Source organism: Pseudorasbora parva, chromosome 23, assembly GCF_024679245.1.
Source record: "Pseudorasbora parva isolate DD20220531a chromosome 23, ASM2467924v1, whole genome shotgun sequence".
Lineage (NCBI taxonomy): Eukaryota > Metazoa > Chordata > Actinopteri > Cypriniformes > Gobionidae > Pseudorasbora > Pseudorasbora parva.
The window spans coordinates 1,354,460-1,416,959 of record NC_090194.1 but is presented as its reverse complement, the minus strand read 5'-3'; the positions used below and the strand labels follow the sequence as shown (position 1 = coordinate 1,416,959).

The 62,500-nt window shown below is 39.2% G+C and overlaps 4 protein-coding genes across 4 annotated transcripts in view; 3 read left to right on the top strand and 1 right to left on the bottom strand.

The window, feature by feature from the left end:
* Positions 1-562, top strand: part of mis18a (MIS18 kinetochore protein A) — a 7,665-nt gene extending 7,103 nt beyond the window's left edge. The window contains exon 5 of the mRNA XM_067433827.1: positions 257-562. Within this exon, the coding sequence (XP_067289928.1) occupies positions 257-334 (78 nt within the window). The 3' untranslated portion in view covers positions 335-562. The remainder of the gene's footprint in view (positions 1-256) is intronic.
* Positions 563-8,982: 8,420 nt separating this feature from the next.
* On the bottom strand, positions 8,983-23,411 carry LOC137062243 (hormonally up-regulated neu tumor-associated kinase homolog A-like). The gene is made up of 9 exons (XM_067433099.1): positions 22,945-23,411; positions 19,762-20,054; positions 18,935-18,990; positions 18,511-18,646; positions 18,303-18,430; positions 17,051-17,177; positions 16,094-16,262; positions 15,547-15,700; positions 8,983-10,021 (listed from the first exon to the last, which is right to left on the bottom strand). Exons 1-9 carry the CDS (start codon positions 23,182-23,184, stop codon positions 9,345-9,347), a joined length of 1,980 nt encoding a protein of 659 aa, XP_067289200.1. The 5' UTR covers positions 23,185-23,411; the 3' UTR covers positions 8,983-9,344.
* Positions 23,412-28,122: 4,711 nt separating this feature from the next.
* On the top strand, positions 28,123-40,390 carry LOC137062374 (hormonally up-regulated neu tumor-associated kinase homolog A-like). Its single transcript, XM_067433262.1, has 10 exons — positions 28,123-28,214; positions 28,378-28,686; positions 33,016-33,308; positions 34,083-34,138; positions 34,427-34,562; positions 34,643-34,770; positions 35,896-36,022; positions 36,811-36,979; positions 37,323-37,476; positions 39,311-40,390. Exons 2-10 carry the CDS (start codon positions 28,447-28,449, stop codon positions 39,766-39,768), a joined length of 1,761 nt encoding a protein of 586 aa, XP_067289363.1. The 5' UTR covers positions 28,123-28,214; positions 28,378-28,446; the 3' UTR covers positions 39,769-40,390.
* Positions 40,391-47,268: 6,878 nt separating this feature from the next.
* The window catches only part of b3glctb (beta 3-glucosyltransferase b), a 33,251-nt gene continuing 18,019 nt past the window's right edge, over positions 47,269-62,500 (top strand). The window contains exons 1-6 of the mRNA XM_067434217.1: positions 47,269-47,304; positions 49,409-49,436; positions 49,676-49,785; positions 60,512-60,588; positions 60,713-60,824; positions 62,342-62,494. Coding sequence (XP_067290318.1) covers positions 47,269-47,304; positions 49,409-49,436; positions 49,676-49,785; positions 60,512-60,588; positions 60,713-60,824; positions 62,342-62,494 — 516 coding nt within the window. The remainder of the gene's footprint in view (positions 47,305-49,408; positions 49,437-49,675; positions 49,786-60,511; positions 60,589-60,712; positions 60,825-62,341; positions 62,495-62,500) is intronic.

Genomic DNA, 62,500 nt, shown 5'->3' with positions numbered 1-62,500 from the left:
CGGCGAACAAAAGATATTAGGAGCTGTTGAAGAATTTCATCTCGAAGGGAGTGCTGACAGTCTGAGATATTTGAATGTTTTAATTAAATCTTCCACGTCTATACGTTTGTCATATAAATCAGATACAAGCTTCTGATAAGATTGATGAATGGTGATGATGAAATATCTTCAGCCTTGTGTGAAAAGATGTACTGGGACTTTTATATTTAATTTCATAATAGAAAATTCTAATGTCATTCTCTAATGTACTTTACAGATAAAATCCCTTGCAGTGATAATAGGACAACGCCTACTGGAGATTGAAACTAACCTCCAGAGCGATTCTGGAAAATGATGGGAGCTGTTGATAAAGATCCCACGTCGGTCATGATTAATGATATTTTTGGACTCTTTCGTGTCTGACATCCGTGTTCTACCTTTTATTAATGTCAATAAAACGCATTGTAAAAGATGTCCTTGGATATAGGTATTCTAATGTTGTTCTGTATGTTTGTCATAAGTGATGCTTGTGTTGTCGTCATGTAATGCACAGTAAATATGATAAAGCATCACACGTGTTGTTTTTCCCCCTCCACTTGTTTTGTTTTTGATATTTCATCTTTTGTATCAAAACATCCCTGCTCCAACCCTGTGGAAAACTGGTTCAATAACAAGTGGATAGTGCATGTGGGTGGTGGGGGTGAGGGGTGGCTTAAGCCATTTTTTGTTTACAGTTCCTGTCTAATGTGCCTAGCAACACTTCCACCAAGAGGCGGGAAAAAAGACTCCTGAAGGCGTGCGCCCTCAACCGCATAACAACAGCAGCCGCGGACCAACCAGGAGTCTGTATCTAAGGGCTGTGCTGCCATGGAAACAAAGCGCACATGCTGTCGCTGGAGCCTGTTGCCATCGCATCCGTCGTTTCCTTATTCGCCGGACAGCCAATCAGCGTGCGAGGCCATCTGTCAGTGTGATGACGTCGCGCGTCAGTCGCTCGCAGGGGCGTGGTCTTCGTCTCCCGCGCCCGCAGAGACTCTTCATTCTTGAGTCTTTGAACTCCTCCGCTGTGCCTGTTAAAAATAGGAACATGAGGTAAAACACTCTTATAGCACATGGTATTATTGCATCATGTTTACTGTTTGTGTCCAGCAGAGGGAAACAACATCACTTTACATGTATATTGATTCTAACAGCGCTAGTTCATGGGTTCATCTCAGGAAAGGCTCGTTCAAGAACGATAACATGTAGATCTTATGGAAGCCAGTTTCTGTCACTAAATAAAAAGTAATTGCGACCTTTTTATCTCAGATTTCTGACCTTTTTATCCTCACAATTGTGATATAAAGTCTGAATTCTGTGATATAAACTCAAAATTTCGTGATATAAAGTCAATTCTAAGATATAAACTCGCAATTGTGATATAAAGTCTCAATTCTGAGATATAGTCGCAATTGTGATATAAAGTCTCAATTCTGAGATATAAACTCGCAATCCTGAGATATAAACTCAAAATTTCGTGATATAAAGTAAAAAATCTGACTTTCTCACAATTGCGTGATATTAAGTCACAATTAAGAAAATGTGTGTTACTCAGATCCTGGGTCAGACGTGACAACCCAGTGTTTGGGTAGTTTTTGTGTTACTCAGATCCTGGGTCAGACGTGACAACCCAGTGTTTGGGTAGTTTTTGTGTTACTCAGATCCTGGGTCAGACGTGACAACCCAGTGTTTGGGTAGTTTTTGTGTTACTCAGATCCTGGGTCAGACGTGACAACCCAGTGTTTGGGTAGTTTTTGTGTTACTCAGATCCTGGGTCAGACGTGACAACCCAGTGTTTGGGTAGTTTTTGTGTTACTCAGATCCTGGGTCAGACGTAACAACCCAGTGTTTGGGTAGTTTTTGTGTTACTCAGATCCTGGGTCAGACGTAACAACCCAGTGTTTGGGTAGTTTTTGTGTTACTCAGATCCTGGGTCAGACGTGACAACCCAGTGTTTGGGTAGTTTTTGTGTTACTCAGATCCTGGGTCAGACGTAACAACCCAGTGTTTGGGTAGTTTTTGTGTTACTCAGATCCTGGGTCAGACGTGACAACCCAGTGTTTGGGTAGTTTTTGTGTTACTCAGATCCTGGGTCAGACGTAACAACCCAGTGTTTGGGTAGTTTTTGTGTTACTCAGATCCTGGGTCAGACGTGACAACCCAGTGTTTGGGTAGTTTTTGTGTTACTCAGATCCTGGGTCAGACGTAACAACCCAGTGTTTGGGTAGTTTTTGTGTTACTCAGATCCTGGGTCAGACGTAACAACCCAGTGTTTGGGTAGTTTTTGTGTTACTCAGATCCTGGGTCAGACGTGACAACCCAGTGTTTGGGTAGTTTTTGTGTTACTCAGATCCTGGGTCAGACGTAACAACCCAGTGTTTGGGTAGTTTTTGTGTTACTCAGATCCTGGGTCAGACGTAACAACCCAGCGTTTGGGTAGTTTTTGTGTTACTCAGATCCTGGGTCAGACGTAACAACCCAGCGTTTGGGTAGTTTTTGTGTTACCCAGATCCTGGGTCAGACGTAACAACCCAGCGTTTGGGTAGTTTTGGTGTTACTCAGATCCTGGGTCAGACGTAACAACCCAGTGTTTGGGTAGTTTGTGTGTTACTCTGATCCTGAAACTAAATAAAATATGCTATAATATGCTGCATTATCATGCAAACCAGTGGTTTTTGTCAAGTATTTTTAAAAAGTTTAGGGGATTTTATTTAACAGACATTAATTCATGTATGAAGTAAAAAAAAATAAGCTAGTATTGTTGTAAAAATTAATCAGTGATGGGTTAAATTAACCGGTTCTGTCCTACATTTACCCAGCCCTTGGGTTGTAAACAACCCATAAAACTCTGAGTGTTCATGATTAAACTTGTCTTATTGTCCTTTATTAAAATATTCTTGACAATGAATTTCACAAAACAAACTCAAAAACGAAATGCCTCTTTCACAAACTAAAATGGCGGATTGAATCTCAAAGCAACGACTTGCATTCAGCAGGTCAAAACAATGGCATTCTCCTTCACAACACACTCGTGGAAGCCATTTACTCGTTGGGTAATAAATCTTCGAAGGAAAACCTCAATTACGTTAACAAACGAAAAAATACATGAATGAACGAGATTCGTTTGGTTCAAAGATTCCAAATCACAGATTTGTTTATGAACGAAATACAGTGCCATGGTCTCTGTTCTGAATTTTTAATTTATGTATTTTTCTCCCATAGCCTAATTTTTTTTCACCTGCTCCGCCAGCCGTTGTCATTTTGATTAATGGACGCTGGCTGCAATCTCAGTGCATCTCACTTGGACTGGAGTGCTGATGCGCTGCACTTTCAGTGTGATCTTACACACCCCATCCACCTTCATCTCAGTGTCCACACACACACACACACACACACACTTTGTCCTGGTGGACTGCTAGGGTGGCAATCAATAATGTAGACAGTCTGATTAAGTGAAGGTTACTTCTTTGCAAATAACCCCGTGAAGCAATCGAAACAAGGAAGAGACAAACCCTCCAATAGGAGCGAGGCTCAAACAGGATTTGCCAGTCTGTTCTTGCTTAAATGCAAATTGCGCGCAGCTTCAATGGAACAGCTGCGTGTGTGTGCCTCAACAATCCTTGCAGTAATGATGGATAAACGTGTGACATTTTTGAACTTCCATAACGTTACATAACACGATGAGCTCATTAGAAATACAGTATGCAAATTTTATTTTATAGGCCAAATGTGTCACAAAACCAGTCATAAGGCTTGAGGGTGAGTCAATTTTCATTTTTGGGTGAACAATTCCTTTAAGATGTATCTAGAAACTGACTTTCAGAAATAAGCCTGCCTTGAAAAACTAGTGTCAACTTGCCCCCGTCTCCCCTGGGTCTGCGCGGACGGTATTAATAGTCTGTTTTTCAGACACAAAGAAAATGCTCTTCAGCTGGTAAAAAACCCCGTTTGTAAACAGGATTAGTCTCAATCGGGGTCTAAGCCCGAACAGATTGAGAGATTGAGAGGGCCTTTATTTGACTTTGGCTCTAATGATGGTCTTAGCCGTGTAACAAACAGTAAAGAGGGATTTGCACGCCCTGGACACTGAGTTTTAAATCGTGACGAAGCCCAATTAACCATTTAATATTAACGACACTAAAGGATATCCGGGATTTATTTGCTCAGGTTACGATGTCGGCAGGTTAACTCGACATTTGTGGAGCCGTTCCAGGGCTCCAAACTGTTAATGCAAGGCTGAATGTAATTGTTAAATATTAATTTAATAGCATAAACTTTCATAAAGTTTAATAAAGCCCATTATACGTTTGCAAAAACACAAAATACTTATATAAATCACTTTTATAGAAGCCGTTTACAATATTTTATTACAAATTCAGTTTATTATTATTTATATCTTTATTTTAGAAACCATATACCCATGGTAATGAGCACGGCTTTACCTGATCTTACAGTTAAATTCTGGATTCTGTGAGAACTACGGTAAATAACATAATTTATCAAAACCGCTTTAATGGATCCCATGAATTAAAGATTGTTTCTCTTTACATGTGTGATGAACTTTTTATTAGTTCTAGTGAATTTTAATCAAAGTAAATTGTTAATTCAATGAGAGCCTCATCAGTGTCTTAAATGAGATGTTAACTCTTTAAATGTTATCGTTTTTAAACTCAGTCATCATTTACTCACCCTAATGTCATTCCAAACACGTGGAGCATAAAAGAAAATCATTTGAGTCATATTTTGTTGTTGTTATTGGGTTTTTTTGTCTAGAGAACAGAAGGGTGACCGGTTTGGTTTGGTTCCAACATTCTCCAAATGATCATCTTTAGTGTTTCACAAAAGAGAGAAAGTCATACAGGTTTGGAACGACATCAGTGAGAGTAAATGATGACCGCATTTAATGCAGTAAAATTCACTTTGTCGTCCTCGCTCAATATCAGTGCTTTACTGTCAGTGCAATGTTAAGTTTGCTGACTGCATTTGCAGTAAATTAAATTATATCTATCATTATTTGTCCCAGTCCTAGTTTCATTCATTCCTTTATTTACTCCAATTTAAGGCCCGAACCCCAGCAGAAACATTGACGGAGAACTCGGATAGGCTGGATTTGTCTGTTGTCCGTCTATTCGTGTGTTAAACTCAGACAGCTGCAAAGAACAGCCACAGCCCCAGACAAACATCATGTTCTTAGAAACTCATTTCTGACTGCTGCTCACTATTCTCAGTCAGTCAGCTCTTAAATACAGTACAGTCCATTAAAGTCTATTCTGGGTTCAAGTTAAGCTCAATCAACAGCATAAGGCATAATGGACTCATGATCATAAATATTCTCCTTTTCTTTAAAAACTCTTACAGTGAGGCTCTTCAGTCAAACTTATTTTGCCTAAATTCTGTCGAATGAATCCCAGAATATTCCTCTAACCGAGCCTGTGCCGACATGTGCTGTGAAATACTGAAGTATCACTGATTCGACACTTCATGATGTGGGAATTATTCTCTACCATAGAATGGACTGTCACTGAACTGTTCCATAGGATTGCACTTCTTTGTACGAGCTGTCAGTTAAACATTTAGGGCAAAGTTGACGATCGTCTGATGTCAGGCGTTTAAATGTTGTTCTATCTCACAGATAATACAACAAACAGAAATAACTTTATGAAGTAATATTCTGTTGGTCCCCCTTTTGCTGACCCATCAAGGCATGGACTCCACTAGACCCCTGAAGGTGTGCTGTATCTGGCACCAAGATGCTAGCAGCAGATCCTTTAAGTCCTGTAAGTTGCGAGGTGGGATGGATGGGACTTGTTTGTTCAGCACATCCCACAGATGCTCGATTGGATTGAGATCTGGGGAATCTGGAGGCCGAGTCGACGCCACAAACTGGTCGTTGTGCTCCTCAAACCATTCCTGAAGCATTTGTGCTTTGTGTCAGGAGCATTATCCTGCTGGAAGAGCCACAGCCACCAGAATACCGTTTCCATCAAAGGCTGAACATGGTCTCAGCAATGCTTAGGTAGGTGGAGCGTGTCAAAGTAACATCCACATGGATGGAGGACCCAAGGTTTCCCAGCAGAACATTGGCCAAAGCATCACACTAGCTCCGCAGGCTCGCCTTCTTCCCATAGTGCATCCTGGGGCCATGTGTTCCCCAGGTAAGCCACACACACACACACACCCGGCCATCCACGTGATGTAGAAGAACACGTGATTCCTCAGACCAGGCCACCTTCTTCCATTGCTCCGTGGTCCAGTTCTGATGCTCACGTGCCACTGTTGGTGCTTTCGGCGGGGTCAGGGGTCAGAGGTCACCCTGACTGGTCCATACGCCTCAAACTGAGCTGCTCTGTGTATTCTGACAGCTTTCTATCAGAACCAGCATTAACTTCTGGAGCAGTTTGAGCTCCAGTAGCTCGTCTTTTTGATCGGACCCCACGGGCCAGCCTTCGCTCCCCACGGTCATCAATGAGCCTTGGCCGCCCATGACCCTGTGGCCGGTTCTCCAATGGTCCTTCCTTGGAGCACTTTTGATCAGTGTATTCACTTCACCTGTCAGTTGTCATGTTATGCCTGCTCGGTGTATATCCTCAGCTAATGTTGTTGTTGTGTTACTCTGAATTAGATGTGTTTTTAATCATAGCTTGTTTTCACCACTTTTTGCCAAAGGATTTTTCAGTAAGTGTTGTCCTTTGTAAACAAGGAGTTTTGCTTTAATGTACTTTACAGCTTCTTTTGTCCTTAAGCTTTTATCAGCTTAGCTGCACAGACTTATCTGGGCTAGAGTGTGTGTGTGTGTGTGTGTGTGTGTGTGTGTGTGTGTGTGTGTGTGTGTGTGTGTGTGTGTGTGTGTGTGTGTGTGTGTGTGTGTGTGTGTGTGTGTGGGCCCCTCCAGCCCTTTGTCTCCTGTACAGGGGCACGAGAGGGTGTATAATATGAGTGTTTGTGCATGTGAGGGTCCAGCTGACTGGATTATCTGACACACACTCTTTCAGCTGTCACTCATTTAATGGTTATTGCCGAGTTCTCGTGGGAAAGCGTTACACCAGGTCACCTGTTTCTCTGTAAGTCACGGTGAGATTCTCTGACAAGATTACCATCAGAAATGATAGAGACATTTTATGAATATGAACAAAATAAATATATACAACTCTGAAATGTAGGTATTGTGCATTTATTTGTGTCAAAAAAGTAATACATGCTGCATTAAAATAGAAAATTCAGAACACAAATAATAATCTTTAAATATAAATATGTAAAATCTTTTTTACAGTGTTAAAAATCTCCTTTAACTTGGCAAAAAAAGCAAATCAATACAAAACTTACAAAAGACCTTAATTTATCTTCACCGTAACAAAAGTACAAAGACGTGTCACCAAAAAACACTTTTTAAAAACCCAAAAGGAAAATTCTGGTGTGCATGCAAAAGTGTAGTTGATACCAGAAAAGGTTTTTCACAGCTCATAGTCTTCTGTGCACGTGAAGACTGTAGAAGAGGTCTGCTTTGTCAGTCTAATGTGAAAATGACAGCATGAAGCGTTTTAAACTCTTATTAAAGACACTTGAGTTCAATATACAGGCAGTTTTAAATCTCGTTCGTTCAATGGAGAGAAAACAGATCAGCCATCAAATATATACACACTATTGCACAATCTATTATTTCACTCAACATGATGCTCCGAATGAATCTTGTACACAAAGAGTTCAAATAATACTGAAAATCTTCCATTGTAGCCCTAAGGCTGAACGAAAGATATTTAAGGCTATACAAAATGCCAGCAATCCCCTACTGGAGAAAGACAAGGAATGTCGTCTTCCATTGAAATATTGACGTTTCACTACAGGTTTAAAAGTGAGGCTTTTGAAAAAGTTAAGCATTGACCTGAGTGTCATTACAATTTGAGGTTAAATAAAGTAAGAGCTTAAAAATCACTATCGTTGGCTCAAATAAGCACACTATCAAAAAACCCTCCAACCGTTCATTAACAGTCTTTGTTGTATTACTGTACATATATTAGTATGCATTATTGTGGGCAGCGACAGCTTCGTTTCACAGGACAATTGTGCGTTAAAGGTTGTGGCTCAGCTGCTACATGGCACTTGGACTAAGCGTGTTAATCAAGCTTTCAGTGTCGACTGTCCTGGGGCCGTGACCTCAAGATCTATTTGTGTTAAGGCCTGTCACAATAATCAATATATCGATATAATCGCACAATATATGTACATGACCTCAGTCATTTTTTTGTGATGCAATATATCGCCCATTATGTCTACATGATAATGAATGTCACCAACATTTTACTCGGTTGTGCCGTCATCTTGTGTTTTCCGTGATGGAGGTGAAAGTGGTTCTGACACACACAGTCTCTCCTTCACACACAGAGCCGTTATCAACAGGGGGAAAAAGACGCCATTTGAGGCGTTATAGTCCTATAACTACTGGCATTCTGGAAGAATAAGCCCAAATAGACTCAATTTCAAAGCACATATAAATGTCAACGCAGAATGACGAGTGAAAAGGGAAATTTTTATTTTCTATTTATGCATTTTTTTATTTTTTTTATTTTATTTAGGATAATATATTTTTTCCCTTGATTTCCATGATCTAAAGAACTAAAAGGTTGTCATACACTGCAAAAAATGCTTTTCTTATTTAATATTTGTGTCTGATTTTTAGTTAAAATATATAAAAATTCTTACATTAAGAAAAATTTACTAGACAAGTCAAAACTATTGTCTTGTTTTGGGGAAAAATAACTCAAAATGAAGAGAGTTTTTGCTTAAAACAAGCAAAATAATCTGCCAATGGGGTGAGAAAAATAATCTTGTTTTCTGTTTGAATTAAGATTATTTTTCTCACCCCATTGGCAGATTATTTATCTTATTTTAAGCAAAAACTCTCTTCATTTTGAGTTATTCTTTCCCAAAATAAGACAATTACTTTTGCTTCTCTAGTAAATACTTTTTGTTTTAAGAATTTTTAGATTTGGGACTAGAAACAAGACAAAAATACTGAGTAAGAAGAGCATTTTTTGTAGTGAAAATGTGTAGGTCTACATGGATTACTTTGCTGTTATATTAGGATTATATATTCAGTGGCATAAAAATGTCTTAAAATGACAATTATAATCGCAATTATTTCTGGGACGATATATCACGAAACAAAAAGTAGTTATCATGACAGGCCTATTTGTGTTCTAGATGTTCAACACAAGTTTGTGTTGACAAGCCAATTAACTCCTGGTGGTGTTGGAAGCCCAACATGTTGTTGATGACAGAACGCAGTACTGCATACATCTAAATTTGATATAATCTAAAAGTTTTCATCCTCAGCACAGGGTTTTGAGAGCCCCCGAGGCGCAGAGCAGAGTTTGCATATGGTATGGAGTTGGAGACTCCACTTCCACCGCTGGTTCTGGCCTGAACGGGTGAAGCTGGAAGCTAAAAGGCGCCACCTTTTTCTTTAAAATCTGTCCGATACCCATGGAAGGGAATTTGCTGCGGTTCTGAGGACTGTCTGGTTCTTCGCTGCCTCCGCTGCTTGGCGGGCTTCCGCTTGAATCTGAAGAGCTATGCCAGTCTGAAACAGGAACACTTTTTTTGGGCTGAGGTTTGACGATGAGGACAGGCGGGCTGGGGATCGTGGCCTTTTTCAAGTACGAGCTATCCGGCTGAAAAGCAGACACGTGTCGAGGCGGAGAAAGTGCTCCGTTGGTCAGTTTGTACCATGGAGATGGAGGAGCTTCTTTGCTTGGTTCCTTGCTTGCGGAAGTCCAGGAGTGAGCGCCGAGGGAGGAAGGTGGGCGGGCAGGGATGTTGACAGCTTTTGGGGGTTCTTTGGAGCCGTCTTTTTGGGTCGGCTGGGTCTCGGGTGTAGGATGGGCTGGTTGTGGGTTATTTGGGAACAAAGGGTGGATCTCCAGATACTCCAGAGAGGAGGAGGTGATGCAACCACCACGTCCTGAGTAAACATCTTTAAATCCTCCAGTCACGGCTTTCAGAAGACCTGAAAATGATAAGAGGGTTTGATTCATTTACTTATTTTATTTCTTTAACAGGGACAATGCATACAGACCAGTGTTGGGTAAGTAATCAGTGTTTAATAAGTAATTAGTTACTGTAATTTAACTACTTTTCCCTTGAAAAGGTAAAGTAAGGGATTACATTTATGATTAAATGTAATTAGTTACTATAATTTAATTACTTTTCCCTTGAAAAGGTAAAGAAAGGGATTCCACTTATGATTAAATGTAGTTAGTTACTGTAATTTAACTACTTTTCCCTTGAAAAGGTAAAGTAAGGGATTACTCTTATGATTAAATGTAATTAGTTACTGTAATTTAATTACTTTTCCCTTGAAAAGGTAAAGAAAGGGATTCCACTTATGATTAAATGTAGTTAGTTACTGTAATTTAACTACTTTTCCCTTGAAAAGGTAAAGTAAGGGATTACTCTTATGATTAAATGTAGTTAGTTACTGTAATTTAACTACTTTTCCCTTGAAAAGGTAAAGTAAGGGATTACTCTTATGATTAAATGTAATTAGTTACTGTAATTTAATTACTTTTCCCTTGAAAAGGTAAAGAAAGGGATTCCACTTATGATTAAATGTAGTTAGTTACTGTAATTTAACTACTTTTCCCTTGAAAAGGTAAAGTAAGGGATTACTCTTATGATTAAATGTAATTAGTTACTGTAATTTAACTACTTTTCCCTTGAAAAGGTAAAGTAAGGGATTACTCTTATGATTAAATGTAATAAGTTACTGTAATTTAACTACTTTTCCCTTAAAAAAGTAAAGTAAGGGATTACTCTTATGATTAAATGTAATTAGTTACTGTAATTTAACTACTTTTCCCTTGAAAAGGTAAAGTAAGGGATTACTCTTATGATTAAATGTAGTTAGTTACTGTAATTTAACTACTTTTCCCTTAAAAAAGTAAAGTAAGGGATTACTCTTATGATTAAATGTAATTAGTTACTGTAATTTAACAACTTTTCCCTTGAAAAGGTAAAGTAAGGGATTACTCTTATGATTAAATGTAATTAGTTACTGTAATTTAACTACTTTTCCCTTGAAAAGGTAAAGTAAGGGATTCCACTTATGATTAAATGTAGTTAGTTACTGTAATTTAACTACTTTTCCCTTGAAAAGGTAAAGTAAGGGATTACTCTTATGATTAAATGTAATTAGTTACTGTAATTTAACTACTTTTCCCTTGAAAAGGTAAAGTAAGGGATTACTCTTATGATTAAATGTAGTTAGTTACTGTAATTTAACTACTTTTCCCTTGAAAAGGTAAAGTAAGGGATTACTCTTATGATTAAATGTAGTTAGTTACTGTAATTTAACTACTTTTCCCTTGAAAAGGTAAAGTAAGGGATTACTCTTATGATTAAATGTAATTAGTTACTGTAATTTAACTACTTTTCCCTTGAAAAGGTAAAGTAAGGGATTACTCTTATGATTAAATGTAATTAGTTACTGTAATTTAACTACTTTTCCCTTGAAAAGGTAAAGTAAGGGATTACTCTTATGATTAAATGTAGTTAGTTACTGTAATTTAACTACTTTTCCCTTGAAAAGGTAAAGTAAGGGATTACTCTTATGATTAAATGTAGTTAGTTACTGTAATTTAACTACTTTTCCCTTGAAAAGGTAAAGTAAGGGATTACTCTTATGATTAAATGTAGTTAGTTACTGTAATTTAACTACTTTTCCCTTGAAAAGGTAAAGTAAGGGATTACTCTTATGATTAAATGTAATTAGTTACTGTAATTTAACTACTTTTCCCTTGAAAAGGTAAAGTAAGGGATTACTCTTATGATTAAATGTAATTAGTTACTGTAATTTAACTACTTTTCCCTTGAAAAGGTAAAGTAAGGGATTACTCTTATGATTAAATGTAATTAGTTACTGTAATTTAACTACTTTTCCCTTGAAAAGGTAAAGTAAGGGATTACTCTTATGATTAAATGTAATTAGTTACTGTAATTTAACTACTTTTCCCTTGAAAAGGTAAAGTAAGGGATTACTCTTATGATTAAATGTAGTTAGTTACTGTAATTTAACTACTTTTCCCTTGAAAAGGTAAAGTAAGGGATTACTCTTATGATTAAATGTAATTAGTTACTGTAATTTAACTACTTTTCCCTTGAAAAGGTAAAGTAAGGGATTACTCTTATGATTAAATGTAATTAGTTACTGTAATTTAACTACTTTTCCCTTGAAAAGGTAAAGTAAGGGATTACTCTTATGATTAAATGTAGTTAGTTACTGTAATTTAACTACTTTTCCCTTGAAAAGGTAAAGTAAGGGATTACTCTTATGATTAAATGTAGTTAGTTACTGTAATTTAACTACTTTTCCCTTGAAAAGGTAAAGTAAGGGATTACTCTTATGATTAAATGTAATTAGTTACTGTAATTTAACTACTTTTCCCTTGAAAAGGTAAAGTAAGGGATTACTCTTATGATTAAATGTAATTAGTTACTGTAATTTAACTACTTTTCCCTTGAAAAGGTAAAGTAAGGGATTACTCTTATGATTAAATGTAATTAGTTACTGTAATTTAACTACTTTTCCCTTGAAAAGGTAAAGTAAGGGATTACTCTTATGATTAAATGTAGTTAGTTACTGTAATTTAACTACTTTTCCCTTGAAAAGGTAAAGTAAGGGATTACTCTTATGATTAAATGTAATTAGTTACTGTAATTTAACTACTTTTCCCTTGAAAAGGTAAAGTAAGGGATTACTCTTATGATTAAATGTAATTAGTTACTGTAATTTAACTACTTTTCCCTTGAAAAGGTAAAGTAAGGGATTACTCTTATGATTAAATGTAATTAGTTACTGTAATTTAACTACTTTTCCCTTGAAAAGGTAAAGTAAGGGATTACTCTTATGATTAAATGTAATTAGTTACTGTAATTTAACTACTTTTCCCTTGAAAAGGTAAAGTAAGGGATTACTCTTATGATTAAATGTAATTAGTTACTGTAATTTAACTACTTTTCCCTTGAAAAGGTAAAGTAAGGGATTACTTTTATGATTAAATGTAATTAGTTACTGTAATTTAACTACTTTTCCCTTGAAAAGGTAAAGTAAGGGATTACTCTTATGATTAAATGTAGTTAGTTACTGTAATTTAACTACTTTTCCCTTGAAAAGGTAAAGTAAGGGATTACTCTTATGATTAAATGTAGTTAGTTACTGTAATTTAACTACTTTTCCCTTGAAAAGGTAAAGTAAGGGATTACTCTTATGATTAAATGTAATTAGTTACTGTAATTTAACTACTTTTCCCTTGAAAAGGTAAAGTAAGGGATTACTCTTATGATTAAATGTAATTAGTTACTGTAATTTAACTACTTTTCCCTTGAAAAGGTAAAGTAAGGGATTACTCTTATGATTAAATGTAATTAGTTACTGTAATTTAACTACTTTTCCCTTGAAAAGGTAAAGTAAGGGATTACTCTTATGATTAAATGTAATTAGTTACTGTAATTTAACTACTTTTCCCTTGAAAAGGTAAAGTAAGGGATTACTCTTATGATTAAATGTAGTTAGTTACTGTAATTTAACTACTTTTCCCTTGAAAAGGTAAAGTAAGGGATTACTCTTATGATTAAATGTAATTAGTTACTGTAATTTAACTACTTTTCCCTTGAAAAGGTAAAGTAAGGGATTACTCTTATGATTAAATGTAATTAGTTACTGTAATTTAACTACTTTTCCCTTGAAAAGGTAAAGTAAGGGATTACTCTTATGATTAAATGTAATTAGTTACTGTAATTTAACTACTTTTCCCTTGAAAAGGTAAAGTAAGGGATTACTCTTATGATTAAATGTAGTTAGTTACTGTAATTTAACTACTTTTCCCTTGAAAAGGTAAAGTAAGGGATTCCACTTATGATTAAATGTAGTTAGTTACTGTAATTTAATTACTTTTCCCTTAAAAAAGTAAAGTAAGGGATTACATTTATTTTTTCTGTATTTAATTCCAGTTACTTCTGATGTAATTGAATTAAATACTTTGTACAGACTGTAGAACAATCATATATAATATAATAGTGGAATTAACATCAAAATGTAAAGTCTAACATTAAAATGCATGTTTGTATGTATCGTCTCTCACATTTGTAATGCTTTGCTCACTTTATAAGAATAATTTATGTAGTTTTATGTTATTTATTTGGAATCGTTTCACGTCATTCCTTGAATCAGTTAACTGGTCGAGGTTGATATAGGATTTAGAAAGTAATTAGTAATAAGTAATTAAATACTTTTGGAGAGAGTAATTTGTACAGTAATCTAATTACACTATTGAAGATGTCGTTTTTTAGAGTAACTTACCCAACAGTGATACAGACATAGCTACAATACAAGTACTGCAAATGGTGCGTAGCATATAGAGTTTATAGCTAGTGCTAATTCTCAACTCCTGTCCCTGGTTGGCCTTTTTAAATACTTTCTAAAACATATCCATATGTTATACATATACATGCAAGTGTAAAACAGAAAGAGAGAATAGAGAGAGAGAAATAATACGTCAAAACAGTTACAGTTCTGGTTTGTCTTCAGCCATAACTTAAGCCTAGATGTGACCGTTTTGAAGTCAGATATAGTCTTAATGTCCAATGGTAATGAATTTCATAGCTTGTGACAAAAAAAAGGCTGCAGTATTATGCCGTTATAATTTGAAGTACTTCTAGTAAGTCTTTTGCTGTTCTGTATTAAGTGGCTCAGGTGCTAAATTATGAATACATTTAAAAATTAATTAAAAAAAAAACACAAATCACTAAAGCTTTCAAAGCTCAGTAAATTATATTTTCCAAGGACATGACAATGATGATGGCGGATTGGCTTTTTATCCATGATTTTTATTGCTTGATTATATAGTGAACCAATGTGTTTTGTTGCAGCAGATTCAGAGCAGATCTAACTAATATCTTTATTCGTGCAAGCAAATTTCTTTACAGTACTGTCATGAAGAAAGTCTGGCGGCCTAAAGACATTTTCACCTCTTTAAGATGTACGTTGTTGAATGTTTTTGTCCATGCAATGATTTTCATTGCATGGACAAACTGTGCGATGTTCCTCATGTTTTGAGTTCGTGAAGCATTTTTGAGGCTTCACATGACTTGGAAAGCAAGCAAGAGAAATGTACAGAGCACCTGTTTCACACACTCATGTGCCTGATTAAGTCATCTTTAATCTTCAAGTCTGGCGATCTTTCTACATGATAACAACTCGAACAGCCCTGAAGGGTTTACATTTGTCTCAGACTTTGATTTACCGATCTAACTATTTGCCAAGTAAATTTTTTGAATTGTCCCTCAGGTAACAGAGCTTATTCCAAAACTGCCTTCAACAAAGGGTTTATATTAAAAAACGTTTAATTTGTACCATTGTATATGTACCATTTGTTCTCATTCTGTTATGTACATCTAAGTCACGCATCAATTGTGTGCCAGATCTTAACCACGTTTGGTTCCTACATGTCTGTGTTTAGCTTTATAGGCATTTACCATTCCTGTGTTTCTTCTCCTTTGTTGGGCCTTTGCTCACAGCGAGATATACGGGTGTCTGTTTCGGAGGAATCGTGATCTTCTCGATGTGTTTCCTCCATTGGGTCTGAAATAGCTCGCTCTTTTTCTCCTTCTCCATGTTGTATTGTTTTTCCTGTGAGAAAGAGAGTGTGTCAAACTCTCAGCAAACACGTCTGACACGCTTCATGAAGGATAATCACGTTAGTTTCTCAACGAAACGAAGAGTTTTTGAAAAATACGAAAAATAATCTTGTTTCTGATTGAAATCTTGTTTCTTGTTTCCGTCCCAAACAGAAATAAGATTATTTTTCTCATCCCATTGCCAGATCATTTTGCCTGTTTTAAGCAAAAAACTCACTTCATTTTGATATTTTCCCCCCAGAAAACAAGAAAAACATCTTATGTCATTTGACTTATCTAGTAAATATATCTTGATTTAAGAATATTTCGATATTTGGACTAAAAGCAAGAAAAAAACTAAATACGAAGAGCATCTTCTGCCGTGGCGCTGGTTCCTCAAACGTACCCTGTACTCCTTTGACAGTCTCTTCATTTTGTTGTTGAGGAGGAAGTACACCGTCAGCGTGTGGCAAGCTTTGTTAGTGAGCACGGCACTCAGAACCTCGCTGTGTTTGTAGCCCATTTTCTCAGTCATGTGGAGCAGAACCGTATGGTTGATCTCCTCAATGTGGATTCTGAGAGTTAAAGCAAGATGTTTGAGGTCATAATCTTATAAAAGGTGAAATACAGTTTTCCTCAATCGATTTGACACATTTCTCCAAATTAATGTAGTTGCTCTCAAAACTATTAACACAGCAAACTAAACACACTCTAATGTTGGCAAACCGGTTAAGTTTTCACTGCGGTTTATTCTATTAATGCATTTATCAAAAATACATACTAACATTAAAACTACAAGTGTGTTCTCTGTTGATTTAATAAAGAAATCAGTGGTAGATCCACAAATACATGAATGAAAATACACTTTTTTCATGTTCTTTAATTGTGTTCTTCTTTAATGACGGCTTTAGTTGTAGACACTGCAGAATAAAAATGCAGGTCTCACACTGAATATTTTCTAGTGACTGATCTACATTTTTCAGCTGCCGAATTGAATTTCTGTGAATTAAATTGCATCATTTCACAGAGTTTTGTTTGCTGTGTTTTGAAAATGGTATAAAAATGCTTGTGATCTTTGTGAAGACCAATGAAAAAGCTGCAAATGTTTTTCCTGATATATTAAAGATTTGGTTGGCTGTATGAACCGCTGTGATAACATCAGGGCATTTTGAGCAGTGTTTTGAGGAAATGATGCTTTTGATTTGTAATTTGTATGAAATGAAGGAGAATCTGTTTAGGACAATTACAAAGTGGACAGATCAGTGTGTTAAATGTTTTGAGAGCAGTTACCTGAGTTTGGAGAAATGTACCAAATCGATTGAGAAAAACTGTAAAAGCGATTAAGGCATGTTAGAGGACTAACCTATTTAAGTAAGGAACGCCGGTGTGAGGGTTGCCCAACTGCAGCCACGAGTCCGCCATCACTTGGTGGATGTTGGGTCTCTTTTCTGGATCCGGCTCTAGAAGTCTCTTCAGCAGATTGACGGCCGCTGCGAACACAGACAGGAAGCAGTGAGGACTTTGTGCTATCTTACTTTAGGTAAACTAACAATTATAAGCACGTCATTGGTCAATCTCTGGGTTTAATTGAGAGCTGCGACTCTCCTTCGTCTCCTAATCAAAGGGATGACCGTCCTTGAGATGCTAAATAACGGTGTTATATAACGAGGCTAATCTCATTTCGACACTGCATCATCTTGTAGTAATATATCCTGTCACAGATTTAGTAGTGAATGAATCACCTGTTGTTGAGAATGATCACGTCCGTCTAACGCAATGGAAAAGTCTACACAATGAGATTAACCGCAATGTTAACGGTATAATCTCTTCAAGAGAATTTATCTGGAATCCCGTCGCATCCGGTCGGTGAAGTGCAATGATTGTTATTCTGTTCACTGGTAAGATGACTGCTAAACTACACACGACGGAAAGAGCTTAAATCTCTGGAAGGTTTACAGATCGTATTATTAAGAAGATCCTAGAATTTCTTCTTGAGACTAAAACTGGTTTTTCCTGTGGTTGAAAAATAAACCGGCACTTATCTGACCCGTTTGCAGTGTTTATGAGCTGACGGCTTTGCACGTTTGTGGCCGTTAAAAACCCTCGGAAATTTAAATGAGAATTGCACAACGGTTACAAGTAAATGCGCAACCAGTGCTGTAAACATCCCATTATGATTAAACTAATTAGTATGTCATTTGTGACCTATATAATCATTTCATTAAAAAAAAACATTGTTACTCATGCGATGGTGTCGACACTCGGGAATGTTTTTCTATGGCATACAGGTTTACAGATCCAGTTTTCTGACTTATGTCACTGTCGTTTCATAAAGACTCTGCTTTATTAGATTTGGCTTTCATCTCCTGAGATATTTAAAACACCGGTGGAATCCAGACCATCCCTATTGTTATCAATTGAGCTTTCAAAAGCACCATAATGGACTAAAGAACGGTGCAGTCCCACAAAGACTGCATTCATGCTCAACTTTTGGAGCATGATACCCATTAGACCGTAATTGGGAGGAGAACCGGCTCATTTTCAGCATGTAATAGTTGCTTGTTCTTGTTAGGATGTGATCTTTGTGCTCATAAAGACTGCGGTTCGGTCAATACCTGAGGAGATAGATGGAGGTAGAGGGTTCATATCCTTGTCCACCATCCTCTGATGTAAAGCTTTCAGGCTAAATGGCTCCACAGTGAATGGAAGAGTGCCGGTCAGCATGGCGTACATGTTCACTCCTCTACAATTAAAACATGCATATGGTCAAATCCAGAACAAATGAGAGCTTAGAACAAGTCGCTTCACTTTTAGTGAACTCACATTGACCAGACATCCACTTTGGGCCCATATTTCTTCCTTGAGAGAAGCTCCGGTGCGGCGTATGCTGGGCTGCCACACTGGGTGCTGAAGGGGTCGGAGTATCCCAGAATTCCTGCACAGTTACTGAGGCCAAAATCTGTGCGGAGAAGCAGAAGGAGTGCGTAAGATAATGTGTGTGTACTGGCTCGTAAAGGAGAGGTGTAAAAGGGCATATGGCTTCCCAACGCTAACCCCGTCTGTCTCACACAACCGCTAAATAAAGGCTGTGCGTTGGCCGACAGTCTCTCAGAGAGGTGAGAGGTCGTTCGGTTTTAATGAGATGCTGATTTCTCAATCAGTCTTCACCACACGCTAAAGATCAACACTTTCCTGTCACCTCATTGGGATTGTGGCGTCCGTTGAGTAAATCTCAGACCATGCTTACCGATCAGTTTTATGTTGTCCTGTTCATCAAGGAGGAGGTTTTCAATCTTCAAGTCTCTGTTGAAAATAAATAATGATTAAACGACTTTCAGCTATAAACAAACTAAGCCACAATAGTCTTTAAACTGATTTTCCCACTCACTGTGCTCTAAAATCAGCCTGCTCTCATTGGAAAATCGCACCTGTGGCAACATTTATGCAAACCACAAAATACGTACCAATAGGTGCATATCGCGACAGTTTCCGAATGTAAAATGTCCACTGGGTGGCGCTAGAAGCTTTTTTCCGGAACAGATGTGTGCGAATCTGGCATTTTTTGTTACGTTGTTTTCTAACGTACACCCACACTAAACCCTACACCGACCCGATAGCGTTAACAAAAGCAAATGTGATAAAAATAAGATTGTATCGTGTCATTTTAGCTTGAGTTATGAACTCGTCTTTGAGCTCTTTTATCAGGACTCGTTTATCACGGGAATCGTTCCCGAGCTTTCAGCATCGCAGGAACAAATCTGCACCAGCGGAGCTATCGAGCTCAATACGTCAGAAAACCCCAACATATGGAGCTGGTTAAGTGACGCCAACTCCAAAATATATTCGTACAGATCATGGACTGGTAAAAAAAAGAAAAGATAAAAAATACTTCAGTTCAGTTGAAACTTAGAAACTGTCACGATATCTATCTATTGGTACGTCTTTCGTGGTTTGCATAAACGTTGCCACGGGTTTGTTTTGCCAATGAGAGCAGGTCGTCTAAAATAGACTTACGCCGCATCTACAAACGGTTTCCTGAGTTTGCCGATCGATGATCCAGCTTTTGTTCCTCACCTGTGAACGACTCCTGCCCTGTGCAGATGCTCCACCGCCATGACCAGCTGGCGAACGTATTTCTGGGCTTCTCTTTCGTCCAGCCTTTTCTTCTCATAAATGTGGTTCATGAGGTTTCCACCAGGGCAGAGCTCCATGACGAGGTAGTAGCTGTTCTCCGTCTCCAGGATGTCCAGCAATTGGGTGATGTTCGGGTGTCGGATCATCTGCTGAATCTGGCCTTCACGCCGCAAGTTCTTTGTGACGTACGAATCCTTTTTGGCCTTTCTCTTGTCGATCACTTTCACCGCCACCTGTGAAGGGAAATCAAACAGATTTAGTCATGAAATAAAACACAGCAGGATTGTTTAATGCTCTCTTTGTGTTTGGAAATATTCCAACATCCTTGAACAGCCAGACTGAGGCAGACGGGACTCTTATTTCACATTTGCCGTCTCCTCACGTCTCCAAGGTTGAATGTTTGACCCGAGATCTTGTGGAGGACTCAATGGGGGAGGGATAAGGACAAATGACCGATTTGTAGCCGTTCACGCACCTCCAGCTGAATGTCCAAATGGATGTTAATGCCACCCATTTGTCACCAACATGCCGTAAACCACTAATGCTCTATAAACATTGGGTCGGAAAAAGCTCTGCCCCCTCAAAAACACGTTCACAGGCATTCAATGGAAGTGAATTAGCTCATTTGTTAATGATTTTGATGTGAAGGTGTGAGGGTCTTTGTTCAATATCAGCTTTCTTTGTTCCTCGGTGTGCTTTAACAATAGCCTCAAAGAGCCCCGAGCGTGACCCGAGAGGGTTCAAGGGTGACAAAAAGAGACGGCTGGGTGAACCGAGGGCCATTTGAAGAGGTCAATTTCAACAATTGAGGAGCAGGTTACAGTTTTTTTCCAACTGCTTACACACAAAATCTTGTCACACAATTTCTGAAAACTGACACTCAAACACCAGAATCTGAAAACCTTACACTAATTCTTGCCCGTCAACTCAGTTTTCAATTTCATAAAACACTTTTTTCAAAACACAACACAATTCTCTATGCAACACACAAATATCTACAGTAATTCATCACTGCCTCACACAAACGCCTCTAAAGAAATGTAGATACGCCTCTGAAAGACCAAAGAGCTTCAGATTTACAACAACAGTGTTTACATGGTATACCCAAAAATGTACTATTATGAAAGAAGCGTTTGCCATTTAATGGAAATGCTTCATTCTGACGCGTTTATGGCATTTTCAATGCAATGTTACATTTTAGAAGGAGGCATTTAGTGTGTGCCGTTTTGGGATTGTGCAGAGTTTTGAATAAAGGAGACATAGTTTGTGTAAGCAGTTGGGAAAAACTGTAAAGGAGGCACTGAGGAGAATGGCCGCCCTAAACAATCCCCTAAATCGCTAATCCCTGGATCTTAACCCCGTGTTTTGCCAGCAATGTTGATGAGGCCGATTGGCGGTCGATGGTTGAAGGGGGGCGTTAGGGGACCCCAAAGCCTCAGACTAACGTGTTGTTTTTCTCTCCGGCAGACAAAGGCGGCGATGGTGAAAGTGGGTTAGATTTGCTCAGACATGGGGGAAGCATGTGTATCGAGCCCCGCCCCACCCGTCTGTTATTCTGGGTGATGTCAGAGAAGCAGAGAGCACGAGGCAGCCAGAGCGTCTCTTTGTGATTGCGAGCGTTTGCATCATCGCCCCGGACAGACCTCTTCTTCTTCCCACAGCAACAGCAACCACAAATCCCTGATATGCTAAAAAGGTATTTCAGGTCGTTCACTGGAATTTTCCTGAGAAGCTTCACCCATTATGCAAAGGAAGACAACAGCCAGTTAAAAAGAAAAACACACCTTCCTCAGAGGAAGTGGCATTCACGGTCAACAAACAATAATTAATATTGACTGTCATAACCTCGCCCTATAACACACTTGAGTATACTGATATTAATACCTAATATTTCACTAACTTAACCAACATAAAATCAATGGAGGCATAAAGTTTGTGTCTAAGGAGTAAATTGCATGTACTCAAATTGCAAGAAAAAATTAAACGGGTTAATATTCATAACCTCGCCCTAAAACACATTGAGTATGCTGATATTCTGAGTATACTGATATTCTGAAGGTCTGAACACTTTCTCTGGGGTAATCTGAGATTATTACACACACCTGAATGCCAACAGGCTCAAGGATTGCCTAATTGAATCTGTGTGATGGGGAACATGAGACCAGTGGGAAACATCTTAACTCAACCTGATGATCAGGGGATGATATTTCTGGCATTCTTCCCCAAAGACCCAACACAACTGATTTCTGGGTACTTTGTAAATAAATTCATCTTTATACTCAATATTGGACAACAGAACAAATCACTAAATAACAGAGCAATATAACAACAGAACTAAATATCTGACAACAGAACAAATCACTAAATAACAACGCCTGGATTGACTACCAAAACAATTCAGACAGATGTTATTTATCTTTTTAACTTTGCATTCTCACATTCAGACAAACAGATCAACTAAACATATGGAAATAACAAACGCAACGGCATAGTTTTCAGAATCAAGATGCTAAGAAAGTGCCGATTATTCAAAGGGATTGTACTATCAAGTCCTTATGCTCAAATCACTTCATATTTGGACAATAATATGAACAATGGGAAGGAAATAACAAATACGACAGCATTTAAAGGGACAGTGAATGTCTGTCTTCTGCTGAACACAAAATATCATATTTTGAGGAATGTCTGGAATTAAAAAATTGACTTTAATAGTGTTTTTTCCTCATATTATTAATGCCAATTGAGTTCAATAACTGTTTGGTACTTGTGTTCAGCAGAAGACAGACATTCATACAGGTTTGGAACAACTTTTTGGGGGGATCTGTCCCTTTAAATCATGGTTTATTCTAAATTTTAAGCCATTTGTATCGACTGGATGTTTTGATCTTTCTCTTTTAAGAGACAAATTAGGTAACACTTTATTTCACAGTGCCTTTGTTACATGCAAACAGTAAATGGAGCATAATTACACGCAACCCTCAAGCAAATCCTAATGCAACTCTATAGTAGGTACATGTAGTTCATTAATATATAATGACACTGTAACAGCGACACCTTAATTAAAGTGTCCCCTGTTTGTAAGTGTGTCTTGTGTCCGGTGCCTCTATCTCCAGATCGCCTCACCTTCTCTCCGGTGACCGCATGAAGCCCCTCGCGCACTTTGGCGAACGATCCCTCTCCCAGCTTCCTCCCGATCAGATAATTTCCAACTCTTTTCGTGTGGTAAAAGTTTCGGAGGATGTCCGCCGGAGGACTGTTGTTTAGAGACGACGGGTGGATGCTGTCTGTGGCTACGGGAGCCGGAGCTTTCATCCCAAAGATCCTCCCGCTGTCCATCCCCATGTCTGTTCCCGCGTCGGGCATCCCTGCGCCTGGTGTTGAAGAAACCTTTGGTCCTCTGAGTGAGTCTACAGCCTCTGCTTATTAAGAGCTCTGTGGGAATAATGAGGCATCTGAAGCCCTGACACACCTGCTCGGCATTCAAAACTATAATAGTTTTACGTAACTATTGCATTCGTCATGGAATAATGAATAAAGCGGTTCCGTACGGGAAGGCTTAGGCGTCCAGCTTCCAGAAATAAGTGAGTGACTGTCACATTTGTTGTTTGAAGTTACTTTCCCGGCACGGGGTGGGGGCGTTTCTTATTTGCTAACAAATCCTTTCTCAGTCACTGGGTTAAAATCTAATCCAATCAGCGGCCGCGCAAAGATCAGAGGCTCCGCCCCCTCCAGAGTTGTAAAACTAGCCCCGCCCCTCAGCCATGCTTACCTCTAGACAACAAAGAGCATGTTCTGTTGCTGAGCCGAGATCCGCCTGATCCCTGATTTCCATCAGCTTTCCCCGGTGATGATGTACGTACATCGCTTTTGGCTGACCTATTGGACGCGACTTAATTATCTATTGATTATTCATTCATGCAAATGGCACAAACACGTTTTATGCATATGCTACCTCATCAAATATAATTACGCTTAGCCTATATTATTATGCACTCTGAAAAGCTGGGTTAAAAACAACCCAAGTTGGGTTAAAAATGGACAAACCCAGCGATTGGGTTGTTTGTTAAATCTTTGCCTAATGTGCTGGGCAGTTTTATTTAACCCAACTATTTTTTTATTTTTTTTAATTAGCCTACTATAGGCTATGGCTGGCTTACAATAAACCCCAAACAGATGGAAATTAAAAATCAGACACATAATTACTTGAGGCTACAATAATAATCAAAAGGTGAATATTTATTTATAAGTAATGTAATAAATGTTTATTGTTTAATTAGTATTCATTAAACATACACTGTAAAAAATCAGGTCTCCAACTGAAAATTTAGATTTAATCAGACACTAGAAAATGTTCAATTAGAACTATTTTTATTTTTTACAGTGTATTTATAAATGTTTATTTCCATCATTCTTTGGGTTCCTTTAAGCAAGCAATACAGTAATTTTAAACAATAGCTGAGTTAAATAATAAAACTACCCAACAGGTTGGGCAACCATTTAACCCATTTACTGACAAAACTGTTAAAACAACCCAACCGTTAAATCAACCCATTCACTGAGTTAAAACAACCCAACCACTGGGTTAAAACAACCCATTCACTTTAAAAACAACCCAACCACTAGGTTAAAACAACCCATTCACTGAGTTAAAACAACCCAACCACTAGGTTAAAACAACCCATTCACTGAGTTAAAAAAAACCCAACCACTGGGTTAAAACAACCCATTCACTGTTAAAACAACCCATTCATTGAGTTAAAACAATCCAACAATTAAATAAAAAAACAATTAATTGAGTTAAAACAACCCATTCACTTTAAAAACAACCCAACCACTAGGTTAAAACAACCCATTCACTGAGTTAAAACAACCCAACCACTGGGTTAAAACAACCCATTCACTGTTAAAACAACCCATTCACTGTTAAAACAACCCATTCATTGAGTTAAAACAACCCATTCACTGAGTTAAAACAACCCAACCACTGGGTTAAAACAACCCATTCACTGAGTTAAAACAACCCAACCACTGGGTTAAAACAACCCATTAATTGAGTTAAAACAACCCATTCACTGAGTTAAAACAACCCAACCGTTAAAACAACCCAACCAATGGGTTAAAACAACCCAACCACTGTTAAAACAACCCAGCCACTGGGTTAAAACAACCCATTCACTGTTAAAACAACCCAACCACTGGGTTAAAACAACCCATTTTCTGGGTTTGTCCATTTTCCTAACTGACATTTAGGATATGTTATTATAGCCTTTAAACTCAACCCTAATTTGATTTCTGTCGTGTCTTTAAGTAGTTTATATGGTTGGCAATGTTGTAACTGTGGACAGTCATGCTCTAATCCACACTCTAAAATATGCTGGGTTAAAAACAACCCAAGTTGTGTTGAAAATGGACAAACCCTGCAATTGGGTTGTTTTTACCAAGTAAATGGGAGGTTTTAACCCAGCGATCGGGTTAAATGTTTGCTTAAAACAACCCAATTGGTCTGTCCATTTTCAACCCAACTTGGGTTGTTTTTTACCCAGCATGTGTGATTTCATCATTAAAAACAAAATACTGTATATCCTACAAAATAACAATGGAAAGACCACCAATGTTGTTAATAATAATAATGACAGTAAGCCCCTGGATTGCATTCATCATACTGTACATGGTGTTTTGTAAATGAATACCTTGGTGTTTATTCGCTCATCCGTGTATAATCCTGACATGATTAATAGATCTTCACAACAATGGAAGGCTGGCTCTTTAATAAGACACAACATTGCGTCACCACACCCTGGCTAGCCGGTGTTGACATTACCATGCGGTCGTGAGAGGAGCAATGGACTGGAAATGAAGGGAAGTGGGTCTATTGCGCCCTCTTTTGGTAATATTGCGTATGACAAGTGGGACTGTCTATTTATTATCTACTGTATCTACAGTTGTGCTCAAAATTATTCATAACTCTGGTAAATATGATCAAAGAAGGCTGTGACATTAAATCTGCACAGTTAATCAGTTTGCACCGAGCTAACCTTTCATTGGAGAAAAGGATTTAAAGTGGGGGAAAAAATCTCAATAATCTTTTGCTGTACATCAGGACTATATTCTGTGCTTTTACTCACTGTGATGATGATGATTAAGGGAATTTGTGTTTCCTCATATTTATACTCCTGTGGGACTATATACGTTCTCAAAAAAACATAATTTAGTATGTTTTTAAAGCTATTTGAAATATGAGGACATTTGATATGTCCTCATAAACCACATTTATAGTGTAATACCACTGTAATACCCATGTAGTTATACAAAATGTGTCCTTATAAACCACATAAACAGGCACACACACACACACACACACACACACACACACACACACACACACACACACACACACACACACACACACACACACACACACACACACACACACACACACACACACACTACCTGTAGAAGGCATTTTAATGCAATTATAGATTTGTCCATTGGGTGGCGCTCTGACACTGTATGTTAAGGGCACCTGGTTAATAAGACAGGTGTGTGTACAGCACGTTTTGACGGTGCTTATTTTGGATTATAATGTGTTGGACTACAATGCAGTGTCGTTCAAAGAACAACATGGACTATGTGTGTGTGCTGTATCTGCACTGCAAAATGTAGACTTCACATTTGCTTTGAACTTCAAAGAATTAGACACTAATTGAACGCAATGTTTATTAATTGGAGAAAAATAAAGAAAGACACTGTGTGCATCGTACGTCTGTGTTCATGGAGTGATACGCTCACTCCTATTATCAATGCCAACCATAACAAACGCATCATTTTTGAAATGCAAAATGTATCTCTAGTTATATAATCACATAATTTCTTGGTAAAGATAGTACAGTAAAAAATAATAATCTCAGGTAATTTAAAATGTGCTTCATCTAGTAAATTCTGAATTAAATGCTTGCTTTCAAAAAATATGTTTTAATAGAAACGGCATTTTACAACTGCATGATGAAAGCATGTTTTGTTTACGTATATTGCAAAGAATGTTTGTGCTCTGGTGGCCAAAATGTCCAACCAAAAGTTTTGCTCAGCAAAAAAATAGTGTATTTGGTCAAGTTTTGTGTGTCATCTGAGGCTAAGTTTAATTTTTACAGAAGATTTTTAATATTTATTTAATATTTAATATATAGTCTTGATAATTGCGAACATTTTGAATGTTTACATTAACGTGGTGCCTTGATGGATATTGAAATGTTTGTTATTTTCCATTGTGAATAGTATGGATGATTACTTTGTGGTGTAATGCAATATTTGTGAACACATGATGTTTTATTAAACAAGGTTCGGGAGGAGCATGATCAGAAAAATTGACACAGGTGGAGAGTACTCAGCTTATCAACAAAAGAGGTATAAATATCGCAGACATTTTACCTCCATTTTGTTGACAGTTTATCAGCATCCCCCCTACTACGGGTCCCTGAACCGCAAAGTAAAAAAAAAAAAAAAAATCTGGAATTTCGAGATTAAAGTTTAAATATATCGAGAATAAAGTCGAAATATTTTGAGATTTAAATTGAAATATTTCGAGATTAAAGTCTAAAAATTTTGAAAATAAAGTCGAAATATTTTGAGATTAAAGTCGAAATATTTTGAGATTAAAGTCGAAATATTTCGAGATTAAAGTCGAAAAATTTCGAGATTAAAGTCGAAAAATTTCGAGATTAAAGTCAAAATATTTCGAGATTAAAGTCGAAGCGTTTTGAGATTAAAGTTGAAATATTTCGATATTAAAGTCGAAAAATTTTGAGATTAAAGTCAAAATATTTCGAGATTAAAGTTGAAATATTTCGAGATTAAAGTCTAAAAATTTTGAAAATAAAGTCGAAATATTTTGAGATTAAAGTCGAAATATTTTGAGATTAAAGTTGAAGTGTTTCGAGATTAAAGTCGAAGCGTTTTGAGATTAAAATCGAAATATTTCGAGATTAAAGTCGAAAAATTTCGAGATTAAAGTCGAAAAATTTCGAGATTAAAGTCAAAATATTTCGAGATTAAAGTCGAAGCGTTTTGAGATTAAAGTTGAAATATTTCGATATTAAAGTCGAAAAATTTCGAGATTAAAGTCGAAATATTTCGAGAATAAAGTCGAAATATTTCAAGATTATTCTCAAAATATTTTGTCTTAAATCTCGAAAATCTTGATTTAAAAAAAAAAAAAAATTTACTTTGCGGTTCAGCGCTTTCGTTCTCCACAACATTTTGCTCTTTTTTAAAATATTTTTTTTAGTTCTAAACCAATACGGGGTAGGCTACTCTGGGTCCGGGCCAAATTTCGAGCTCCAATCCGTCCCCCCGGACAGCACTCCGAATACGCATTTAAATTTACTCTCTATAATTATGTAAGTATGAACTCGTGGAATACTTTTTGTATGTCATGCCATAAATCTCTAAAAACTAATGTATTGGGGCTTACTTTGGTGTTACATAAAGTCCTCGGCCCGCCCCTGGGTGGCGCTCAGTGTCAGGTGTGTCAGGGCTTCAGATGCCTCATTATTCCCACAGAGCTCTTAATAAGCAGAGGCTGTAGACTCACTCAGAGGACCAAAGGTTTCTTCAACACCAGGCGCAGGGATGCCCGACGCGGGAACAGACATGGGGATGGACAGCGGGAGGATCTTTGGGATGAAAGCTCCGGCTCCCGTAGCCACAGACAGCCTCCACCCGTCGTCTCTAAACAACAGTCCTCCGGCGGACATCCTCCGAAACTTTTACCACACGAAAAGAGTTGGAAATTATCTGATCGGGAGGAAGCTGGGAGAGGGATCGTTCGCCAAAGTGCGCGAGGGTCTTCATGCGGTCACCGGAGAGAAGGTGAGGCGATCTGGAGATAGAGGCACCGGACACAAGACACACTTACAAACAGGGGACACTTTATTTAAGGTGTCGCTGTTACAGTGTCATTATATATTAATGAACTACATGTACCTACTATAGAGTTGCATTAGGATTTGCTTGAGGGTTGCGTGTAATTATGCTCCATTTACTGTTTGCATGTAACAGGCACTGTGAAATAAAGTGTTACCTAATTTGTCTCTTAAAAGAGAAAGAACAAAACATCCAGTCGATACAAATGGCTTAAAATTTAGAATAAACCATGATTTAAAGGGACAGTTCCCCCCAAAAAAGGAAACTTTTCCAAGTTGTTCCAAACCAATGTCTGTTTTCTGCTGAACACAGATTATTTTTTTAAAGAACTAAACAGTTGTTGGACTCCATTAACATCCATCATTTTGGGGAAAAACACTATTAAACTCAACTTTTTAATTACAGACATTCTTCAAAATATGATATTTTGTGTTCAGCAGAAGACAGACATTCGCACAGGTTTGGCACAACTTGGAAAATGTTCATTTTTAGGCGAACTGTCCCTTTAAATGCTGTCGTATTTGTTATTTCCTTCCCATTGTTCATATTATTGTCTAAATATGAAAACTAGAATGCCGTTGCGTTTGTTATTTCCATATATTTAATTGATTTGTTTGTCTGAATGTGAGAATGAAAGAGAAATAACATCTGTCTGAATCATTTCGGTAGTCAGTCCAGGCGTACTATTTAGTGATTTGTTCTGACAACAGATCATCAGGTTTAGTTGAGATGTGTATATATATATATATATATATAATTTGAGGGCGAGTAAATGACAGAATTTTCATTTTTGCATGAACTGTCCCTTTAAGGCGGTCAGTAGATTAGAATAATTACTGATGTGGGTTTTGTAATCAATGTGATGTGAATTCACTGCCACAGTTTCTCTCAAATCAGAGATTTGTGCCAACTCTTTAATGCCAGATATATTACTCTATCTAATGACGGAAAACAATATACTAAACTGTTTTTTCTAAAACAGGGTCTGATATCAGCGGGTTGGGGCAAAATGCCACCAGAATTCATCAAATGCACCCAAAATTCAAGATATGGTGGCAAAAATTGCCCTAGTATTATAATACACAATATTAAGCAGTATTTCCGGAATATTAGCGAGATTGAAAATGTGATATAGATTGATATTATATAATATGACATGTTAATAATCATAAATACATATTATGTAAAAAATATTTTTTTATTATTAATATTATGGTTTAAATAGGCTATATGATGAATAAAAAAAATAAATAAAGTCGAGGCCAATATGAACTTATACACTTGTTTGTGAGCCGCTTGCAGAATCTGTGAAAATGTGAATATTTTAACAAAATAAGAGAGATTCAAAATACGTTATTTTTTATGATTAACTGGCTCTGTCCTGAATAAGATATTTAAGTTAAACTGAACAAATGTTCTTCAGAAAAATCCTCCAGGTCCTGAAAGCATCTTCTGCATATTTGAGCCCATTGATCTCAGGACGTGTGTGTGTGTGTGTGTGTGTGTGTGTGTGTGTGTGTGTGTGTGTGTGTGTGTGTGTGTGTGTGTGTGTGTGTGTGTGTGTGTGTGTGTGTGTGTGTGTGTATGTGTGTGTGTGTGTGTGTGTGTGTGTGTGTGTGTGTGTGTGTGTGTGTGTGTGTGTGTGTGTGTGTGTGTGTGTATGTGTGTGTGTGTGTGTGCAAACCTATGTGTGAGCCTATTTATGTGCTTTATGAGGACACAAATTTGTATAGCTACATGGGTATTACACTATCAAATGTGGTTTATGAGGACATATCAAATGTCCTCATAATTCAAATAGCTTTAAATTATGTTTTTTTGAGAAAGTAAAAATGCAGAATGTTTCTTGTGATGTGTAGGTTTAGGTGCAGTGTGTGTGTGTGTGTGTGTGTGTGTGTGTGTGTGTGATGGGTAGGTTTAGGGGCAGTGTAAGGGGATAGAAAATACGGTTTGTACAGTATAAAAACCATTACGCCTATGGAATGTCCCTGTAAACCACATAGACCAACGTGTGTGTGAGTGTGTGTGTGTGTGTGTGTGTGTGTGTGTGTGTGTGATCTGAGAACAATTCGGGGACTCAAACACAACTATTAAAAAAGGTTCAAACATGCACTGATGCTCCAGAAGAATAAATTAATGAATAAAACTAGGACAGGGACAAATAATGACCAATATAATTGAATTTACTGCAAATGCAGTCAGCAAACTTTTGTCACAGAAATGCATTTGACTGATATTGAGTGAGGGCGGCGTAAAGTGAACTTTACTGCATTAAATGCGGGCATCACTCGCTCATGTCATTCCAAACCTGTTCCAAACCTGTATGACTTTCTCTCTTTCCTGTGAAACACTAAAGATCATTTGGAAAATGTTGGCAACCAAACCATTTTCGACTTCTGTTGAATTCTATTCATGTTCACAATGAAAGTCAATGAGGTTTGGAATGACATTAGGGTGAGTAAATGATGACTCACCCTATGAGTTTTACTTAAAATAAGATCAATAATCTGCCAATGGGGTGAGAAAAATAATCTTAATTCAAACAGAAAACAAGATTATTTTTCTCACCCCATTGGCAGATTATTTATCTTATTTTAAGCAAAAACTCTCTTAATTTGAGTTATTTTTTCCCAAAACAGGACAATATTTTTTTACTTGTCTATAGTAAATGTTTCTTAATGTAAGAATTGTTAGATATTTAGACTAGAAACAAGACAAAAATACTAAGTAAGAAAAGCATTTTTTTGCAGTGTGGACTGTAATTGTGAGAAATAAATTACCTGTTGTCTGATTATCGAGTATTTTAAAATGTATTATAATCAAATTACAAGTCCCTATTTTTTTTAAATCTTATAATGTAAATATGTACATTGGTCCTGGGCGTTTTATAGCAATCACAAAGAGACGCTCTGGCTGCCTCGTGCTCTCTGCTTCTCTGACATCACCCAGAATAACAGACGGGTGGGGCGGGGCTCGATACACATGCTTCCCCCATGTCTGAGCAAATCTAACCCACTTTCACCATCGCCGCCTTTGTCTGCCGGAGAGAAAAACAACACGTTAGTCTGAGGCTTTGGGGTCCCCTAACGCCCCCCTTCAACCATCGACCGCCAATCGGCCTCATCAACATTGCTGGCAAAACACGGGGTTAAGATCCAGGGATTAGCGATTTAGGGGATTGTTTAGGGCGGCCATTCTCCTCAGTGCCTCCTTTACAGTTTTTCCCAACTGCTTACACAAACTATGTCTCCTTTATTCAAAACTCTGCACAATTCCCAAAACGGCACACACTAAATGCAAAATGCCTCCTTCTAAAATGTAACATTGCATTGAAAATGCCATAAACGCGTCAGAATGAAGCATTTCCATTAAATGGCAAACGCTTCTTTCATAATGGTACATTTTTGGGTATACCATGTAAACACTGTTGTTGTAAATCTGAAGCTCTTTGGTCTTTCATAGGCGTATCTACATTTCTTTAGAGGCGTTTGTGTGAGGCAGTGATGAATTACTGTAGATATTTGTGTGTTGCATAGAGAATTGTGTTGTGTTTTGAAAAAAGTGTTTTATGCAATTGAAAACTGAGTTGAAGGGCAAGAATTAGTGTAAGGTTTTCAGATTCTGGTGTTTGAGTGTCAGTTTTCAGAAATTGTGTGACAAGATTTTGTGTGTAAACAGTAAAAAACTGTAACCTGCTCCTCAGTTGTTGAAATTGACCTCTTCAAATGGCCCTCGGTTCACCCAGCCGTCTCTTTTTGTCACCCTTGAACCCTCTCGGGTCACGCTCGGGGCTCTTTGAGGCTATTGTTAGAGCACACCGAGGGACAAAGAAAGCTGATATTGAACAAAGACCCTCACACCTTCACATCAAAATCATTAACAAATGAGCTAATTCACTTCCATTGAATGCCCGTGAACGTGTTTTTGAGGGGGCAGAGCTTTTTCCGACCCAATGTTTATAGAGCATTAGTGGTTTACGGCATGTTGGTGACAAATGGGTGGCATTAACATCCATTTGGACATTCAGCTGGAGGTGCGTGAACGGCTACAAATCGGTCATTTGTCCTTATCCCTCCCCCATTGAGTCCTCCACAAGAACTCGGGTCAAACATTCAACCTTGGAGACGTGAGGAGACGGCAAATGTGAAATAAGAGTCCCGTCTGCCTCAGTCTGGCTGTTCAAGGATGTTGGAATATTTCCAAACACAAAGAGAGCATTAAACAATCCTGCTGTGTTTTATTTCATGACTAAATCTGTTTGATTTCCCTTCACAGGTGGCGGTGAAAGTGATCGACAAGAGAAAGGCCAAAAAGGATTCGTACGTCACAAAGAACTTGCGGCGTGAAGGCCAGATTCAGCAGATGATCCGACACCCGAACATCACCCAATTGCTGGACATCCTGGAGACGGAGAACAGCTACTACCTCGTCATGGAGCTCTGCCCTGGTGGAAACCTCATGAACCACATTTATGAGAAGAAAAGGCTGGACGAAAGAGAAGCCCAGAAATACGTTCGGCAGCTCGTCATGGCGGTGGAGCATCTGCACAGGGCAGGAGTCGTTCATAGGTGAGGAACAAAAGCTGGATCATCGATCGGCAAACTCAGGAAACCGTTTGTAGATGCGGCGTAAGTCTATTTTAGACGACCTGCTCTCATTGGCAAAACAAACCTGTGGCAACGTTTATGCAAACCACAAAAGACGTACCAATAGATAGATATCGTGACAGTTTCTAAGTTTCAACTGAACTGAAGTATTTTTTATCTTTTCTTTTTTTTACCATAGTCCATGATTTGTACGAATACATTTTGGAGTTGGCGTCACTTAACCAGCTCCATATGTTGGGATTTTCTGACGTATTGAGCTCGATAGCTCCGCTGGTGCAGATTTGTTCCTGCGATGCTGAAAGCTCGGGAACGATTCCCGTGATAAACGAGTCCTGATTAAAGAGCTCAAAGACGAGTTCATAACTCAAGCTAAAATGACATGAGACAATCTAATTTTTTATCACATTTGCTTTTGTTAACTCTATCGGGTCGGTTTAGGGTTTAGTGTGGGTGTACGTTAAAAAACAACGTAACAAAAAATGCCAGATTCGCACACATCTGTTCCGGAAAAAAGCTTCTAGCGCCACCCAGTGGACATTTTACATTCGGAAACTGTCGCGATATGCACCTATTGGTACGTATTTTGTGGTTTGCATAAACGTTGCCACAGGTGCGTTTTTCCAATGAGAGCAGGCTGATTTTAGAGCACAGTGAGCGGGAAAATCAGTTTAAAGACTATTGTGGCTTAGTTTGTTTATAGCTGAAAGTCGTTTAATCATTTTTTATTTTCAACAGAGACTTGAAGATTGAAAACCTCCTCCTTGATGAACAGGACAACATAAAACTGATCGGTAAGAATCGTCTGAGATTTACTCAACGAACGCCACAATCCCAATGAGGTGACAGGAAAGTGTTGATATTTAGCGTGTGGTGAAGACTGATTGAGAAATCAGCATCTCATTAAAACCGAACGACCTCTCACCTCTCTGAGAGACTGTCGGCAAACGCACGGCCTTTATTTAGCGGTTGTGTGAGACAGACGGGGTTAGCGTTGGGAAGCCATATACCCTTTTACACCTCTCCTTTACGAGCCAGTACACACACATTATCTCACACACTCCCTCTGTTTCTCCGCACAGATTTTGGCCTCAGTAACTGTGCAGGAATTCTGGGATACTCCGACCCCTTCAGCACCCAGTGTGGCAGCCCAGCATACGCCGCACCGGAGCTTCTCTCAAGGAAGAAATATGGGCCCAAAGTGGATGTCTGGTCAATGTGAGTTCACTAAAAGTGAAGCGACCTGTTCTAAGCTCTCATTTGTTCTGGATTTGACCATATGCATGTTTTAATTGTAGAGGAGTGAACATGTACGCCATGCTGACCGGCACTTTTCCATTCACTGTGGAGCCATTCAGCCTGAAAGCTTTACATCAGAGGATGGTGGACAAGGATATGAACCCTCTACCTCCATCTATCTCCTCAGGTATCGACCGAACCGCAGTCTTTATGAGCACAAAGATCACATCCAAACAAGAACAAGCAACTATTACATGCTGAAAATGAGCCAGTTCTCCTCCCAATTACGGTCTAATGGGTATCATGCTCCAAAAGTTGAGCATGAATGCAGTCTTTGTGGGACTGCACCGTTCTTTAGTCCATTATGGTGCTTTTGAAAGCTTCATTGATAACAATAGGGATGGTCTGGATTCCACCGGTGTTTTAAATATCTCAGGAGATGAAAGCCAAATCTAATAAAGCAGAGTCTTTATGAAACGACAGCGACATAAGTCAGAAAACTGGATCTGTAAACCTGTATGCCATAGCAAAACATTCCCGAGTGTCGACACCATCGCATGAGTAACAATGTTTTTTTTAAATGAAATGATTATATAGGTCACAAATGACATACTAATTAGTTTAATCATAATGGGATGTTTACAGCACTGGTTGCACATTTACTTGTAACCGTTGTGCAATTCTCATTTAAATTTCCGAGTGTTTTTAACGGCCACAAACGTGCAAAGCCGTCAGCTCATAAACACTGCAAACGGCTCAGATAAGTGCCGGTTTATTTTTCAACCACAGGAAAAACCAGTTTTAGTCTCAAGAAGAAATTCTAGGATCTTCTTAATAATACGATCTGTAAACCTTCCAGAGATTTAAGCTCTTTCCGTCGTGTGTAGTTTAGCAGTCATCTTACCAGTGAACAGAATAACAATCATTGCACTTCACCGACCGGATGCGACGGGATTCCAGATAAATTCTCTTGAAGAGATTATACCGTTAACATTGCGGTTAATCTCATTGTGTAGACTTTTCCATTGCGTTAGACGGACGTGATCATTCTCAACAACAGGTGATTCATTCACTACTAAATCTGTGACAGGATATATTACTACAAGATGATGCAGTGTCGAAATGAGATTAGCCTCGTTATATAACACCGTTATTTAGCATCTCAAGGACGGTCATCCCTTTGATTAGGAGACGAAGGAGAGTCGCAGCTCTCAATTAAACCCAGAGATTGACCAATGACGTGCTTATAATTGTTAGTTTACCTAAAGTAAGATAGCACAAAGTCCTCACTGCTTCCTGTCTGTGTTCGCAGCGGCCGTCAATCTGCTGAAGAGACTTCTAGAGCCGGATCCAGAAAAGAGACCCAACATCCACCAAGTGATGGCGGACTCGTGGCTGCAGTTGGGCAACCCTCACACCGGCGTTCCTTACTTAAATAGGTTAGTCCTCTAACATGCCTTAATCGCTTTTACAGTTTTTCTCAATCGATTTGGTACATTTCTCCAAACTCAGGTAACTGCTCTCAAAACATTTAACACAGTGATCGCTACACTTTGTAATTGTCCTCAACAGATTCTCCTTCATTTCACACAAATTACAAATCAAAAGCATCATTTCCTCAAAACACTGCTCAAAATGCCCTGATGTTATCACAGCGGTTCATACAGCCAACCAAATCTTTAATAAATCAGGAAAAACATTTGCAGCTTTTTCATTGGTCTTCACAAAGATCACAAGCATTTTTATACCATTTTCAAAACACAGCAAACAAAACTCTGTGAAATGATGCAATTTAATTCACAGAAATTCAATTCGGCAGCTGAAAAATTTATATCACTTACTAGAAAATATTCAGTTGGAGACCTGCATTTTTATTCTGCAGTGTCTACAACTAAACCCGTCATTAAAGAAGAACACAATTAAAGAACATGAAAAAAGTGTATTTTCATTCATGTATTTGTGTATCTACAGCTGATTTCTTTATTAAATCAACAGAGAACACACTTGTAGTTTTAATGTTAGTATGTATTTTTGATAAATGCATTAATAGAATAAACCGCAGTGAATACTGAACCGGTTTGCCAACATTAGAGTGTGTTTAGTTTGCGGTGTTAATAGTTTTGAGAGCAACTACATTAATTTGGAGAAAAGTGTCAAATCGATTGAGAAAAACTGTATTTCACCTTTTATAAGATTATGACCTCAAACATCTTGCTTTAACTCTCAGAATCCACATTGAGGAGATCAACCATACGGTTCTGCTCCACATGACTGAGAAAATGGGCTACAAACACAGCGAGGTTCTGAGTGCCGTGCTCACTAACAAAGCTTGCCACACGCTGACGGTGTACTTCCTCCTCAACAACAAAATGAAGAGACTGTCAAAGGAGTACAGGGTACGTTTGAGGAACCAGCGCCACGGCAGAAGATGCTCTTCGTATTTAGTTTTTTTCTTGTTTTTAGTCCAAATATCGAAATATTCTTAAATCAAGATGCATTTACTAGTTAAGTCAAATGACATAAGATGTTTTTTTGTGTTTTCTGGGGGGAAAATATCAAAATGAAGTGAGTTTTTGCTTAAAACAGGCAAAATGATCTGGCAATGGGGTGAGAAATAATCTTATTTCTGTTTGGGACGAAAACATGAAACAAGATTATTTTTCGTATCCAACATGATTATCCTTCATGAAGCGTGTCAGACGTGTTTGCTGAGAGTTTGACACACTCTCTTTCTCACAGGAAAAACAATACAACATGGAGAAGGAGAAAAAGAGCGAGCTATTTCAGACCCAATGGAGGAAACACATCGAGAAGATCACGATTCCTCCGAAACAGACACCCGTATATCTCGCTGTGAGCAAAGGCCCAACAAAGGAGAAGAAACACAGGAATGGTAAATGCCTATAAAGCTAAACACAGACATGTAGGAACCAAACATGTGGTTAAAGGGTTAGTTCACCCAAAAATGTAATGTCTGTCATTAACTCCTCTCCCTAATGTCGCTCCACACCCGTAAGACCTCCGCTCATCTTCACACACAGTTTAAGATATTTTATATTTAGTCCGAGAGCGTATGCAAGTGTATGCACACTATACTGGTTATGAATCAGCGTATTGATCAATGATTCGGATCGTCAATATCATGTGATTTCAGCAGTTTGACATGTGATCCGAATCATGATTCATAACCGTTTGAATCTTTATTTGAGGATTGAACACAAACGCGAAAGAGAAGACAATGCTGAATAAAGTCGTAGTTTTTGTTATTTTTGGACCCAAATATATTTCTGATGCTTCAAGAGACTCTAATTAACCCACTGATGTCTCATATGGACTACTGTGATGATGTTTTTATTCCCTTTCTGGACATGGACAGTATAGTGTGCATACACTTGCATACGCTCTCGGACTAAATATAAAATATCTTAAACTGTGTGTGAAGATGAACGGAGGTCTTACGGGTGTGGAGCGACATTAATGACATAAATAAATTTTTTGGGTGAATTAACCCTTTAACATCTGGCACACAATTGATGCGTGACATCTAGAAGTATGTGACAGAATGAGAACATATACAATGGTACAAATTATAGCTGTTGTGTGAAGGCAGTTATGGAATTAGCTCTGTTACCTGAGGGATAGTTCCAAAAATGTACTTGGCAAACAGGTTGACAGTAAATCAAATGGAGACAAAAGTAAACCCTTCGGGGCTGTTCGAGTTGTCATTACGTAGAAAAATATCATATAATTAAAGTTAAAGATTAAAGATGACAGAAAGCACAGAAACGTATAGAAAACCGGTTTCACACGCTCTCTCTTGCTTGTTTACCAAGTCATGTTAAGCCTCAAAAATGCTTCAACTCCACAGACTCCATATAACACGTGAAACATCATAGAGTTGGTTGAAATTTCTGCCTTTTTCCCCCCAAAAGGGAACATTAACTCACCCTCATGTCACTCTAAACCTGTATGACTTTCTTCTGTGAAACACAAAAGATATTTTGAAATAATATCTTCGTTTGTTCGTTTGTCTATGTGATGAAAATCAATTAGGTCCTTTCATCGCATGGACAAAAACAGTTAAAACATTCAACAACACACATCTTAACCGTTTCAGCTCTGCAGCATATTTCGAATAATTATGACGTATGCAAATTTGGACCCAAACGTGAAGCGCAGAGCTGAAGTGGTTAAAGCAGTTCAATGTCTTTAGGCCGCCAGACTTTCTGAACGCCTGAACTCTAAAGATATTTCCTCACTGCAAAAAAATTCTCTTCTTACTCAGTATTTTTGTCGAGTTTCTAGTCTAAATATCGAAAAACGCTTACATTAAGAAACATTTACTAGACAAGCAAAAGTAATGATATTGTTTTGGGGAAAAATAACTCAAAATGAAGAGAGTTTTTGCTTAAAATGAGATAAATAGTCTGCCAATGGGGTGAGAAAAATAATCTTAATTCAAACAGAAAACAAGATTATTTTTCTCACCCCATTGGCAGATTATTTATCTTATTTTAAGCAAAAACTCTCTTCATTTTGAGTTATTTTCCCCAAAACAAGACAATTACTTTTGCTTGTCTAGTAAATGTTTCTTAATGTAAGATTTTTTTGAAAATTTGTCTAGAAACAAGACTAAGTAAGAAAAGCATTTTTTTCAGTGCTTGCACAAATAAAAACATATAAGTTGGATCTGCTCTGAATCAAACCCTTCCTCTTATCATTTTCAGGTCTTCTGAACGCCGTGACTGGAGGATTTAAAGAGGTTCACTCAGGACATGGTGTTTGCATCACCTCCTCCTCTCCGGAGTACCTGAAGAGCGGACCATCTTCCTCCATCGGCGCTCATTCATGGACTTTCACAAGCAAGAAACCAAGCACAGAAGCTCCATCGCCGTTGTACTTGAAGAAGGCCACGATCCCCAGCCCGCCTGTCCTCATCGTCAAACCGCTGCCTAAGAAAAGTCCTCCTGTTTCAGACTGGCATAGCTCTTCAGATTCAAGCGGGTGTAGCGAAGAACCAGACAGCCCTCAGAACCGCAGCAAATTCCCTTCCATGGGTATCGGACAGATTTTAAAGAAAAAGGTGGCGCCTTTTAGCTTCCAGCTTCACCCGTTCAGGCCAGAACCAGCGGTGGAAGTGGAGTCTCCAACTCCATACCATATGCAAACTCTGCTCTGCGCCTAACGGGCTCTCAAAATCATAAAACTGAGGAACTTTTTAGATTTTTTCCCCCTCATCAACAGTGCTTGCAGTTTGTACAGTTGGGCTTCCAACATTAACACCATGGGGAGTTTTTTGGCATGTCACGAACAACGTTTGTGTAGAACATCAATAAATCAATTTATTCAAAAAATAAATTCATAAATACATAAATAAACAAACACCAAACCAAAGCGGCGGAGCATCATGTTGAGTGAAATAATAGATTGTGCAATAGTGTGTATATATTTGATGGCTGATCTGTTTTCTCTCCATTGAACGAACGAGATTTAAAACTGCCGGTATATTGAACTCAAGTGTCTTTAATAAGAGTTTAAAACGCTTCATGCTGTCATTTTCACATTAGACTGACAAAGCAGACCTCTTCTACAGTCTTCACGTGCACAGAAGACTATGAGCTGTGAAAAACCTTTTCTGGTATCAACTACAAGTGAATTTTCCTTTTATTTTTTTAAGTGTTTTTTGGTGACACGTCTTTGTACTTTTGTTACGGTGAAGATAAATGAAGATCTTTTGTAAGTTTTGTATTGTTTTGTTTTTTGCCAAGTTTAAGGAGGATTTTTAACACTGTAAAAAAGATTTTACATATTTATATAGGCCTAATGTTATATATATATATAAAATTATTATTATTTGTGTTCTGAATTTTCTATTTTAATGCAGCATGTATTACTTTTTTGACACAAATAAAATGCACAATACCTACATTTCAGAGTTGTATATATTTATTTTGTTCATATTCATAAAATGTCTCCATCATTTCTGATGGTAATCTTGTCAGAGAATCTCACCGTGACTTACAGAGAAACAGGTGACCTGGTGTAACGCTTTCCCACGAGAACTCGGCAATAACCATTAAATGAGTGACAGCTGAAAGAGTGTGTGTCGGATAATCCAGTCAGCTGGACCCTCACATGCACAAACACTCATATTATACACCCTCTCGTGCCCCTGTACAGGAGACAAAGGGCTGGAGTGGCCCACACACACACACACACACACACTTTAATTTCTTAATTTGAATCCACCAATCACATTTCTTACAAAAAGGATTCAAATATTCTCAGAGGTAGCACAGCTTTGACATTAGGGGTACATAAGACATTGCCTATGCCACACCGCAGGGCTGCCTATCACACACACACACACACACACACACACACACACACACACACACACACACACACACACACACACACACACACACACACACACACACAAACACACACACACACACACACACACACACACACACACACAGCAAGGCTGCCTATCACAGCTGATATAGAGCAGGGTTTGGTCAGCTGTTAGACTGTCCTTTTGGTAGCCCTGCCAGTCTTAGTCCACTAACAGTAAGTTTGTGCACATGTCCCTGCATAAGCGTCGGAACCATTGTGTGTGTGTGTGTGTGTGTGTGTGTGTGTGTGTGTGTGTGTGTGTGTGGGACAAGACCCACCCACTTTTTAAGACCAATGATATTGGACTCACTTTTATCGTCTCTAATTCAGCACATGTCGTTTACCTTGACTACCCCTTAACCGAGAAACTTATAAGGAACGTATTATTAAACACGTTAAACGCTTTATTTCCCCTTTTCTAATCATTTTTCTTTTTTTATTGAAAATAAATACCTTTCCGATCTGATATGTGATGGGGAAAGGGAGTAGAGCGAGTGTGGCAAAAGGCAGATTCGAACCTATGCTCGGTTTGCCTCAAAACTTGATGCCATGCGTCTCCTACCCCTACTCTATAGCCACAGTAAAATAACTCAGTGATTTCTGTGATTTTGTCTGGCCCAATCAATCGTTTAGTAAACGGCACTTTTTTCTGTCTAGACACGGAGCATAAAAACATGCAACCTTTTTATTAGACTGTTGGTATTGACTGGTTTGAGGTCTTTTTTGGTATAGGAAAGGGATATGGCCTCAAACACACCATAATGCAGGAAATCACATCTATGAAATCATTTTTTTTGGGGGGGGGGGAGAACCCCCAGACCCCCGCAAAAACATTTACTCACCTATCATATTTTGCCTTAGCCGCTACTGACCCACCCACTTTGTATTTGCTTCCGACGCCCATGTGTCCCAGGATGCCGAATATCAATACCACAAACTCACATGCATAGCCCAGGACAGGTCACTGATCTTAGCAAGGAGGGGTTGGTATTTAGTCGTTTTTTCCAAAAAGGCTAAACAAATCATAAACACAACCAACTTCAAGGACTAACACCTCCTTTCTGTCTATATCCACCAACACAACATCAGGGCTGTTAGGGACGTCACACACACATCATCAGAGCTGCTGAACCAGTCCGGGATTACTCGTGAATGTTTTATACATAGGCATATTTTGGGGAAAAATGTCCTGAACAGAACTCTCAATAAGATCAACAATACGCTCATGGCGTGCTGTGTATAATCCCTTGTACTCATTACATCCATTCACAATATGAGCAACTGATTCAACGTGATCAGAGTTAGAATGCATTATCCAGTGTGTGGTGATTTTGAGGATACCATAATGCTAGATTGTCTCTGGTTGGCAGCACCTGTAGTAGAGAATATCCTCCACTATTGCATCCCGGCACATAGAGTGAGCGGAAGAGTGCTCAGCAAAGTCAAGACAAGCCTACTTTCCCTGCATCCCCTCCCTGCATCCATCTGTTTGATGTTCAGTAAGGATCTTCTTGCTTTTGTGGCTTTCAGGGTCTCATATTTTACCCCATCATATCCAAAGGCTTTGTTTTTTGGCAGGTGGGACACAACTTTGTCTAAACACAACTTCGGCTGTCTCTATGGCCCCGTTCACACTGCAGGCAAAAGTGGCTGATTTTTTTGGGGTCAAGTGCCAGGTCAGACTTCTTCAGAGCTAGTGTGAACACGCAAATCTAGCCCAGATCTGATTTTTTTAATCAGATTTAGACCACATACATATGGTCCTAAATCTGACCCAGATCTGATTTTTTCCAAAGCGGCTGCAGTGTGAAACAACCAAGGCGGATTTGATGTGACTTTTACGTCAATCTATGTCGACATTTGTCACAATTATGTGCTGGCAAGTTAGCCCTAGACACAACAGACACAGACAGTAACATTAAAAACTTGACTAGATATGGAGAACAGCGATGGAGCGAGTCAGTGGAGGGAGAGTGAGGTGTTAGACCTCATTAGTATATGGGGAGATACTTTAATTAAAGCTACACTAGAAGGATCCTACGTAACCGTTCTGTTTTTGAAAAAATAGCACACGAAATGGAAGAACGGGGACAGAAAAACGTGGCTTCAGTGCCAAAGGAATGTGACAAAAGGCCAAAATAACCAATTTTGCTCTCTTTCTTTTTTCGTTCTTCTCCTCTTCAGCACCTGCTCATTAATGTTATGGCTTCCATTACACAAAAAAAATTTGCTTACTTCCTTTATAACCTCCCGAACTTTAGTGCAACAGCGTGCTGTGTCTGATGTCAGTTCTTTTGTACATTCAGGTTAGTTTGAAACCTCAAACAGTTCACACTGGAATCAGATATAGGCCACATTTTAAAAGGTAATGTGAACAGCCAAACAAAAAATCAGATCTGAGCAAAACATCAGAATTGAGCATTAAGACTCGCAGTGTGAATGGGGCCTTAGTTGGTGGACCAGGGGGGCGTGGCCAGTGTATGAGACGGGAGTGATTGACATTTTTTCCATATAATACTTATGCACGTTACTGATATCATTAATAGTAGGTGGAGGGGAAGGAAATGTGCTATTATTGAGAATAATCCTGAGCGACGGCTGGATGACGTCTCAGCTGTTGCTCAATCCAGGACGTAATGGAGACAGATGTTAATTCCACTGCATGTTTATCGCTCAAGGGGAACTTCTTTAGAATGCGTGACACATATTTCAGGAGCGGTAATCCAAACTCTTCCCCACCAGCACGCCTCGCACCGTCGCACGAAACACTCAAGTAGGCTATGGACGCAACTTTACTCCATTTCGCCGAGTCACCTGAGCAGGCAAAGTCATTTCTTTCTTGGGGTAGTTTGGTGTCCAGTGACTTTCTGAAGTGTCTCTCATAGATCTCAAACTTGTTCCATTCCTGACATTCAAGTTGGCGCATATTGTTGTTAAAGTCAAATTGGACATCCTCGCCAGTGATGGTGCGGGACTGGGCCATCGGTCTGCCGCTGTTGTTTGTAGATGCGGCCTCTTGGCAGGGCTAGTTTTAACCCCAGTGCTGCCACTAAACACATTCATTACTAATGTCCAAAGCATAGTTTCTCTGCTGCATTAACGATGGCAGTTACAACGGGAGAGATGCTTTTAAGATTTAAATTGCCATGGTGTGGAATCGTGGAGCTGCGTGGCTACACACACACACACACACACACACACACACACACACATACACACACACACACACACACACACACACACACACACACACACTCTAGCCCAGATAAGTCTGTGCAGCTAAGCTGATAAAAGCTTAAGGACAAAAGAAGCTGTAAAGTATATTAAAGCAAAACTCCTTGTTTTAGCGCAAAGTGGTGAAAACAAGCTATGATTAAAAAAACCAAAAAAACATCTAATTCAGAGTAATACAACAACAACAACAACATGAGCTGAGGATATACACCGAGCAGGCAGAACGTGGCCACTGACAAGGCAAGGCAAGTTTATTTATATAGCACATTTCATACACAATGGCAATTCAAAGTGCTTTACATAGAAAGGAATTAAAATAGGGATAAAAAATGCATAAGAAAAGGAATACAATGTAAAGAGAATTTAAAAATAATAAAATGATGATAACCAAAGAAAAGAACAGGTAAACTAAAACAGTTATAAAAAGAATTTAAAAAAATGATGCATAGATAAGGAGCAATCACAATGACAGGTGAAGTGAATAACACACTCTGACCCCTGACCCCGCCGAAAGCACCAACAGTGGCAGATGAGCATCAGAACTGGACCACAGAGCGATGGAAGAAGGTGGCCTGGTCTGAGGAATTACGTGTTCTTTTACATCACGTGGATGGCCGGGTGTGTGTGTGTGTGTGTGGCTTACCTGGGGAACACATGGCCCCAGGATGCACTATGGGAAGAAGGCGAGCCGGCGGAGGCAGTGTGATCCTTTGGCCAATGTTCTGCTGGGAAACCTTGGGTCCTCCATCCATGTGGATGTTACTTTGACACGCTCCACCTACCTAAGCATTGCTGAGACCATGTTCAGCCTTTGATGGAAACGGTATTCTGGTGGATGTGGCTCTTCCAGCAGGATAATGCTCCTGACACAAAGCACAAATGCTTCAGGAATGGTTTGAGGAGCACAACAACCAGTTTGAGGCGTCGACTCGGCCTCCAGATTCCCCAGATCTCAATCCAATCGAGCATCTGTGGGATGAGCTGAACAAACAAGTCCGATCCATCCCACCTCGCAACTTACAGGACTTAAATGATCTGCTGCTAACATCTTGGTGCCAGATACAGCACCCCTTCAGGGTTCTAGTGGAGTCCATGCCTTGATGGGTCAGCAAAAGGGGGAACAACACAATATTAGTTCATAAAGTTATTTCTGTTTGTTGTATTATCTGTGAGATAGAACAACATTTAAACGCCTGACATCAGACGATCGTCAACTTTGCCCTAAATGTTCAACTGACAGCTCGTACAAAGAAGTGCAATTCTATTGAACAGTTCAGTGACAGTCCATTCTATGGTAGAGAATAATTCCCACATCATGAAGTGTCGAATCAGTGATACTTCAGTATTTCACAGCACATGTCAGCACAGGCTCGGTTAGAGGAATATTCTGGGATTCATTCGACAGAATTTAGGCAAAATAAGTTTGACTGAAGAGCCTCACTGTAAGAGTTTTTAAAGAAAAGGAGAATATTTATGATCATGAGTCCATTATGCCTTATGCTGTTGATTGAGCTTAACTTTGTGTTGAACCCAGAATAGACTTTAATGGACGGAATAGATGGAAAACAGACAAATCCAGCCTATCCGAGTCCCAGTGAATGTTTCTGCTGGGGTTCGGGCCTTAAATTGGAGTAAATAAAGGAATGAATGAAACTAGGACTGGGACAAATAATGATAGATATAATTTAATTTACTGCAAATGCAGTCAGCACATTAACATTGCACTGACAGTAAAGCAGTGATATTGAGCGAGGACGACATACAGTGGATTTTTTTGCATTAAATGCGGTCATCATTTACTCTCACTGATGTCGTTCCAAACTTGCATAACTTTCTCTCAACAACAAAGAAGAATGTTGGCAACCAAACCATTTCGGTTTCGACTTCTGTTGAAATGTATTCATGTTCACAAAGAAAGTCATTGAGGTTTGGCACGACATTAGGGTGAGTAAAGGATGACTTTGAGGTTAAAATCAATAACACCTAAACAGTTAACAACTCATTTATGTGACGCACTGATATCTGTCTGTCATGAGGCTTTCAGTAAATTAACAATTTACTTTGATTAAAATTCCCTAGAACTATTACAAGAGGCGTTTCTAGGATATAGGGGGGCTCAGCGGATTCACACACACACACACACACACACACACACACACACACACACACACACACACACACACACACACACACACACACACACACACACACACACACACACACACACACACGTAGTGTTTCAATGTTTTATGGGGACTCTCCATAGGCGTAATGGTTTTTATACTGTACAAACCGTAATTTCTATGCCCTTACACTGCCCCTAAACCTACCCATCACACACACACACACACACACACACACACACACACACACAGTGTCCTGGTTTAAATTGATATTTTCTCTGGATTAAAACATGTAAACATTTGAGATAATGTAAGTACACTAGTCCAAATATATAAAATTGTTCAAGTGGTTTTTGGATATTTTAATTCCAAAATCTTACATATTGTCCCTTTAAGCTATACTTCCTAAAAATAAACTCGAAGGATACCATAATAGCCTACTTTTTTTTTCTTGTTTGAATTGTTTGATGAACGAAGTTAAAAGAACAGCATTTCATATGAAATTGATTTTTTTTATAACTATATAAAAGCCTTTCCTGTCACTTTTGATAAATGTAACGCACCTTTGACAAATAAAAGTATTAGTTTGCTTAAATAAAAACGTAAACATTTTAAACGGCGTGTACTCTTTAAATGGCTTCGTTTCCCAAACGCATGCTTTTAGGAAATCCGCGAACGCTGTCTGTGATTGGTTAGTTCCGTCTTGTGTGTTCAGATGAGCAGGATACATATTTATATATCCTACAACAAATGCTAAAATGATAACTCCATAAAATCACTGGTTAGTGGTTAAAAAACCCTATTAGGGTAGATATCAGTAGCCTATCGATATTTCCTGATCGATCCGCCCACCGCTGCGTCATCATTCGCATTTGATCTTTCTGCGTCCAGCGTTTATTACGCTATGTGTGTGTTCACTGCTGGACACAATGTCATATATTTCTGCTGCTCTCTGCTCTGCTTCGGTGAGTCGACGACACACACACACACACACACACACACACACACACACACACACACACACACACACGCACGCACGCACGCACGCACACACACACACACACACACACACACACACACGCCACGCTGTCAACATATAAACAACACTGGCCTCTGCCATGTGAGAGCGTTTTTGGTAAAACTGTAAACACACACACACACACACACACACACACACACACACACACACACACACACACACACACACACACACACACACACACACACACACACACACACACACACACACGTTGTGTTTCCATGTTTTATGAGGACTTTCCATAGGCGTAATGGTTTTTATATTGTATAAATCTACATTTTATCCCCTTACACTACCCCTTCCCCTGAACCTACACACACACACACACACACACACACACACACACACACACACACACACACACACACACACACACACACACACACCTGTCGTATTGTTGCAAATAATAACGAATGAGATGCATATGTACAGTGGACAAATATAACATCAGAGCCTGTTTTGCTTGTTCCTCTCAGTTCCTCCTTGCTGTGCTTTTAATGGCAGCAGCTCAGAAGTAAGATAAACCTGTTCATGTTGTATTTCTGTCTCAGAGTATCAGGATCTTTTTTTTCTTTCATTTTCTTTCATGACCATAATCTGTGCAGCGCAAACAGAACGTGAGCGGTTTTCAAACACGAAGAGTGAAATGTTAATTCACCCCATAGCATTATGAAATACAGATTATGACAAAAATGGATTTTGAAAGCTTTTTATTCAACACAGACATTTTAACATAATTGGTGTGTGTAACAAAAAATGAATAAAACAAATTTGCACCGACTTAAACAGTTGAACAGTGTGTGTGCGTGTGTGTGTGCGTGTGTGTGTGTGTGTGTGTGTGTGTGTGTGTGTTACTTCTAACCCATAGTCTTAACTTGTATGAACTAGCTCACTTTACAGACTAACAGTCAAAACATTAGCACTAACAACTTGAATTAAAAATACAGACGCACAATAAGCATAATTTAACTTTGAGGAGTTAAACAACAAAGCAGGAATAAGTAAAAAAAGGCACTTTCTTCCATCAAATTGAGTTTTTCTGCTCTTAAATATGCTTTGTTTGAAATGAATCATTTGATGGAGAAATCGGACACGTTACACTCTAAAACATGCTGGGTTAAAAACAACCCAAGTTGGGTTGAAAATGGAAAACCCCAGAATTTGGGTTGTTTGAATGGGTCCATTCACTGGGTTCAAACAACCCAATTTCTGGATTGGTCCATTTTTAACCCAACTTGAGTTGTTTTTAACCCATGCATGTTTTAGAGTGTACATTTATCCAGTGTTAAAACCATCCCTGGTCTTCCCTACATCTTCAGAAGTGCCCGATAGTTATTCTCATAACCTGCATCTGCTCCTAAAATGAATTAAACTGTGATGGGGATCCTGAGAGACACTTCTTGGCTCAAACTCAGGGCCAGCATGTCCAGCAGAACACACTCATTTCTCATAATCACACACAGATGATTTACGGCTCATTTTAACACCCCCATTTAATGCACTTAAGTAATCTCGGAATATAGCTGACAATAATTCAAGCAAATTCACATCAGCTGTTTAATCTTCTGTCCTCTCATAAATAATAGCATACATTTGTCCACGTTTGTTTTCTATTTTAAACAGTTGACTTTTTACCTAATCATTTATTATCATTAAAAGATAATTATGCAACGGCTCATTTGCATAGAAAATGCTCAGAATTGTACATCCTCAAGTTGTTTCAAGCCTGTATGAGTTTCTTTCTTCAGCTGAACACAAGGGAAGATATTTTGAAGAATGTCAGAAACCGAACAGTTAACTGGAGCCATTGACTTCTGTAGTATTTTTTTTTTCCTACTACAGAAGTCAATGGCTCCAGTTAACTGTTTGGTTACTGACATTCTTCAAAATATCTTCCTTTGTGTTCAGCTGAAGAAAGAAACTCATACAGGCTTGAAACAACTTGAGGGTGAGTAAAGGACGACCGAATTTTCATTTTAAAGTGAACTACCCCTTTAAAACCTTAACACTTTATATTTCTACTGTCACAGATACAAAGTGATCCACACCAATTTACTGGTGAGTTGCACTGTGTTTATTTTACAGTCACCATTAAATGTAAAATTAGCATGTTTAAAATGATTCGAAATGACATTAGCTATTGTGTGATGTGCAAAATATACACAAATATCTCCGTTTTTTTGGGGGGGAATGCACTGAGAGGGTAAAAGTCTTGTAATATGAAGCAGATTATTGGAGATGTAAAATATGGCTCATATATTTCTCTCCCTATTGCTTTGTCTCTTTCTCTTTGGAAGAACTGCAGGATGTGGTGTTTGTGATTCAGAGTCAGAGAAACTCGTATCATTCCCACAGGGCTGAACAAAGACGAACAGAACTTCTCCATCAGGCTCGGATCCTGAACCAGGTAGTTTAAGGGAATCTATGAACAATTAAGTCCATAAAATGCAATTTTGATATATTATATATACACCTTTCTATCAGAAGCAGCATTAACTTCTGGAGCAGTTTGAGCTCCAGTAGCTCGTCTGTTTGATCGGACCCCACAGGCCAGCCTTCGCTCCCCACGGTCATCAGTGAGCCTTGGCCGCCCATGACCCTGTGGCCGGTTCTCCACTGTTCCTTCCTTGGAGCACTTTTGATAGATACTGACCACTGCAGACCGGGAACAGCCCACAAGAGCTGCAGTTTTGGAGATGCTCTGACCCAGTCGTCTAGCCGTCACAATCTGGCCAAACTCGCTCAAATCCTTACGCTTGCCCATTTCTCCTGCTTCACACACATCAACTCTGAGGACGAAATGTTCACTTGCTGCCTAATATATCCCACCCACTAACAGGAGCCGTGATGAAGAGATCATCATGCTTCTTGATGCGTGTGTGTTTGTGTGTGTGTGTGTGTCCTGATGCGGAATGACCACATGATGGCACTGCTGGTCCTTTTATTGGGATTATGTGAAATGTGCATTACATTTCAGGATCACCAGTGTTTCCTAATGTTTAAATGTCTCTGTGTGTCTACACACACATTGACAGCTCGGCGTGGTGCTGATTTGTGTGTTTAGTTGTTGATTATTGCTAGTGAAAGCAAGTGTGTGAATGACAGTGTTCATTTTTTTAGTGTGTATGATGATGAATTTCTCAGTTTTGTCAGTTTTTCCAGCAGTGTCGAGTCCTGACATTTGTAGTGCTGGTGAATATTTTGCAGGCAGGACGATTCTGTATTTGCTCGTGTTGTGAGTATTTGCAGCACATGCGTTGTCAAACTGATAGATGTTGTCTTAATTTGCTGGTGTTTTGTATCGTTGTGTTTGTTTTACTCAGCTGCAGTGTTTCGAGCTCTTGGCCACTGTAAAAAGATTGTGCATATGTTTGCATCTCTATGTGCCTACATTTGAAATCTTGGGAAGGTTTTAGAGACATAACATTTTCCATGAACACGCGTCCTCTTATAACACTCCAGAGGAAAAACATCCACACCGCACCGGTTACACACTGAAAAAATGCTTTTCTTACTTGTTTCTAGTCAAAATTTCAAAAAATTCTTACATTAAGAAACATTTACTAGACAAGTAAAAATTATTGTCTTGTTTTGGGGGAAAATAACTCAAAATGAAGAGAGTTTTTGCTTAAAATAAGATAAATAATCTGCCAATGGGGTGAGAAAAATAATCTTGTTTTCTGTTTGAATTAAGATTATTTTTCTCACCCCATTGGCAGATTATTTATCTTATTTTAAGCAAAAACTCTCTTCATTTTGAGTTATTTTTCCCCAAAACAAGACAATAATTTGTGCTTGTCTAGTAAATACTTCTTGTTTTAAGAATTTTTAGATGTTTGGACGAGAAACAAGACAAAAATACTGAGTAAGAAGAGCATTTTTTTTGCGGTGTACTCAGTAATTTTCTCAGGAGCCGCGTGCAGAGTTTTGTTTTAATATCAACTTCACTAAAGTGAATTCTGATGAATTTCTGAAAATACAGCTTATGATTTTAGCTCATTATAAAAACAATTAGATGGAAATTTCCTACTTTGCTGGAAAAACAAATATGAGTGTGATAATACAGTTTGAATATGAATTAAATGGATATACAAAAATATGGATGGATGGATGGATGGATAGACAGATAGACAGACAGATGGATAGACGGATGGATGGATGGATAGACAGATGGATAGACAGATAGATAGATAGATAGATAGATAGATAGATAGATAGATGGATGGATGGATGGATGGATGGATGGATGGATGGATGGATGGATAGATAGATAGATAGATGGATAGACGGATGGACGTATGGATGGATGGATAAACAGATGGCTAGATGGATAGATAGATAGATAGATGGATAGATAGATAGACAGATGGATAGATAGATAGATGGATAGATAGATAGACAGATAGACAGACAGATGGATAGACGGATGGACGGATGGATGGATGGATAGACAGATGGATAGATGGATAGATAGATAGATAGATAGATGGATAGATAGATAGACAGATGGATAGATAGATAGATGGATAGACAGATAGACGGATGGATGGATGGATGGATGGATGAATGGATGGATGGATGGATGGACGGATAGGCAGATAGACAGATAGATAGATGGACGGATGGATGGACGGATGGATGGATGGATGGATAGATGGATGGACGGATGGATGGACAGATGGATGGATAGATGGACGGATGGATGGACGATGGATGGACAGATGGACAGATGGATGGATGGACGGATGGATGGATGGATGGATGGACGGATGGATGGACGATGGATGGACAGATGGATGGATAGATGGATGGATGGATGGACTGATAGGTAGATAGATAGATAGATGGACGGACGGACGGACGGATGGATGGATGGATGGATGGATGGATGGATGGATGGATAGGCAGATGGACGGACGGACGGACGGACAGACAGATTGATTGATTGATTGATTGGATGGATGGATGGATGGATAGATAGATAGATAGATGGACAGATAGATAGATAGATTGGATGGATGCTTGTGCTGCTCCATATATTCTTGCGGTAGCTACATTTGTATGTTGCGATGAACAGATGATTTCCTTCTTTCTCTTTTTGTAAATGTTGCGAGTGTTGTTTTAACATCTAGCATCTGAAAATAACTCCCGACAGGTGTTTGTTTCCTAGCAGGAACATGATATATAGTACAAGCTTCGCTAAAAAGAACATGAGCATATTTCTGATATTCCAGAGCCTGATTTTGCCTTTTATTTTCTCAGGTGTGTTTTTTCCAGGCTGGTTGTGTCTTTGTTTCATCCAGACTCTCACTTCTATCTTCTGTTTCTTTCTGATCTATGTCTTATATTTGGCTAATTCTCTGACTCCTCAGCATCCCATTTGTTCTTAAGCAGAAGTTTCTGAAGCGAATCTAACCTTCTGTGAGTCACAGCAGATCATAAAGTCCTAATCGCCTCTTCTCCTCCTCGTTTTACTACAGCCCACCTTTCCAATGAGTTATGATTCTGAAAGTTCAGGCTCATTAGAAGACTAATTTCCCAGTGGGGGTTCCGGGAAGGATGGGAGGATAGGATTTGGGCTGTTAAGCGGAAAGTTGGGGATATTGATCGGCAGGATTTATTATAGGGCTACGGCGCGTGGAGAAGGTTTCCCGAGCATCCGTTTGCCGGACACCCATGTGCTGTGCTGGGGCGGGGATAGACCCGCTGACTGCTTGGCAATAGAAACATTTTTACATTTACATTTATGTATTTGGCAGACGCCTTTATCCAAAGTGACTCACACTCTCAGAAAAAAGGTACAGTGCTGTCACTGGGGCGGTACCCTAAGGTATAAAAGTGAAAAGGTACATCTTTGTACCTTACTCACCCCTAAATGGTACATATCAGTACTTTAAAGCAGAACTGGGTAACTTTTGCTCTCGGGGTCCCCCTACAGTTGGGAAAAATAATGTCCTCAACTACTGTCGTAAGCTCAGTCGTCCTACATCAGCGGATGCCATCGCGCGTGCATTTGCTGACATGACAGCCCTGATAGCCCTGAGCTAGTGATGCGCGGGTCGTCTCATAATCCGCGGACCCCGTATGTCTATTTAATGGTCGCGGGTGCGCGGCGGGTTGTAAAAATATATCCAGTCGTGCGGGGCGGGCCAAATAACTTCATAAAAGCGTCCCGCAGGTCGGTGCAGCACTAACAGTTCCCCTGAACACTGCAGGAGGAGTTCACATGCAGCTGTTCTTCTGGCGGCGCGTGTGAAATGTCTTCATCAGGTACAGTCAGTGGCTTATGCTTCAGCATGTCATATGAATATAATTTCATGGGTTTTACTTTTTTCAAACGCCAAATAATCATGATGCTCACGTTTACAAGCCAGCGTCATTATAGTAGTCTATTGGTTAGCGTTTTACAGAATCTATGATACTTCAGTTCAATGTTTGAGTGGTCGGTAATCACCGTAACAAGCAGGACCGCATCGGTCGGGCACGCCTCCTTCAGCTCACGCCGACGAGCAAACGCTGGTCACATGTTGATCCTCGTCCTGCCTTTAATCCCATGATTTTTTCGTTTCCTCTTATTGCTTTCCTCCAACAAAACCTTTTCTTTCTTATTTGTCTGTGCTGCTTCGGACATGACTATATTATCCGACGAACAAAGTTGGGCTCGCACGTCCGAATGTAAGGAAGTGTGTGTGTTGGTGGAAGTGACGTATATACCGTAAAGCAGTCGAATTTTGTAGTTCTTTACTACCCGAAACCTGAAGTTTAAAAGTATGATTAAAAACGATACAGACCCCGTCAGGGTATGGCAGACGTGTCATTCAACCTATTGTAAGTCGATGTATCATCACAAGAGTCTTGAAAATATATTATGAAGGTTGAAAAGTTACCTGGTGCTGCTCTTAGAGTGAAAATTAGTACCTTAAAGGCCCACTGAAGTGCCTTGAAACGCGCCGCATTATTCAATGTGTTGACGTAATTTCCCCTGAAACGGCTCCAGCTGTTAGCAGCTCCTCCCCTTTTTTGAAACAGCCAATAGCGTTTCGTTAATATACAGTTTGACTAGAGCACAAGAGCAGACCTTCTCTCTCTGATTAGTAAAGCCAGTTTCCTCTAACACTGTTTACCATCATAATCTCCTCCATATCGCTTTGAAATGCAGCATTCTGTGCAGAATTCAAATGGTTCGATACGTTTGTTGTCTGCGCGGACTCGCGCATATGATCCGCGCTGCGCTCTCGTGTCTGTAGTCTAACTTTAGACCAGAGTCGTTGGGGTGTGTGTGCTGCTGCGGTGTGTAAAACTAACGTGAAAACAGACTTTAATCGCTTCAAATGAAAGCATATTTACACTGAATCGTTTCCTATCACATATATAGTGTGCTATGTGCCTTTCACCGTGTAGAAATGAGTAAATGTGTGTTAACTGACCGATTTCAGCTTCAGCAGTGTAGGGGGCGGGCTTTAGATTAGCGCATTCTGATTGGACAGAAGATTTGATGAGAAAGTGAAGTCTGCGATGATGTCACCAAAATCTGAGATTCGTTTTAATGGAAGTGAGACACTGTACATTTTCATTGCTTATATCTCCTAAATGCAAATTTTGTCATAATTTTGGAACACACCAGCGCATTCATAACTTTAAGACTAATACAGTCATACTAAAAGCTAAAAAACTTCAATTTTGATTTCAGTGGACCTTTAAAGGTACCTTTTCGGTGTTGTACCTTTGGGTTTTTCTTTTTTGTCAGTTCTTGCTTTCCCTGGGAATCGAACCCATGACTTTGGCATTGCTAACGCCACGCTCTACTGGTTGAGCTACAGGAAAGTCTATAGGTAAAGCTATAGGACATTTTTATTGCATGAATTCAGAAGACCGGATTTCTCTCCACCTCCTTTATCGTCATAATCATCTTGTTTTTTCCCTTTTGGCAGTGTAACTGGCTCTCCGACCCCAAGGATCACTAAAATAAAATGATGCTATATAGTACTAAAAGTGGTTATTTGGCTTGTAATCATAGGGGAACCACTTTAAGTGCTGTAAAGCACCAAATCTTGGTAATTCCGAGACGCGTTCCGGTAATTCTGAGGTACTATATAGCACCGTTACCATATCCAGAACCTGTTAAGCCCCTGTATGGTTCTTTAGAGGTTCTTCAGCGGTTCTTCAGCGGTTCTTCAGAGGTTCTTCAGAGGTTCTTCAGCGGTTCTTCAGAGGTTCTTCAGCGCTTCTTCAGCGCTTCTTCAGAGGTTCTTCAGTGGTTCTTCAGCGGTTCTTCAGCGCTTCTTCAGAGGTTCTTCAGCGGTTCTTCAGCGCTTCTTCAGCGCTTCTTCAGTGGTTCTTCAGTGGTTCTTCAGTGGTTCTTCAGTGGTTCTTCAGAGGTTCTTCAGAGGTTCTTCAGCGGTTCTTCAGCGGTTCTTCAGTGGTTCTTCAGAGGTTCTTCAGCGGTTCTTCAGAGGTTCTTCAGCGGTTCTTCAGCGGTTCTTCAGAGGTTCTTCAGAGGTTCTTCAGCGGTTCTTCAGAGGTTCTTCAGCGGTTCTTCAGCGGTTCTTTAGCGGTTCTTTAGCGGTTCTTCAGCGGTTCTTTAGCGGTTCTTCAGAGGTTCTTCAGCGGTTCTTCAGCGGTTCTTCAGCGGTTCTTCAGAGGTTCTTCAGCGGTTCTTCAGCGGTTCTTCAGCGGTTCTTTAGCGGTTCTTCAGCGGTTCTTTAGCGGTTCTTCAGAGGTTCTTCAGAGGTTCTTCAGCGGTTCTTCAGCGGTTCTTTAGCGGTTCTTCAGAGGTTCTTCAGTGGTTCTTCAGCGGTTCTTCAGCGGTTCTTCAGCGGTTCTTCAGCGGTTCTTTAGCGGTTCTTCAGTGGTTCTTCAGCGGTTCTTCAGCGGTTCTTCAGCGGTTCTTCAGTGGTTCTTCAGCGGTTCTTCAGCGCTTCTTCAGAGGTTCTTCAGCGGTTCTTCAGCGCTTCTTCAGCGCTTCTTCAGCGGTTCTTCAGTGGTTCTTCAGTGGTTCTTCAGAGGTTCTTCAGCGGTTCTTCAGCGGTTCTTCAGTGGTTCTTCAGAGGTTCTTCAGCGGTTCTTCAGAGGTTCTTCAGCGGTTCTTCAGCGGTTCTTCAGAGGTTCTTCAGAGGTTCTTCAGCGGTTCTTCAGAGGTTCTTCAGCGCTTCTTCAGCGGTTCTTTAGCGGTTCTTTAGCGGTTCTTCAGCGGTTCTTCAGAGGTTCTTCAGCGGTTCTTCAGCGGTTCTTCAGAGGTTCTTCAGAGGTTCTTCAGCGGTTCTTCAGCGGTTCTTCAGCGGTTCTTTAGCGGTTCTTCAGAGGTTCTTCAGCGGTTCTTCAGCGGTTCTTCAGCGGTTCTTTAGCGGTTCTTCAGAGGTTCTTCAGTGGTTCTTCAGCGGTTCTTCAGCGGTTCTTCAGCGGTTCTTTAGCGGTTCTTCAGAGGTTCTTCAGCGGTTCTTCAGCGGTTCTTCAGAGGTTCTTCAGAGGTTCTTCAGCGGTTCTTCAGAGGTTCTTCAGCGCTTCTTCAGCGCTTCTTCAGCGGTTCTTCAGCGGTTCTTCAGCGGTTCTTCAGCGGTTCTTCAGAGGTTCTTCAGCGGTTCTTCAGCGGTTCTTCAGAGGTTCTTCAGAGGTTCTTCAGCGGTTCTTCAGAGGTTCTTCAGCGGTTCTTCAGCGGTTCTTCAGCGGTTCTTTAGAGGTTCTTCAGAGGTTCTTCAGTGGTTCTTCAGCGGTTCTTCAGCGCTTCTTCAGCGGTTCTTCAGCGCTTCTTCAGCGCTTCTTCAGCGCTTCTTCAGCGGTTCTTCAGCGGTTCTTCAGCGGTTCTTCAGCGGTTCTTCAGAGGTTCTTCAGCGGTTCTTCAGCGCTTCTTCAGCGCTTCTTCAGCGCTTCTTCAGCGCTTCTTCAGAGGTTCTTCAGAGGTTCTTCAGCGCTTCTTCAGCGCTTCTTCAGAGGTTCTTCAGCGCTTCTTCAGAGGTTCTTCAGCGGTTCTTCAGCGCTTCTTCAGAGGTTCTTCAGAGGTTCTTCAGCGCTTCTTCAGAGGTTCTTCAGCGCTTCTTCAGTGGTTCTTCAGCGCTTCTTCAGCGCTTCTTCAGAGGTTCTTCAGAGGTTCTTCAGCGCTTCTTCAGCGCTTCTTCAGAGGTTCTTCAGCGCTTCTTCAGCGCTTCTTCAGAGGTTCTTCAGCACTTCTTCAGAGGTTCTTCAGCGCTTCTTCAGCGCTTCTTCAGCGCTTCTTCAGCGGTTCTTCAGAGGTTCTTCAGAAGTTCTTCTGTGCTTCTTCAGAGGTTCTTCAGAGGTTCTTCAGCGGTTCTTCAGCGGTTCTTTGGGGTGTAAAGGTGCTATATAGCAACACTGCCGTACAAAGAATCTTTCAAGCCCCTTTAAAGGTTCTTTACACTCCAAAGAACTACTGTTGGTGCCGTTTAGCACCATTATTGTGGAAGAAATAAAATGCGATGGCACCTCTTATGGGTTCTGCATAGCACTATTTGATAAAGGTGTTGTAGAGCCCCTTTAAAGATACGAGAACCACTTTTAGTGCCCAATTGCACCAATTGTTTGAGTGAATACACACCATATCACACCATAATTTGGAAAGACATCTATAAGCAATCTGTAAGTTGATTTCCCTGAAAACAAAAGTTGCAAAACACTGCATTCAAAAACCAATACTTTTGGTTTCGATAATGGCACTTTTTGCTTACTTTAAAGATCTTGCTGGGCATGCTCTCAGATAACAGCAAAAAAAGTGAGCGTTGAGGACACTTATGTGCACTGTTGTGAATAATGAGAAATCTTGCATGATAAGCTTTTGTTCGCACACAGATGTGCACATTATTAGGTATTATTACTGAACAAGAGCCATTATTGTTGCATTATTCCTTTGGCTATAAGACTGCGGAAATGACACCCTTCACTTTTCATGCGATTAGAATCACAATGTGCTTTGAGATCCAGGTTGGTTTTGTGCATAAACAGATTAGTCAGAGGGAGATATGAGTGTCTAAAAAATGTTACATTCAAAATAGAAGTTCAAAAGCTGGCCTGTAATAGAACAAAATGGATGTCTGTGGGTGTTTTGTTTTCTTCTGTCAATCAAATTAAACGTCCAGACTCTCACAAATCCTGCTTTCTTCATTTTCCATCCGCTCAATTTTCCAGCACATTCAGAAAAACTCTGCTATCGCACGCTTCATCTAAACAAGCTCCTGTTTCAGTCTCCTAAGCACATTCGGTTTGTTCAAACACCCTCAGGCTAACGCTTCCCATTCATGTCTGCATTCCTTGAGCTTTCTCTGATATTGAAGGTAGAAAGAGCCCGCGGTCAGAATCCCCACGGTATAGGCCAAGCAGCTATTTTGCTGCAAGACACATTAACATACAAAAAAAAGTACCGTATGTGTTAACTCCTGAATTGAAAAATAGTTCCTGTTGATGCCATTTGGAGCTTTATTTTAATTTTTTAATATTTAATATTACACGTCATATATGTGAGCACTTCAGCAGTCGTGTGTCTCACAGGTTTATCGAATAGCCAACAATACATTGTGTGAATCAAAATTATACATTTTTCTTTAATGCCAAAAATCATTAGGATATGAAGATCTTGTTCAATGAAGATATTTTGTAAATGTCCTACCATGAATATATCACAAATGTATTATTAGTAGTAATATGCATTGCTAAGGACTTAATGTGTACAACTTTAAAGGAGATTTTCCCCATATTTCGATTTTATTTATTTTACTTTTGCATTCTCAGATTCCAGATTTTCAAATAGTTCGGCCATATATTGTCAAACCCTTAGCATCAATGGAAAGCTTATTTATTCATCTTTCAGATGATGTATGCATCTCATAAAATAAAAAAGTGGTTAAAGGTCACATATTTAAAATGTAAAATATTTAAATATTACTTATTTAAAATGGCAATTGTATAGCATGCATCAATCTGGTTAACATGAGGTTTAAAGGAAGAGTTCTACCAAAAATCTCTCTGTAATCCCAAAGCCTTTTGTTTGTCCCTCTCTACAGAATGTACATTTTTGCATGATGTATTCCTTTAAAATTGGATTAACTATGAATTCATGCATATCAATTGTTACATGGGTCTGTTTTCAGAGGTAATCCTCACACTGAGACCCTGCATGAGGACAGGCCGTGTCCCTTAATCAATATCAACTGCACTGAAAACAGTCTAACATCGCTGTTGTTCGTTTAATGTGTTCGTTTTCTCTCATTGAAATAGCTCTAAATGATATCTTTTTTCATTTAAAGTAAACATTTTAGTTTATATTTATGGTTGAATCCATTTTTTACATGGAGACAATATAAATTGGCATTAGGACATTAAACTGAATTTATTAATTTGATCAGAGTATTTTTATTAGATAAAACATGATGTCAGCCACACCCATGAAATCAACTGAAGATCAAATAAGACATTAAATCTCTGAAAATCTCAGCAGAAGAGGCTTAAACATCTCCACAAACAGCATTACCAGCTTCACGCATTACTAGACTGATTTTATTTCTGTCATTTCTGTTTTAATGAAAATCATTGTCATTTGAAGTCACCATTATAGAGATGAGTGTTTGCTTTAGTTGGGCTCTTGACCCTTAAATCGTTAACATTCGCTTTTCTCTGCTACTTATACTGTGATTAAAACACTTTTGTCATGGCTAGAGTAAAAATTTTCAGATGATGTTTGGTAAATGTTGTGACCAGAATCACTGAACCCATTTGTTTAATGCTCTGGTTATAAAGGTAATGTGGTTTTCATTTTATAGTATTTATAATTATAACCATGTGATTCTACAGCACAACATCCGGGACATTTGGGGTAATCGAACAACATGCAGATTAGAAAATATAATGTAAAAAATGATTTAACTGAAGCTTTACACAGACATCAAGAATCGGTGTATGAATCTCAACAATGGTGAAGCTAAAATAATTCATTTGAGGTTGCATGGATTTAAACTTTTCAGGTTAAACTAATTTAAATGATTTACTTTGAGTCAATGTCATATATTTTGTGATTTGATTATTCCAATTTTTTTTAAGTTGGTCCAAAGTTTTTTTATTTTTTCAGTGTGTCAGAATGCGTTGAGTTAATGAAGAACATTGTGTGTAAACCTTTTGTGCTGTATTCGCAGAATTCACCAGATGTTGTGCTCCTGCACGAGCTGTCCGATTATGACGGAAACTGGAGCATTCTTCCAGCACTGCCACGGTAAAACACTAACACAACACCCAATGCACCTCACATCTCGACATGGCAGAATTATGAGTGTTTATTCGCGAGGTTGTCTTAATCACATTTTACGCAGATATATGCCTGTTGTTCTTGTTTATAGCCTTGCCTCACAGTACTGCCAAACATCTTCGTGGATTGTGTTTCTGGAAGAAGAGACCGATGTGAACTTGCCCATCCTAACGCAGGTGCTGAGCAAATTCAACACTAGAAAGGTGAGTGGCAGACTTTTAGCTATTGTTTATTATTTAAGACTTCATGCCTGGTTTACTGTGGGATTCTTATAGCAATAACTGCTGTATATGGATCAGGAAAACTGACAAAGCATGTCATTGAGACTGGAGGTGTAAAATTTCAATTAAAGGGGTGTTTGCATGTGATTTGACTTGTGTAACTTTAGTTAGTGTGTGATGTCGCTGCTTGAGCATTAACAGTATCTGCAAAGTTACAGCGCTGAACGTTCAATGCAAACGGAGATATTGTCTTTTAAAGTTACGGCAGTTTATTGCCTACAAAAATGGCCGGTTTGGACTACAACGAGCTTCTTCCTGGGTTGGTGACATCATAAACCCTCGCTAGTCTCCGCAGATGTGACTTCTGCCCGTAATGGGAAGGGGCGTGGCCTTAACCTGTGCTTAGCTCTTCAGCCAATAAAAATACAGGAAACTACATTTGGCCATCTAACCAATCTAAGAGCATTGCGTTTTTCAGAGGGAGGGGCTTCATAGAAGCAGGAAGCAAATGAGCCGTTCAAAGCACAGACAGCGGTGTGGAATAAAGGGAGGATAGAAGAAAAAAAAAGAAAAGAAGTTAAGACATGTTATACTGCGCCCCATAAACACAACCAAGCCTAGAAAAAAAACACGGAACCACCGCTTTAAGCAAACTGAATAGTTTTGCCCCCATTCACTTTCTGTGCTTTTCACTCGGTGCATACGCGGCACTTGAGATACTTTGGTACTTTCATTTCAGACATCCAATCATCAGCAGCTGTGAGGAAGCCCTCAGGGACCAATTCTCTTATAAATTGTTTCTTGATTGTGTGAAATGTCACCTGTTCAGTTTTTCCCTTTAGAGACCCAAACATAATGCTGCGGCGAGCGGAGCGGGGCCGAGAGACGCGGTGCCTTGAGGGCCTTCCTACATTAAAGCATTACATTTTTTTAGGCTTGGTTGTGTTTATGGGGCGCAGTATAACATGTCTTAATACTTCTTTTTTTACAGAAACATTTTTTTTATTATGCGCGTGTCAAATTGCTGAAATCACGTGACATTGGCGATCCGAATCATGAATCAATTCGCTGATTCATAACCGTTTGAATCTTTATTTGAGGATTGAACACAAACGCGGAAGAGAAGCCAATGCTGAATAAAGTCATAGTTTTTGTTATTTTTGGACCCAAATGTATTTTCGATGCTTCAAGAGACTTTAATTAACCCACTGATGTCTCATATGGACTACTGTGATGATGTTTTTATTCCCTTTCTGGACATGGACAGTATAGTGTGCATACACTTGCATACGCTCTCGGACTAAATCTAAAATATCTTAAACTGTGTGTGAAGATGAACGGAGGTCTTACGGGTGTGGAGCGACATTAGGGAGAGGAGTTAATGACAGACATTTCATTTTTGATGAATTAACCCTTTGAGGTAATTATAGGAAAGGAAAGAGCAGCCTGAAACACGGCTTTGCAGTTGAATCCAAAGCCTCTTGTTTTTCTCTTCATAGGAGTGGTTTCTGGGCAGACCCCTCCATGATGATGAACCAACAATTATCCACCACTACGCTTTCTCCGAGGACCCAAAAAGCTTCACTTACCCTGACTTCATGGCTGGCTGGGCCCTCAGCTGCCTCCTGGTTATGCGGTCAGATTTCATCTCTGTGCTT

Excerpts from the sequence above, each read along its gene's own strand:
- LOC137062243 (XM_067433099.1), bottom strand. The coding sequence starts at position 23,184 with ATGCCCGACGCGGGAACAGACATGGGGATGGACAGCGGGAGGATCTTT. Across the intron at positions 18,647-18,934 it reads GGACAACATAAAACTGATCG|ATTTTGGCCTCAGTAACTGT; the intron begins GTAAGCATGGTC and ends TTCTCCGCACAG. Across the intron at positions 16,263-17,050 it reads GGCGTTCCTTACTTAAATAG|AATCCACATTGAGGAGATCA; the intron begins GTTAGTCCTCTA and ends TTTAACTCTCAG.
- LOC137062374 (XM_067433262.1), top strand. The coding sequence starts at position 28,447 with ATGCCCGACGCGGGAACAGACATGGGGATGGACAGCGGGAGGATCTTT. Across the intron at positions 34,139-34,426 it reads GGACAACATAAAACTGATCG|ATTTTGGCCTCAGTAACTGT; the intron begins GTAAGAATCGTC and ends TTCTCCGCACAG. Across the intron at positions 34,563-34,642 it reads AAAGTGGATGTCTGGTCAAT|AGGAGTGAACATGTACGCCA; the intron begins GTGAGTTCACTA and ends TTTTAATTGTAG.